General features: G+C 36.6%; 2 protein-coding genes across 2 annotated transcripts; one reads left to right on the top strand and one right to left on the bottom strand.

Annotated features, from left to right (window-relative positions):
* The first annotated feature begins 29,757 nt into the window (after positions 1-29,757).
* Positions 29,758-57,092, top strand: LOC123546663 (DDRGK domain-containing protein 1-like). The gene is made up of 8 exons (XM_053533221.1): positions 29,758-29,900; positions 42,753-42,896; positions 43,975-44,105; positions 48,178-48,279; positions 50,223-50,345; positions 53,220-53,258; positions 53,832-53,888; positions 56,315-57,092. Exons 1-8 carry the CDS (start codon positions 29,804-29,806, stop codon positions 56,570-56,572), a joined length of 951 nt encoding a protein of 316 aa, XP_053389196.1. The 5' UTR covers positions 29,758-29,803; the 3' UTR covers positions 56,573-57,092.
* A 6,211-nt stretch (positions 57,093-63,303) lies between these two features.
* Positions 63,304-64,959, bottom strand: LOC128552198 (uncharacterized protein K02A2.6-like). The gene has a single exon (XM_053533220.1). It carries the CDS (start codon positions 64,957-64,959, stop codon positions 63,304-63,306), a length of 1,656 nt encoding a protein of 551 aa, XP_053389195.1.
* Positions 64,960-67,801: the final 2,842 nt, after the last annotated feature.

The following is a 67,801-nucleotide window of genomic DNA, read 5'->3' on the forward strand; positions in this document are numbered from 1 at the left end:
CCTGCGGCGTACATGCTGTGTACTCTTGTGGCGAAACTGCTGTGATAATGTAAATTCCTTACCCCACCAACTTTCTTATGCAAATGCTGATCATTTGGACAGAAAAAAACAGAAAAAAGATAAGTGACATGCATCAATAAGTATTTACCCTTACCAAAATAATGTAGATTGATGTTATCAAATAAATTAGTATGCTTTTCTTCATCCACTTTTCAATGAAATAAATCAATTTTTGTAGCATGTAATTTGGTAAACATCTGAAGAAAATGGCGTAACTGCATCAAGGGGAAACAACTTTAATGCAACTAAATATAAGTGTTATAAATTTCGAAGTATCTGCGGTGTACATGCAGTGTACTATTTTCTTGTACAAGTCCCTCCTGCATACATGCAGTGTACTCCTTAAATTTTCAGTCTGTGCTGCGTACTTGAAGTGTACTAGTGACCTCCTGCGTACATGCTGTGTACTCGTCGAAATAATACGCGGCATGTACGCGGCATGCGGTGTATGTAAAATGTACTCCTCTGGCATACTACTGTGTTCGCGGCATATACACAGCAAATACGCAGCATGTACGCCACAGAGGCTTGCTTCTGTAAGGGTAAACGTGACAAAACAATTCATTGTGAAGAACTCTATAAAAATTTGGTTCTGCATGTTTTCAGGGGTAGTGCTATACCCAAATAAATCTTGTTCAAGCTCTTTTTTGTTGCACACTTGCACATCAAGCAATTTCGGACGCAAACATTTCTGGAAAATAGTGTCCAATTCACGGAAAATGTTTATTGCGCAACTTGTGGTACATTTTTTCCTGTTTAGGTTTGTAAACTTTTACACTGTCATACGGCCCTTTAATATTTTAATATAAATGTTTTGATAAAAAAAACCCAAAAAACATGCCATGTTTCCGTGAAACCTGGTAGGGAGTATTGCGCAACAAACAACTGAATGCTCTAATTTTATCAATTTCGTTGTAAATCAATAAAACGATATTATTACATAATAATTTGAAAACTATTTTAATGTCCTTTTTGATATTTTAGGTTGAAGTCCTGCATACATCATGCCAAGATATAAAAAGATCCTTAGATTTACAAAGCGAAAAACAAGCAAGTGCAATAAAAGACACAATGAAGAGGTACAGGATGTGCAAAGTTTAAAAAAAGAGGTGCAATATTGCAACTCCAAAATTCTTAAAGTTCAGATCCAAATCCAAGAGGCACATGCCTTTTTCTCCATCAAGAACTCCTAAACGAAAATGTACGTTGGACTATTAAAAAATTAAGTGGTATTGATAAAGATGAATTAGTGGAAACCAAAAGAATGTTAAATTTTGAGACAGAAAGTTATTCATATAAGAAAAGTGAACAAAAAGAAATAGGAACAACTGATACTTTACCTTCAAGTAACAACCATCTGTTTATTGGCGATGATGAAGATAAGGAATATGAAGAAATTGATGATGAAATTAATGAGACAACTTCACTTCTGGCAGATTTAGTTAGGAATGGAAAATATTCCACATCAAATATTTCGTTTAAATTGTTCAAGGATACATTAAAATGGCATGACTGCAAAATGACTTCTGAGATGAGATATTCCGAAGAAACGAAATAATTCTTTTGGACTGGCCAGAGATTATTGGGGGGGGGGGGGGGGGGGGGGGGGGTAGGGGACAATTTATCAGATTTATGCGAGGTTTTGCCCACCAGGGACTTGTTAAGAAGGAAAAAGCGACATTAGGCTACTACGGTCCATCATCATCTGACATTAATCTTCCTGTTCCGTCAGACCGAGTTTTGAATGATTTCAGACCAAAGTCGATTGCATTTGGTTGTGATAAATTGGAACCAGGAATTCTTAAGGAAAACATAGAAATCTATGGGAAAGCAATGGAAGATACATAGTTTACAATTATGTTTGATGGGAAAAAATAACACCAAACTCAGCCGACATTAATCTTTTAAATCATGAAGAAGAACCGAAAATGGAAGATATAAGAAAAGCTCATCATCTTAAAATTACAAGACTTGAAATGTACCAAACATATATAACCGAAATAATGGAGAAAGGCATCACAAGTGTTTCTCAAATGTCAAGCGATGACAGAAATGACTTTGTTGGTAGAAGTAAAGAGGTTATGATGATATTTTCTGTTGATTGCTACCACAGGTGTAAATGCCAGTTCTACTGTGTTCAATTTTGCCTTAATCGAAGTTACTTCAATGTGTTCAAAATTATATCTTTTTGGATACCAATTAAGATTTCCAAACAAAACACTCCGCTTGACGTAATATACACTTGAGTTTTGTCTTGTGGTACTTCTTCTTTCTGTTTGATAACTATTCAATTATCCAATCAGAAACGATGACGTTAAGCACGTGATAAAGTGATGGGAACAGCAGATGTTACACTGAAACTTTGGTGACAACAGTTAAACATTTTATCTCAATTTTGCTCTCCTGAAAATTTAGTTTTAAAACGTTCATGTGTTTAAGTGTTGGTATTCATGTATTCATTATTTTGCTATACGTATGTACATATGTCTTATAAGATAATTAAAGTTGACGATGCATGTTTCGGAAACACAATATGAACTATGTTGCATGTCCGTAAAGAAGTATCTCGCATGCATCTTGTTTCCTGTCAGTATTGTGATCGTGCAATATTGACTCAATTATGGGTCACAAGATTGTGCAGGTGAATAAACAACAACAATAATTGTACTTTAGTCTCTTCTAATGAACTCAAAACGTTTTACATCATGATTATATCTTCAGACTGAGATATGCTTTTGTACATGTATCATGGCAATATAGCATAATGTATGCATTTATGTTATTACATCACTGGTGATATATAAATATGTGTTTTTTTTTCTATCAAAATTAGATGCTCTACTTATGTTTTTTATGAAAAGAAAACTGTACTTTTAACTAATGAAGTTAATGTATTCCAAATGTTTCAGAGATAAGCATACAATAACTGCCACAAAAAAACAACAAACAAAACAATAAAAAACAGTAACTGTTGCTTTTTTCTGAACACATTATGTATCTTGATCACTGACTAGACTTAATAAAGGAGACTTAACAAGGGGATAACAAAACAAAACAGAGTTATTAGTAAAGCAACCAGCTCGGCTATTCGTACAAAATAGTCAGTCAACACTTACTTTTCAAGTGTAATAGTACGTATTGCCAAAGAAATGGTAATTTCAGCTGTAATGATAACTAGGAGACACAACATTTACTTAATTCTCTAACCTGAAAAGGAGCGTTGTGTTAAGTTTCAATCTAATACCTTTTGCTGTAACATTAAGTGAGGTATGGGCTACAGTGGCTTTATGCAAAAGTCTAAAGAGAACAGTATAAAAAGGGGATTTAATAAGAGTTATCTTACTTAGTTATTTCAGTAATTTTGATGACTAGGATCAATTATTTACTTTAAATCAAATACAAGAATTATTACTGGAATCTTGCCGCATGTACGCAAAACGCCGGTGCTGGCGCCTGGGTAAGCAGATTAGTCTGTGAATATTCGAGCCGAAAAAATAGTAAACAACACCTAAAGTAACATTACACATAATACTAATGTATAATTTTGAGTATACTTAATAATGTTGAAAGGGGTTCATTTTTTTTTACTAAACTTACTGTTCACGTGTGATTCAAAGTTGCTTCCTACTTACACTAAAGTAGAAAGTATAGGTTTATGTTCATTACATTTTTGAACGTTTTAAGCCTACAAGTGTAAAAAAAACTCTCTGAATCTGGATTACGTATTCATCCTTCAACTTAATAACAAAATTCAAAACTTGTAAAAAATTAAAAATATAGTTGCGGTTGCTTACTGACATTAAAAGAAAACAAAAAATGGCAGACTTTTTGGCAATGCCAACATAAACACATTGTTAATATCAATAAATCTATGTAGGAATATTTCTTTTATGTGTTATATTTAACAACTGCAAATTGATGGCTACATTTGTTTCTATACATTTGTGTCTTATGTGACCTTTTCATATTGATATTTGAATTTACATGTAAGTTGTATTTGACATTGACATATCAATTAATATGTTACATAATGTTTGCATTACCCTTGACATTACATATAATATGATATTGTGCTTCCTCACTGTAACAGTAATATAGTCATTGTTAAATTTTTGTTTACTGTAACATGTGCAAACTGATTAAACCGAGAAAACCAACATAGTGAGTTTACGACAAGCATGGATCAAAACCAGCCTGTGCATCTGCGCAGTTTGGTCAGGATCAATGCTGTCCGCTTTCAAAGCCTATTACAACTAGAGAAACCGTTACCAAACAGCATGGATCCTGGACAGACTGTGCGCAGCGGATGTGCAGGCTGGTCTGGATCCATGCTGCTCTCAAACGCACTTGTTGGTTTTCTCATGGTGTGGGTCATACGATCTATATGGTCTTAAAAGCAAAAAAAAACTTAAGTGTGTGTTGTTTTATTATCCCCCCATTTAAATGCACTATGATTTCCAAATTACCAGGACAGCATTCGCGATTAATTACGCAAACATTTCAATTATTTGAAAGTATACTAATTCAAAACATTCAAATATTCGTTGCTAAGGAAACATTGACAAAATATCAAAGATACTTCAATCAATAAACATGAAACTGAAAGTATAAGTTTAAACTTTAAACAAGAGCTGTCTCCATAGGATGACACATGCCCCCGATGGCACTTTGAATGAATAGTTATGGCCGATGTTAGAGTTTAGGACCTTTGACCTACGGACCTGGGTCTTGCGCGCGCCACGTCGTCTTACTGTGGTACACATTCATGCCAAGTTATTTGAAAATCCATCCATGGATGACAAAGATATGGACCGGACACGCCCATCAATGCACTATCCTTTAACGTCTAAGTGTGACCTTGACCTTTGAGCTACGGACCTGGGTCTTGCGCGCGACATGTCGTCTTACTGTGGTACACATTCATGCCAAGTTATTTGAAAAGCCATCCATCGATGACAAAGATATGGACCGGACACGCCCATCAATGCACTATCCTTTAACGTCTAAGTGTGACCTTGACCTTTGAGCTACGGACCTGGGTCTTGCGCGCGACACGTCGTCTTACTGTGGTACACATTCATGCCAAGTTATTTGAAAATCCATCCATCGATGACAAAGATATGGACCGGACACGAAAATTGCGGACAGACTGACAGACCGACAGACGGTTCAAAAACTATATGCCTCCCTTCGGGGGCATAAAAATACAGATGTTTACGGTAGACCTTTTGTCACTTAATGCCTTCCTGACAATAAATAAATAAAATCTACATTTGAAAAAAAGCAAAAGGAATGTAAACATTCACCCCTCTTTACTCATAAATTTATCGATTGTACTTCAGTCTTTGCTTTCTTCTACTAGACACGCTTTCAGATGAATCTGAAGGCATTTCTTCCAATGGAATGACTTCCCACAAAAATGGCAAATATGCTTGGGCTCTCCATGTACTTTCATATGCTGTTTCAATAGCCTGGAAGCCTTGAAAGATTTTTTACATTTCTCACAAGACCAGTCATTCTTCGCATGAAGATTCTTGTTGCATTCACACTTTTTTTCGTGCCTCGCCAAGCTGGATTTGTACGCGAATGTATGTGCACATTTTGAACACTTAAATGAGTTGTTAGTATTCCCATGTATAGAAGTATGAGCTTCAAAACTCCGTTGTGACATCAATTTCTTTCCGCATGTTGAACAGGTATACGGCGATTCTTCACTGTGCAATGTTAATTCATGTTTCTTTAATAAGCATGGTTTAACGAAGCTTTTGCCACAAAAACTAAGTACTTGCAAAGGTGTTTACATTCTCTATGTATCTGCATATGTTCATTAAGAGAATACCTATCGTGAGTCCTTTTCACAGACGATACAGTGGTAATTTGTCGTCTCATGTGACGACAAATGTCGCTTTAGCCCAAACTGTGAGCGGAACTTTTTTTCACAAATGCCACATTCTAGAGAACTTTCATCCCCTCCGAATCTTGCATTGTTTCCTGAAAAATAAATTGGTCTATGAAATACAATACTGTGTAACGATTTCAGATCTGTTGAAATTGAAAACACAAGTTTACCATATATAGTGGGATAATAATATTTTCTATGTAAAATATATCTAAAAAATTCTTAATGTCAATTATAAATACAGGATCAAGGGAATGCAAACATAGAATTGGGACTAAAAATTGCAGCAAAAACTCGGTCTTGGGTATATACAATGCTAATGCACACCATAGCAAAACACCTATTCCATATTTCACTGATCTTCCATTTGCTGCTATGAAACCATAAAGTAAAACCAGAAAAATAAAACACTTCAGAAAGGGGAAAATCGCACCTAGTTTAGCACCACTGAAAGTCTTAATTTAAAAAAAACTAACAGAAAGGTCCCCTTCCTTTTCCTCTTTAAGATATTTATATATTTTTTTGTTTTCCTGCTGACTCTTAAATAAATCCAGTCTTATTCTTATATCTTATTTTATAATTCATTTGAAGGCGCTGACATACAGATCGTAAGACATAACAAGAGCACCGCCTTGCGGGTGCTGACGCTCATCTGATTTTTTTTGTATAATAGAAATATTGTCCTACCCATGATTTTCTAAGTCTAAAAAGGGCCATCACTCTTGCAAAAAGCAGGATAGAGTTATGTTTCGTGATGTACAGTGTCCACTTATGATGGTGAAAAACTGTTGCAAGTTTTAAAGCAATAGCTTTGATAGTTTATGAGAAAAGTTGACTTAAACATAATATTAACCAAGAAAATGATTTTTCTAAGTCCAAAAGGGGCAATAATTATAGCAAAAAGCAGGATGGAGTTATGTTGCTTGCTGTACAGGGTCGCTTATGATGGTGAACAAGAGTTGCAAGTTTTAAAGCAATAGCTTTGATAGTTTAAGAGAAAAAGTTGACCTAAACATAAAACTTAACCAAGAAATCTGATATTTTCTAAGTCCAAAGGGGCCATAAATCTTGCAAAAAGCAGGATGGAGTTATGTTTCTTGCTGTACAGGGTTCAGCTTATGATGGTGAACAAGTGTTGCAAGTTTTAAGGAATAGCTTTGATAGTTTAGGATAAAAGCTGACCTAAACATAAAACTTAACAAGAAAACTGATTTTCTAAGTCCAAAAGGGGCAATAATTCTTGCAAAAAGCAAGATGGAGTTATGTTTCTTGTATGTACAGGGTCTGCTTATGATGGTGAACAAGTATTCCAAGTTTCAAAGCAAAAGCTTTGATAGTTTAGGAGAAAAGTTGACTAAACATAAAACTTAACCAAGAAATCTGATATTTTCTAAGTACAAAAGGGGCCATAAATCTTGCAAAAAGCAAGATGGAGTTATGTTTCTTGCTACACAGGGTCAGCTTATGATGGTGAACAAGTATTCCAAGTTTCAAAGCAATAGCTTTGATAGTTTAGGAGAAAAGCTGACCTAAACATAAAACTTAACCAGGCAACGCCGACGCAGACGCCGACGCCGACAACCGCTCAAGTGATGACAATAACTCATCATTTTTTTTCAAAAAATCAGATGAGCTAAAAAGGGCTTTAAAACCTTGATTACTTACAGATTATATGTTATTGAAACACATCAGTAGTTTTTCATTTAAAAAAGTGTTTGTAACAGGGTACTGGGGTAAACTGCTTTAATTTTATGTTTTTATTGTACATTGTAATTGTATGAAGTGCATGTATGCAAGAATGAGACGTAGAAAAAGATATATTATATTTAATTATAAACCTTTATATTTAATGACCACAAGGTATGAATTTCAGTTTCACCGTGGTGTATTGGTTAAGAATGCGAGGCAGTTTTATTTCCAAGGCAGCCCGAGTTCAATTCCCGACACAGGCATGTTTTACTTGTTATGGAGCATTTTAAAACACAGTTTAGAAACAAAAATTCATTGTTGTCTAACAAAGAGATGTAACTACAATGTCATTTCTGCCAAATTTTGTAGGCTATATACTAAAAAGAAAAAAAAAGTTCTTTGTTTCATATAAAATTCAGCATCTTCAGATCAATTTTGATAAAGTTGATAGATTTGCACTCCGTTGTAGACCTATTTTCAACAGGATACACATCTTTGTTACAAGAAATCGAAAAGAAAAAGGGGTGTCAAATAGTATGCAGTGAAATGCAAGTCAACTGCTTAGGTAACCTTATAATGCCGCATAATACATGCCCTACTTTTGTTTTCAAGAAAACAACTTGAATATATGCGAAAAAAGAGTCTTCTTATGTAAAATATATTTCAAGTGTAAAATAATGCCCACTTATGCGCATATGCTTTAAAATGGAAAACAATTAGGGTCTATTTATTAGGGACTTTTCCGACACCACGGAAGAAATTTTTTTACCAAATTAAATAATAAGGGTAACTATATTTTATTTACTTTCGGCAATTCATACATTTATTTCTCAGAAAACCTTCAGTAAAACATTCTGCGCAGTTCCATTACGAAATCATATGTGAAAGTCGAGAAATTTACGTTTTACTGATACCTCCCTATGTCCGCTTCTCGGCCAAAAATGTCACCTTATATGCAAGCTTTACATTTTTTCCAGTGTTTTACAAGAGTCTAGAAAATGTTTGAATGCGAAGAAGGTAAAATGATCACAGCTTCGTTTAAAATGTCATGGATTTAACAAACTTGTCCATTGTGACTTCATGTCTTTATCAGTACAGTAATACGGAATTTGACCAGCCCCAGATTTGAATCATCACCTCAAGTGCGAATGTTTGGTCCAAAATCATAGAAAGCTTAAAAATAAACCTCTGTTTAGTGCTCAAACGTATTTATACGTGATTGGAAATAGAATTATTACATTCCAGTCTGTCTGCTCCCACTTCGAGAAAATTACATGATTTGCCTCTTCAGCGAGTTGCACAATAAACATTTTCCAAGAGTTGGACACTATTTTTCCAGAAAAAGTTTGCGTCTGAAATTGCTTGAAGTGCAAGTGTGCGACAAAAAAGAGCTTGAACAAGATTTATTTGGGTATAGCACTACCCCTAAAAATATGCAGAACCAAACTTTTATAGAGTTCTTCACAATGAGTTGTTTTGTCACGTTTTAGGGTCCCAAAACTGGTTAGTTTGATCATTAGAATGAAAAAATAGGCAAGAAACGAAGCATTTCAAATATCAAAACATTGACATGACCATTTTATAACTTCAATAACTTCGAGAATTCGATGTCTACGACGCTGAAACGCAAAACCGAGTGTGACGTAGACATGGAACTAGTGCATGCACATACCCGTAGAGTTCAGAATACCATAGAAACACACTTACCTGATAAAAAAGCAAGCGAACACGCGAAGATGTCAGTAAATATCCGCCATTTTGTAAGTTTGCGACCATTTCGCTCGCTTGAACCAAGTGTGCAACTACTTCACGTCATGCCCCTTGCTAAAATAGTGACAAAATGCACATTTTCACCTAGTGACTCACCTGGCTCATAATGTATTTGATATATAAATTGATAAAAACTAGCACGAGTCTTTATCATGATGTAAACTTGTACACCTCCTATTTTACACATGATGATGACACCAACATCCAATTAAAAGCAACACTGCAAGATATATATTTACCTAACGCAAGGATTTAAGTCACATGGTAAATGAATATCCACTGATAGACAGAGCCATCTGTCAGAATCGTCATCTGTCCAGTGTCCCTTGAATGCCCGCCAGTTGCAGTGGGAAAAATGCTGTCCATGCAGTGCATTTTTTACCATTGAATTTCATTAGATATCATTAGTACCATTTATATTCATTGATTTACCATTGATTTTCATTAGATATCATTAAAGTACCACTTTTTTTCATTGACTTACCATTGAAATACCATTTATTTTCCATTAGAGTTCTTCCAGGTGAGAGTTGTGGATGTAATTTAACTAGAACAAAAAGGATTTCCACTGCCTTTAGGGGTGGGGGTCATCAGCATTTCACTGGTATTGAGATGATATTCTGCTTGTATTCAGATGGAATTCCACTGGAAACTTGATGGAATTCTACTGGAGTCTTGATGGTATACCACTGGTATTTTAAGTGGAATTCTACTGGAATCTTGATGGTATATACCACTAGTATTTCAAATGGAATTCCACTGGAAACTTGATGGAATTCCACTGGAATCTTGGTGGTATACCCCTGGTATTTTAAGTGGAATTCCACTGGAAACTTGATGGAATTCAACTGGAATCTTGATGGTATACCACTGGTATTCTAAGTGGAATTCCACTGGTATTCTGGTGGAATTCCACTGGTATCTGGTGGAATTCCACAGGTATTCTGGTGGAATTCCACTGGTATTTTTCAACGGTATTTTGGTGGGATTCCACTGGTATTCCAAATGAATTCCACTGGAAAATAATTGCTATTCCAGTGGAATACCAACACTATTCCGTTGAAAAATACCAGTGGAACTGAGATGGAATTCCAGTTGATGTTCCAGATGTTCATTTTCACTAGGGTGGTGACCTAGTTTTTGACCCCAGATGACCCAATATACAACTTGTCCAAGATTTTAATGAGGGTAACATTCTGACCAAGTTTTATTAAGATTGGGCCAAAATTGTGACCTCTAGAGTGTTACTTACAGTCAAATTGTTGACGACGGACGATGGACGGACGACGATGGACACAGGGTGATCACAAAATCACAAATATTAGGATACTAACAAGAGGGCCATGAAGGCCCTGTATCGCTCACCTGACCTATTGACCTAAAGATCATCAAGATTAACATTCTGACCAAGTTTCATTTAGATATGGTCATAAATGTGGCCTCTAGAGTGTAAACAAGCTTTAAATTTGATTTGACTTGGTGACCTAGATTTTGACCCCACCTGACCCAGATTCAAACCTGACCTAAAGATCATCAATTAATAAACTGACCAAGTTTCATTAAGATATGGCCATCAGTGTGGCCTCTAGAAAGTTAAGTAGCTTTTTCTTTGATTTGTCCCAATGACCTAGTTTTTATCCTATCTGACCCAGATAAGAACTTGACCTAGATATCATCAAGATTAACATTCTGACCAAGTTTCATTAAGATATGGTCATAAATGTGGACTCTAGAGTGTTAACTAGCTTTTCCTTTGATTTGACCTGGTGACCAACTTATTGACCCCACATGACCCATATTCAAACTTGATTTAAAGATCATCAAGATTAACATTCTGTCTGTGTTTCATATAGATACAGTCATAAATGTGGCCTCTAGAGGGTTAACAAGCTTTTCCTTTGATTTCACCTGGTGACCTAGTTTTTCACCCCACCTGACCCAGATTTGAACTTGAGATATTGTCATAAATGCTACCTCTACAGTGTTAACAAGCTTTTCCTTTGATTTGATCTGGTGACCTAGTTTTTGACCCAACCTGACCCAGATTTGAACTTAAAAAGATTTGGACCTAAAAATTATCAAGATTAACAGCCTGACCAAGTTTCATAGAGATATTGTCATAAATGTGGCCTATAGAGCATTAACAAGCTTTTCCACTGATTTGACCTGGTGACCTAGTTTTTGACCCCAGATGACCCAATATCAAACTCGTCCAAGATTTTATTGAGGGTAACATTCTGACCAAGTTTCACGAAGATACAGTCTTAAATGTGGCTTCTAAAGTGTTAACAAGCTTTACTTTTGATTTCACCTGGTGACCTAGTTTTTGACCCCGCTTGACCTAGATTTTAAGTGGACCTAAAGATCATCAAGATTAACATTCTGACCAAGTTTTATGAAGATTCATAAATGTGGCCTCTTGAGTGATAACAAGCTTTTCCTTTGATTTGACCTTGAGACCTAGTTTTTGACCTCACCTGAGGCAGATTTCAACTTGACCTAAAAATCATCAAGATTAACCTTTTGACCAAATTTCATTAACATACAGTCATAAATGTGGCTTATAAAGTGTTAACTAGCTTTACATTTGATTTGACCTAGTGACCTAGTTTTTCACCCCACATGACCAAGATTAAAACCTGGCCTAAAGATCATCAAGATTAACATTCTGACCAAGTTTCATTAAGATACAGTAAAAAAGTAAAAAAATTAACCTTTAGATTGTTAACAACCTTTACCTTTGATTTGACCGGGTGACCTAGTTTTTGACCCCACATGACCCAGATTCGAACCTGACCTAGAGGTCATCAAGACAAATGATCTGATCAATTCCCAATTTTTTTGTGATGTCCGTCTATTTAACTGCATAAAACTGATCCTGCAGTTTTTTTGTGACATCATTATACTTCTTAGCTCATTTACGTATGTTGGCCTTTTTCACTGCTTTTCCATTATGTATGTAAATGCAGGCATTTGAAGACAAATATTAATGCCTTTTGAATGCTCTGGAAAATAATGCTGAAAAGCTGCAGTTTTTTCCTAAGGGTAAGTTACTCTGTAGAGCACTTGCTAACATAGCAACTTAAACTATATTTTACTTGCCCAAACCAAATTTTTGGTTGCCCAAAATTAATGTGATATGACGAGATACTGCAATGCAGTATGGCAACAAACAGTCATGGCAAAAGAGTCTAAAGACTTCTGATGTCAGACCTAGCCATTTTTTTTCAGACAGGTCCGATAGTCCAACGGGATTTTGCCATGACTGATGAAAACAGAAGAACAATATTTTTTGTTCTTTGGATCTTTCATATATTTCACTTGTCTGACGGGCAACTGAGTATGACTTTTTTCCAGCCCACACTCCACTTTTACCTGTCACGGGCAATAGAGTAGTCCTTAGTTTATACTAATTTGTTTTAACTTGATTGTGTTGAAAGCTTCAAGCTTATCTGAACCACTCGCTTCCTGGAAAAACCAGTACTGGTGTCATATGAGAAGTCATGGTCGTGACCCCAGTTGGGCTCAAACCCATGACCCCTGGATTGAGCGACTGACACCTTATCCACTAGACCACCGCTCCCCTTTAAAAGGGTAGTACTTAAGGTAGAGCCCTGAAATGGGTGAAGAGGATCAAATGGTAGAATAGTAGGCAGAATCCAAAACAGAATATATAACAAGAGCACCGCCTTGCGGGTGCTGACGCTCATCTGATTTTTTTTGTGTAATAGAAATATTGTCCTACCCATGATTTTCTAAGTCTAAAAAGGGCCATCATTCTTGCAAAAAGCAGGATAGAGTTATGTTTCTTAATGTTCAGTGTCCACTTATGATGGTGAAAAACTGTTGCAAGTTTTAAAGCAATAGCTTTGATAGTTTATGAGGAAAGTTGACTTAAACATAATACTCAACCAAGAAAATGATTTTCTAAGTCCAAAAGGGGCAATAATTATTGCAAAAAGCCGGATGGAGTTATGTTGCTTGCTGTACAGGGTCAGCTTATGATGGTGAACAAGTGTTGCAAGTTTTAAAGCAATAACTTTGATAGTTTAGGATAAAAGCTGACCTAAACATAAAACTTAACCATAAAAAAAAAAGTTTCTAAGTCCAAAAGGGGCAATAAATCTTGCAAAAAGCAAGATGGAGTTATGTTTCTTGATGTACAGGGTCTGCTTATGATGGTGAACAAATATTCCAAGTTTCAAAGCAATAGCTTTGATAGTTTAGGAGAAAAGTTGACCTAAACATAAAACTTAACCAAGAAATCTGATATTTTCTAAGTCCAAAAGGGGCCATAAATCTTGCAAAAAGCAGGATGGAGTTATGTTTCTTGCTGTACAGGGTCAACTTATGATGGTGAACAAGTGTTGCAAGTTTTAAAGCAATAGCTTTGATAGTTTAGGATAAAAGCTGACCTAAACATAAAACTTAACCATAAAAAAAAAAGTTTCTAAGTCCAAAAGGGGCAATAAATCTTGCAAAAAGCAAGACGGAGTTATGTTTCTTGATGTACAGGGTCTGCTTATGATGGTGAACAAGTATTCCAAGTTTCAAAGCAATAGCTTTGATAGTTTAGGAGAAAAGTTGACCTAAACATAAAACTTAACCAAGAAATCTGATATTTTCTAAGTACAAAAGGGGCCATAAATCTTGCAAAAAGCAAGATGGAGTTATGTTTCTTGATGTACAGGGTCTGCTTATGATGGTGAACAAGTATTCCAAGTTTCAAAGCAATAGCTTTGATAGTTTAGGAGAAAAGTTGACCTAAACATAAAACTTAACCAAGAAATCTGGTATTTTCTAAGTACAAAAGGGGCCATAAATCTTGCAAAAAGCGAGATGGAGTTCTGTTTCTTGCTATACAGGGTCAGCTTATGATGGTGAACAAGTATTCCAAGTTTCAAAGCAATAGCTTTGATAGTTTAGGAGAAAAGCTGACCTAAACATAAAACTTAACCAGGCAACGCCGATGCAGACGCCGACGCCGACGCCGACAACCGCTCAAGTGATGACAATAACTCATCATTTTTTTTCAAAAAATCAGATGAGCTAAAAACGTACAATTTGTGTATTTTTTTTTTTATTGTGAAGAGGCTATTTTTAAATTGTGAAGTAGCTGCTTTAGAAGTGTTGAGTAGCTTAAGATAGGCCTGTGTTATACAGTGAAAGAATGCTCTGAAATTATATCATCACCTACCCATCTTCTATGTTTAAAGTAAACACAAACTGTTTTGAAGTTTAGCTCTGGACACAAAATACAAAGGTCATACTTGATATATAAACTCAGTCTGAGACCTTGAACTTTGACCTACCAACCAAGTTCATGCGCTCTGCACATCATTTTGTCACCTTCTATCTATATGCCAAGATTGAAGTTAATACCTTGAATGGTTATTCAGTTATACTCCCAAAACAAAACATGAAATATAAATTTGACCTCTGAGCTCTTTTTTAACCTTGACCTTGGACCTATCAACTTGGTTCATGCACTTTGCACAGCGTCTTATCTTCTACCTACATGCCAAGTTTAAAGTCAGTGCTGAAAAGTACATCACAACTATAACCTAAAATTCTACATTAAAACGGGGCATTATAAATTCATATATTCAAATACTGGTGTCCAAGTTATGAGCCTTGCATCTTATGATGTAGGTGATGATGTGGAACAACAATTTTAAGTCTGAATCAAATCAAGTAACAACAGAGATATGGTGAGAAAGCATCAAAATTAAACTGTAATTCTAAGGAAAAAGGGGGCATAATTCAAGAAACATTTGTGCCAGAGTTATGGACATTATGTCATATAATAAGAATGATGATGTGGAAAAACCATTTTAAGTTTAAATCAAATCCATTAAGTAATTACAAAGCTATAGTGAAAGTGCATAAAAATTAACCTAAAATTCTAAGTAGAAAGGTGGCATAATTCCTGAAATATTGGTGCAAGAGTTATGGGCCTTCTGTCATATGATGCGGAGGATAATGTTGAACAACTATTTTGAAGTTTGAATCAAATTATTTCATAACAGAGACAAGGAAATGCATCAAAATTAATCTAAAACTAGGGCTGCTTTTGAGAAAAGCGCATGTCTCCCACAACTGCCTAATCATCTGTATAGTTATATATCTGAGTCATTAACCATGCACTAATGACTTAAGAGTGCAGATACTGGCATCTGTGTTCAGGGCGATTCAAGGGCCATAATTCCGAAGTGTCTGATTTAGCTAGTTATCAAACTTGGCCCAGTATTTATTGGCAAACACATTTTGTTCAAGTTTGGTGAAGATCGGATGAGAACTGTTCGACTTAAGAGCGCGGACAAGATTTGTGACAGACAGACACAGACAGAAGTAAATCAATACATCTCTCACCACAGTGGTGTGGGAGATTATAAAAATTGGACGTAACTCATGAAAAATTGGCATCAGACTTACTAGTATTTACCTTGTGTTATATGATGTTGGTGATCATGTGGAACTACTGTTTGAAGTCTGAATCAAATACTTTCAGTAAAAACAGATATAGTCAAAATAATCAAAATTCACATAAATTTCTAAATTATAGGGGGCATTTAATTCACCAAAAACTGATGCCAGAATTATGAACCTTGAATCATATAAATGATGTGGGATGATTAATGTGGAACAGCTATTTCAAGTTGAATCATATAACATTAACACTTTAACCTGAAATTCTAAGAAAAAAGGGAGCATAATTCATGAAATATTGGTGCCAGTGTTATGGTCAGACCATCCTTATACTATATGATGTAGGTGATGATGTGGAATAAGTTATTTTAAGTCTGAAGCAATTCCATAATTACAGAGATAAAGTTAAAGTGTGTCACAGTACGGACTTGGTCACGTTAGGGGAGAAAAATGTGCAGTCAGTCCAGGGCTCGAACCCCCGGGACCTCTCGCTTATAGGGCGTGTGCTCTACCGACTGAGCTAACCAGCTGTCTGACACATCTTCTCCCCTGACCTGACCAAGTCCGTACCGTGACATACACCCCCACAAATTGGAAACTCGTCCTCGAGTTCCGGAGGTACATATAATATTGCAAGTGTCGTAAGACTGACCAAGCAAGCCTGCCACGGCCCCACGTTGGGCGCCAAATGCGTTATCACATATGTATCTTCAACCGCCAAGTTAGATGCGACTGGTCACAGATGGTTGGCTGCTCTAGGCAACTACAACTTCAAGGCTGTGTACAAGCCAGGCCATCAGAACCGTGATGCAGATGGTTTAAGCAGGAGACCACAGGATCAGCAAGAAGAAGTCATGTTTACGGATGTCATCAAGGCCCTATGCACAGAGACCAAAGCCAGGACTGACGACCATCCACTTGCTGAGTCGCTGGTTCTCACAGATGACGGTAACCTAGAGTCAGACCCAACAGAACCAACTTTCCAGGCAACAGAGATGAGTGATGTCAACTGGAAGGAGCAACAGTTAAAAGATCCAACCATTTCCAGGATGTATGACATCACTGACAACAGACTTCAGCTTTCCAAGGACCAGCTGAGACATGTAACCAAGGAAGTGCAGAAATACCTAAGACACAGGAGTGCTTTGTCAGATAGACGACCAAACAGTGTTCCAGCTAGTTTTGCCAGAAAACTACAGGGAATTGGCCATGAAAAGACTCCAATATATGAAGAGACAGGACACTGGTTGGTGAAGCAGAGATTCTTTTGGCCAGGCCTTGAAAAAGATGTGATCAGGAAGGTTCAAGCCTGTCCAAACTGCCTCAGAAGAAAGTCTCCGACCAAAGCTCAAGCACACCTGGTACCGTTTCAGAGCACACATCCCATGGAGTTAGTATGTATAGACTACTTGCCACTGGAGAGGTCCATGAGTGGTTATGAGAACATACTAGTCATCACAGACCACTTCACACGCTACGCACAAGCCATTCCAACTTGCAACCAAACGGCACAGACAACTGCTAGAGTCCTGTTTGAGAACTTTTTCTCACACTACTCCTTTTCGGTAAGGCTACATAGCAACCAAGGAAGACACTTCGAGAGTAAAGTCATCCGGGAACTGTGTTACATTGCAGGGGTGGAGAAGACCAGGACTACACCCTATCACCCAATGGGAAATGCGGTCACTGAGCACTTCAATGGGACCGTGGCATGCTTGCTTAGTCAGTCTTGCAATGCTTGCAATATTATGTACCTCCGGAATTCGAGGACGAATTTCCAATTTGTGATAGTGTATGTCACGGTACGCACTTGGTCACGTTAGGGGAGAAGATGTGTCAGGCAGCCAGTTAGCTCAGTCAGTAGAGCACTCACCCTGTAAGCGAGGGGTCCCGGGTTCGAGCCCATGGACTGACTGCACATTTTTCTCACCCTGTGACAAGTGCATAAGGTGTGGATACAGAATGTCTCTCATCTGGTCTGGCGGAATGAAATCCCTGCGTTACTGAGCAGCATTACTTACAGGTGAAACCATATGATATCTGACATTGGATGCAATACTATACGAGAACAAGAGCTGCCACTATTAGTAACATTTAATGCCCCTGAGCATAAATGCAAAGTAATTTTAAAATCTCTTCATCAATGGCAGAATTATGGACCGGATAAGAAACAGACCACCTCCAAGTGTGACCTTCAGCCAGGGGTCTGGATCTTGCGCATGACAGGTACGTTGTCTCATCATGGGGAACATTTACGCAAAGTTATTTCAAAATCCACTGAAGTTATGGACTGGACATAAAACAGACCCTGTTAACCAAGTCCATTGACTTCTAAGTCTGACCTTCATCTTGGAGCTAGGGATGTGGGTCTTGTGCATGACACATTGCCTCATTATGGTGAACATTTATGCAAAGTTATTTCAAAATCCCTTTATGGATGGCAGAGTTATAGACTGGACACGAAACAGACTCCGTTAACTTTTGACCTCTAATTGTGAACTTGACCTTTGACCTAGGGGTCTGAGTCTTTCACATGACACATCATCTTATTATGGTGAACATTTATGCCAAGTTAATTCAAAATCCCTTCATGGATGGCAGAGTTGGATACCGGACAAGAAACAGACCGTTAACCCTTGACCTCTAAATGTGACTTGACCTTGGAGCTACATGTACGGATCCTGCGCATGACAAATTGCCTCATTATGGTGAACATTTACGCAAAGTTATTTTAAAATGCCTTCATGTATGGCTGTTATGGACAGGACACGTTCAGACCCCGACTGTTAACATTTGACCTCTTAAGTGTGGCCTTGACCTTGGAGCTAGGGGACTGGACACGTCGTCTCTGACATTATGGTGAACATTTATGCAAAGTTATTTCAAAATCCCTTTACGGATGGCAGAGTTATAGACCGGACATGAAACAGACTCCATTAACTTTTGACCTCCAAGTGTGAACTTGACCTTGGAGCTAGGGGTCTGAGTCTTTCACATGACACATCATCTTATTATGGTGAACATTTATGCCAAGTTATTTCAAAATCCCTTCATGGATGGCAGTGTTGGGGACCGGACAAGAAACAGACCATTAACCCTTGACCTCTAAATGTGACCTTGACCTTGGAGCTACATGTATGGATCCTGCGCATGACAAATCGCCTCATTATGGTGAACATTTATGCAAAGTTATTTTAAAATGCCTTCATGGATGGCTGACAGGACACGTTCAGACCCTGTAACATTTGACCTCTTAAGTGTGGCCTTGACCTTGGAGCTAGGAGACTGGACACGTCGTCTCTGACATTATGATGAACATTTATGCAAAGTTATTTCAAAATTCCTTTATGGATGGCAGAGTTACAGCCCGGACAACATTTTACACGGACACACTGACGGTGCGATTTCAATATGCCAACCTTCGGAGGCATGAAAGAAATAAAATAGTTACACTGAAAACTGTAATGTATCACATTTATGCTGAGTGAGGACAGTCATGTCAACAATTCAAAACATGTCGTCTGCACAGAGGAAATTTTACTATTGTCACGTTTCATGGGTACGATCTCCACATTCGTAACTGGAGAGCAATCAAGACTCTTCCACGCGTTGGATACTACATATTAACGACTGTTACAACCCAAGAACTATGACGCGCCAGGTATAAAACAAGTCCAAAGATTTCCTGCGGCCAGAAGTTATACAGACCAGACATTGTTATGGATGTGTGTGACCACTCAGCCTAAAAAGTAACTTATGGGTGAATAACGCGCTTGTTTTTTTCTTCTTCATTATACCATTACGCTTTAATGTAGGAAATATTACTCCATTCTACGTGATTTACAAGTAGATCTATGAAATATGTATTTCTTAATTCTGAAAGTTACTGTATTGTTTTGATTTCCCTTTCATGTATAACATAACTTTTAGCTCAACTGGTCGCATTCATTGACTATATTGAAATACTTTACTAGAGCTTTCAAAAAATGTGATTCATGCAATCACCTGGACTTTGTTGACAACACAGGACCAAAACCAGGAAATTGAAGAGCAGTTAACACAACAACCCTTATGCACAACTAGGTTACAAATATTGATCATTGCTGAAAGTTTGAATAAATTATATGAACTAATGAATGAGGAATTCAGGTCACAAACATTTCTCTATATATCATATAGAGTGCAAGCAATATTGCAAAAACGGCGTTTCATAAATGCGATAAGCCAATCGCATATCAGTAAAAAGTCACGTGAAATCACCCAGTCTCCATGTGCTACACTACTTGTTGTATTCCAATATACCTGCGGCCTAATTAGTGAAAGATGGCAATCGCTGATTGGCTGAGTGTATATATCGATGTAAACGCCACGCAGAACTCCCTTTTATTTTAGATCTTTTTTTTTGTGTCGGCTGCTAGATGGAATTTACAAAAACATTAGATATTTCTGTAAACAAAAAAATAAATAAATAAAAATAAAGAAAGTAACACACTATTCAGTATCCTTAAAGCCAAAAAGTTGAATGTGTTAGAAAAAAACAAATGATGGAGATACATTAGTAATTTGACCCACTGGATATGGAAAGTCATTAATTTATGAAGTTTTGCAGAAGATTTCAATTAGTTATACCTTATTACAATTCCATTATCAGTACTAGATACCTGCGTAGAAAGAGAATGGTTTACAGTAAGTTACCAGTAGATCCAGATTTCTATACCTATTCTACAATATGGAAAATATAGCTGACTGGAAGCGCTTATCAGTTGTGTATTGTCTAAACCTTCATAGTCGTAGGTTTAACTTGTTATGTTAGGTGATTAAACAATCCTTTCAGGATTAATAAGACAATGTACATGTACTATATGCATTAAATACCAAGGTTTAACCTACATGACCTGAGCTACACATTTCTCTTTGGGAAAGCCTGGCTATTTTTAGATTAGCATTCGCGCGGTGGATTATGGTATTCGTACAGAAATCTGTACGTTTTCAATCGGCTTGTAACTGACTCTGTATTCGATAAGACAGATCAGTGAAACAGACTATATACAATTATCACTCACTTTGATAAAATCCGAATTAAACCACTTTAAATTTGACAAATTTCTTCAAAATTTCGTCTGTCAACATATATTATTATATGCTATCAGAATATATTAACTTAAATTCCATAACAGAAATACTTTTAGAAATATAAGTAGTTTTCGGTAATCAAAACTGGATTTCGGTAGTTTTCGGTAATGAAGTAGTTTTCGGTATTCCCAAGTACAGAGGCATTACTATTCTAAGCTGTTTTGGCAAATTGTTCACAAATATTTTAAATGAAAGACTTAATAGTTACTTAGAAGTTTATAATTTACTTAGTGAAGAACAGGCAGGCTTTCGAAAAAATATGGTACTGTTGATATATTTTCTTTAAAACTGTTGATTGATTTTTATTTAGGGTTTTCCTGTTGGATATTCTTCCTTGTTTTGAGAGAAAGATGTAATTTGCGCCTTTCAGAAACTCCGAAGTCCTTATTATCTGTTATAAATATAAAACACCTGTAAGAAATGTCATATTCAATTATGATAAATTGTTTCCGACTTAGATGTTCAAACAAATACCCCTTCTTACTGCAAATGTAAAAACTCAAAATTTTGCTATTCAGATGCCGGTCATGTCATCACTGGTAATTTTGATATTATTAAAGACAAACGTATTCGTAATTTATTCTTTAAAGGACCTAAATATAGAATTTCTTCAACTATTGATTTTGATGCTTGTCGTGGTCAGATTGCGGAATCCATCGAAACTTTTTGTGTTAAATGGTGTCGTCATGAGAATGCTGATCCCAATGCATTAACGTCTTGGAAACGAAATATTTTTATTTTATTTTATTTTTAGCTCATCTGATTTTTTGAAAAAAAATGATGAGTTATTGTCATCACTTGAGCGGTTGTCGGCGTCGGCGTCGGCGTCGGCGTCTGCGTCGGCGTTGCCTGGTTAAGTTTTATGTTTAGGTCAGCTTTTCTCCTAAACTATCAAAGCTATTGCTTTGAAACTTGGAATACTTGTTCACCATCATAAGCTGACCCTGTATAGCAAGAAACATAACTCCATCTTGCTTTTTGCAAGATTTATGGCCCCTTTTGTACTTAGAAAATATCAGATTTCTTGGTTAAGTTTTATGTTTTAGGTCAACTTTTCTCCTAAACTATCAAAGCTTTTGCTTTGAAACTTGGAATACTTGTTCACCATCATAAGCAGACCCTGTACATCAAGAAACATAACTCCATCTTGCTTTTTGCAAGAATTATTGCCCCTTTTGGACTTAGAAAATCAGTTTTCTTGGTTAAGTTTTATGTTTAGGTCAGCTTTTATCCTAAACTATCAAAGCTATTCCTTTAAAACTTGCAACACTTGTTCACCATCATAAGCTGACCCTGTACAGCAAGAAACATAACTCCATCCTGCTTTTTGCAAGATTTATGGCCCCTTTTGGACTTAGAAAATATCAGATTTCTTGGTTAAGTTTTATGTTTAGGTCAACTTTTTCTCTTAAACTATCAAAGCTATTGCTTTAAAACTTGCAACTCTTGTTCACCATCATAAGCTGACCCTGTACAGCAAGCAACATAACTCCATCCTGCTTTTTGCTATAATTATTGCCCCTTTTGGACTTAGAAAAATCATTTTCTTGGTTGAATATTATGTTTAAGTCAACTTTTCTCATAAACTATCAAAGCTATTGCTTTAAAACTTGCAACAGTTTTTCACCATCATAAGTGGACACTGTACATCACGAAACATAACTCTATCCTGCTTTTTGCAAGAGTGATGGCCCTTTTTAGACTTAGAAAATCATGGGTAGGACAATATTTCTATTATACAAAAAAAATCAGATGAGCGTCAGCACCCGCAAGGCGGTGCTCTTGTTATTTTGTTGGGTTTATTGTCGCACCGACACAATGAAATATTTTTAACATTGTTGATTCTCGAATAAAATTTTATCACATAAATGAACACCTACTTCCACCAAAACCCAAGTTTACTTTAAGACATTTGAAAAAGGAAATCCAAGAATTTCATTCTAAGTATGTCTTAGTTCCAGCAGACAAGGCGGCCAACAATATTATCATCATTTGACACCTACATTATATCAATGTTTTACAAAACGAACTAAATAGCACTAGAACTTATACATTGAGTCCTTCTGTTGAAAAAAATTTGGTCACTGATCACATCACTGAAGTTTCTAATTTAAAAGTTCGTATAGACGATCAACAAATTAAACTACCAACCATGTACTGGATTCCTAAATTGCATAAACAACCATATAAAGCTCGCTTCATCGCTAATTCAAGCTCTTGTACCACTACAAATATTTCAAAACTATTAACACCATGTCTAACTGCTGTGAAAGCCCACGTGGAAAGTATACGAAAACTCTGGTAAACACTTATTTTGGTCGATTAAAAATTCTGGCGAAATCCTGGATAAGTTTAAAATTAATAATTACAAGGTATCTACAGTCAGTACATACGATTTTTCTACTTTGTATACCACTTTACCATATAACTTAATAAATGACAAACTAACTGCCCTAATTCAAAAGACTTTTGCCAGAGAGAATGCTACATTTCTCGCTTGCAATTTTGATAGAGCTTTTTTTACTAGCAATATTATTAAACATTATACAATGTGGACCTGTGACGAAGTTTGTAAAGCCCTTTCCTTTTTATTGAACAACATTTACATCAGGTTTGGGAATACAGTTTTTAGACAAGTAATTGGTATTCCCGTGGGAACAAATTGTGCACCTCTTGTCGCAGATTTGTTTTTATATTGTTATGAAAGAGACTTTATGTTGAGCCTTTCTCCAGATACGCAGGCAGATATTATAACTGCATTTGATAATACATCACGCTATCTGGATGATATTCTTAATATGGATAATCCGTTTTTTGGTCAATTGGTGGGTACTCAATGCCTTTTCAGAAGACAGAGCAACAAGAGAAACACCCTTAAGGGCCCGACCAAACAGGCCAGAAGACAGATATCAAAACAGTTCAGTCCTGGTAGGATTTAAAAACTGCTTATCATAGAGTCCTCCCCCTCTTCCGTCAGACACAATCAAAGAGGGAAGCGTAGTGTCCAACTGTAAACGGTTTGAACACTAAACATGCGGTATGTCTCAAAACAGTTGGGTCGTAACCTCTTTTAATAAAACGTTTTATAATTTTACCAAATACATTTGGAAAATTACCATGACCCAAGATCTTACGAAGTTTGTAAACCACATCCCCATAAAAACGGGTTTAGAAATACCTTCTCGCAGAAGTGTCTTTAAATTACTATTGAATTTTAAAACTAAATCAGAATTACGATAGTAAAATTTAGCAAAATATTTACGCAATTTGTAATAACGGTAGCCTTGCTGAAGAAGTTTACTTGTAATATATAGATTACGTTCATTGAAATGCTTGACATGACTACTCGCTCTGGCAAACCGAATTAATTGAGAAATATATACCCCATAAGATGTAGCCTGAGGTACATCCCCATCCAAATGGGGAAAATTTACAATACTTAAGTTAAAATCATCCCTCTTGTCATAAATTTTGGTATGTATAATATTGTCATAAATAGAGAGATGTAAATCTAAAAACGAAGCATCAGTATCCGAATTGTTAGTTTTAATTAACTGAAGCTCCCTAGGATAAATAGTACCCACTAATTGACCAAAAAACGGATTATCCATATTAAGAATATCATCCAGATAGCGTGATGTATTATTAAATGCAGTTATAATATCTGCCTGCGTATCTGGAGAAAGGCTCAACATAAAGTCTCTTTCATAACAATATAAAAACAAATCTGCGACAAGGGGTGCACAATTTGTTCCAATGGGAATACCAACTACTTGTCTAAAAACTGCATTCCCAAACCTGATGTAAATGTTGTTCAATAAAAAGGAAAGGGCTTTACAAACTTCGTCACAGGTCCACATTGTATATTGTTTAATAATATTGCTAGTAAAAAAAAGCTTTATCAAAATTGCAAGCGAGAAATGTAGCATTCTCTCTGGCAAAAGTCTTTTGAATTAGGGCAGTTAGTTTGTCATTTATTAAGTTACATGTATATGGTAAAGTGGTATACAAAGTAGAAAAATCGTATGTACTGACTGTAGATACCTTGTAATTATTAATTTTAAACTTATCCAGGATTTCGCCAGAATTTTTAATCGACCAAAATAAATGTTTACCAGAGTTTTCGTATACTTTATCGCAGTATCTTTCCACGTGGGCTTTCACAGCAGTTAGACATGATGTTAATAGTTTTGAAATATTTGTAGTTGTACAAGAGCTTGAATTAGCGATGAAGCGGGCTTTATATGGTTGTTTATGCAATTTAGGAATCCAGTACATGGTTGGTAGTTTAATTTGTTGATCGTCTATACGAACTTTTAAATTAGAAACTTCAGTGATGTGATCAGTGACCAAATTATTTTCAACAATTTTCATCAAACTGATGTAAGTCTTCCCTGCCAGTACATAGCCTCTCTACAGACAAGCCCTTTTGCAGTGCTTCCCAGATGGCACCATACGGTAACTGAGCATCTTGTGGCCTCAGGCAGAACTGCAGGGGACTCGAAGGAGGTCTGCCCCCAACAAGAAGGTTGAACTTGAGCATATCCTCCATGAGAAAGACTGCTGCATTCAGGAAACTCACCTGCAACCAGAGAAATCCTTCAAAGACAGAGGATACCAGTGTTTTTGCTGTGACAGAACTGGCAGACGAAAAGGAGGAATCATGACATCGGTCAGAAACAACATCAGTGCTGTCCAGACCAACATGCATATAGATGACTCCGAGTTCCAAGTTCTGAGCCTCAGAAAGAACGAGTTCAACTTGAAACTTGTGCCATCTTGTGGACCGTATAGCCTCTACTTCACCCAACTTCCCAAGATGGAACTACAAGAAGGCCAGATGGACCTTTTACCAAAGTCTGAGTGATGAGCTCTGTAAAGACATCAGAGTGGAAGGTAGAGACATCGAGACATAAAGCTATCAGAAGCCAGGGAGGAAGCAGAAAACAATCCCTCACAAGAAAGTAACCTTTCTTACAGCGAGCCAAGACCAAATTCCTCAGGCACGAACTGGAAGCACAGAGGAAGAGCTGGAGAAACAAAACAGCCTCGCTCAATCTAGAGCGAAATGGTCAAAAGCTATTGAAATTGACGAGACAGCTGAACGATGAAGACACAGGGAGAGGCTCAACAACTTTGGAAGAGAATGGTGAACTGGTGACGGATAGACAAGCGGCAAACACTTTTGCCTCCTACTACAAAGATGTTTCCAACATCGCCATCAACAGGGAAAGGCAAAGGGAAGCCCACAGAGAAAAACGGGAAAGGCAGACAAGTCGAGTAACTTCAGAATGCATGAAAGAGTCTTAAACTACATGAGCTACAGACAGCTCTTAGACAGTTTGAAGAAAAGAAGTCTCCTGGACCAGATGGAGTCACAATGAAATGCTGACCCATTTAGGCACTGCAGCAATTTGCCAAACTCATGAAAATTTACAACTACAGCTGGACACAATGACTACTTCACAGATATGGAAAGAGGCAGTCATGATCCCCATCCATAAGAAAGGGAAGGATCCAAAGAACGCTGCAAGCTATCGTCCAATCAGTCTGTGTTGGAAAGACCATGGAGAGGATTGTGAATGCACGTCTGAAGTGGTACATGGAGACTTACAACCTACTCGCAACACAGCAAGCTGGCTTCAGACAATTTCGCTCCACTGAGGACCAGACCACTTACCTATCACAAGAGATAGAGGACCCCTTCCAAGAGCAGAAAGTCGTGCTTACAGCATGGATTGATCTGCAGCGAGCGTCCAACAAAGTCTTGATCGTCAAACTGATGAGGAGTTGAGTAGGAGGTCACATGCTGAGGTGGATTAAGTCATACCTCTACAACAGGAGAGCAAGAGTCAGATTAGAACTTGCCAGCAGTAGGAAATTCCTGTTGCGTCATGGTGTCCCACAAAGCAGAGTCTTGTCCCCTACACTTTTCCTGCTTTTCATTAATGACTTGATGTCTGAACAACCGAAAGGAGTTAAGGCTGCTCTTTACGCTGACGACTTGGTGTTATGGTGTAAGGAAGAACATGCTACAACAGCCACACACAGGATGCAAGAAGACATCAACAAGCTTTCAGCTTTGGCTGAGGATTGGTGTGTCTCGATCAATACAGAGAAATCGTCCACCACACTATTCTCCCTGTCGTCAAAGCAGAGGGCGGGTAAAATCAAGATGGGAAATACTAGACGAGGCAACATACCTTGGAGTGACCTTTTACAAACGGCTAACCTGGAGACCCAACATTAGTCGAACAGACAGGAAGGCCCGTAGGAAGCTTGCCATGATGCGTAAACTTGCTGGAACAACGTGGGGAGCAAATGAGCACATACTCAAGACAATATATCAGGGAACAGTGAGACCCCATTTAGAGTAAAGCTCAAGAGCCTGTTCCGCTACTGCCAAAACAAACCAACAGGTTCAAAACCAAGCATTGCGAATCATGACAGGTGCTACAAAGTCTACGCCAATTGCCTTCATGGAGGAGCTAACAGGTACACAGCCGTTACAAGACAGGAGACATGCAAAGGTCCTGCTTCAAGCAGAGAAGTTCAGGTCTTTTCAAGACCATCCCATGAAAGCCAAGTTGGATGGCTACACCAAAAATCGGCTCAAACGTAGCAGCTTCGTTCACGAGGCAAAGAAACTCAATCGAGAGTTCAAAACTGAGCTGAACATACCAACGACCCCAGTAGGTAGAGAAGACATTATAAACCCTCAAGCGAATGATCTGTCTTCAGTGACTGTGAGACTTGCTATTCCTCATTTTGACCGCGGGAAGCAAGAGGATGAAGGTATTCGGAATATCTGGCTATCATCAATGAAGACTATCCCCGGAAACAAGGACTCATGTCTATACAGATGGATTAGCCACATGCGACATCAAAGATGGAGGAGCAGGAGTTTCCATTCTTACCCATCTGGCAAGAGAGAAAAACACTACATGCAGCTACAGGAAAAACACTGCAGCAATTACTGGCGTGGACTGAAGCATCATGAAGGGTCTCATGATTGAAGACTCGGCAGAAGAAAGCTCCTCAGTCGTCTTTCTCACAGATGCACTGTCTGTCAGGAAGCTTTAATCAACAATAAAGCTCCGCAGCTAGCCAGGAGAATGCAGATCCTGAATATAACCTGCAAAGTAGCATTCAGTGGATTCCATCCATTGTGGACTTACAGGCATGAAAAGGCGGCCCAACTGGCTAAGCTAGGAGCTCAGTCAGAACAACACACAACACATATGAGCTACAAGGAGAAAGTAACCATCATCAAGGCACTAACAAGACCAAGGATAATGGAAGATGCTTTTCATCTCCTTGATCGGTCTGAACAAGTGATGCTGGTCAGGCTTCGCTCAGGGCAAAACAAGCTCAATGCTCACATGTACAAGAAATACAGACTGGCACCATCACCAACCTGTCCATGCGGTGAGGAAGATCAGACTATGGAGCATATACTCCAGAAATGTAAAAGGCATGACCAGGATACATCAATCCACCAGAAACTGTATGAAGGCATTGAGGATCTGCGACAAACCACAAATTTCGTCGAGGCTACTGATCTGACAGTGTAGTCGCGTACAAAGAAGGAGAGGGTCTTGCTTCAATGTCTAAGGCAACTTTTGCGTGCCTTGGTGATGATGATGCGGAAGTTTATTTAAGGATTTTCTCGTTGTTTCTTGACATAGTCTTATTAGCAGAACGTCATATAGAATAACAGAAAGCTTTAAAGGCTATGCATAATTACTGTAGATTATGGGGGTTGCAAGTTAATGAGGATAAAACCAAAGTGGTTGTGTTTGGTTGTGTTTAGTAAATCTAAATTGAAACGCATTTGTTTATCTTTTCAAAACCATACTTAATATAAATATATTTTCTTTATAAGCACAAAAGGATTTTGAAAAATATTTTTTATGATTCCTTCTCTTGAGAAGGAATATTATAGTTCAATAAGTCACACTTGACTGAGCTACTGATACCGAAAGCTGTTGTCATTACAAGCTGGCCAATAAAACTCTGTGACCTTAGAAATAACCTCTGACGTTAGACTATTATTTCCTAATTGAGGCGACTCTGACTGAACGCGTTCCGTGGATTACATATTACTAAACCCGAGGATGTTATTTCCTCCATTCTTGAGGAACATAACATACATTCAGTCGACCAGATAGACATATATCAGCAAATTTAAATGTAAACGACTAAATATTATCGTTACCTTGAAATGCATAGTTAATATATGAAAACAAACCCCATTGCGACCCTCTAATTATGCGCAACAAATTCACGCATTGAATCGTAAATGATTAACCGGGTCAATGTCTTATTGCCGTATTTACTCTACTGAAAGTGGTAACAGATTTAACTTGTTGTTGGATTTAACAATTTATGTTAAATAACTAGCGTAAATACTTACTTGAAATTTTTGGGCAGTATAAAACAGACATTGCAACCAAAATTTTACAAGATGATAATTTTATATTTATATAGATATGCCCTAGAAGGAACTTTTGCTATGCTTTAACTTGTTTTAAACTTTATTCAGCACTTGCTGGGGTTTAATTCCATGCCCCACATTTTTTCCCAAGTTTCTAAGTTTAGTTTATTTCTAGATTTGCAGTATGCTGCATTGTTGTTTTGTACACTGAGCATTGTCTTAACACTGATTCAACATGTGTATCAATGTTGTCATCACATACTTATTATATGCCCCGATCATAATGTGAAATGAAATAACTTTAGGTCAGCCGGCAACCGTGTAAATAGCCTATAAGTTAAAATTATAACAAGTAGTTATTACGCTTCACTGTCACATCGGCAAAAATGGCCCCGGTTGATCCTGCGACAGCTTATTTGGTGTCGGCAGCTGTTATCGTAGTTTTATTAATTGCTATTTCAATCTTCTGTGGAGATAAAAGCAGTAAGTTTACCTGACACTATTTACAGAGATGAAAACCAACACAGTTATAAAGTGAACCTGGGAGAGAAAATACCAAGGTCCCTACTGGGGCTCGATGTTTTAAAAACACACTAAATAGTTGTTGTTCTATATCCTATATAAAATTGACGGCTAGACTTTAGAATCTGTCCGTAGCTATTCACGCTATTTGGGCATTCTTTTATTTATCGATATCCAATAATATATAAATGGAATACTAAATTCAACCCTTTGTCTCTTAGTATAATACATAAATTCAATATCATTTACCTAAATTGTAAGCATTACCAGTATTTAATTTTGCACACCCTCTCTGCCTGATGTGTTCCTAACAGAGGTGGTAGCATGGATATATTTTCCTCGCCAGGTTTAGAAAATGCGGGGGGTGTGGGGGGCGGCAGCCCCCCATTACGAAATATACAAACTAAAAAAGCCTTACCTTTATTTAATTTCGTGTGTATCCATTCAGTTTAACATATCCAAAAGTAAACCACTCCGTAAAATAATGCTAAATCCAAAGTTAACAATGTTAAATATACAACTTTAGTCCAACTTAAACTTCTTTAACTGTAGTTCAACTTAAACTTTTAAACTAAATAACGATGTAGATCTACTATTTACAATTCCGAGCATGGTCATATTTATTCCATGGTTGCGGCCTTGGGGGCCTCCGGATTAACACCAGGATACACACGGACAATGTCCTTCACCATCTCCCTGAACAGATCCTCTCCATAATGTTTCCTCTTCCACATGAAGACTGCCAAGTATCCTCGAAAGTGTTCAGATTTTGTACCGAATCTTGGGAATTCTGCCTTAGCATGACGCCAATCACTTTCTATTCTGTTGGTGCATGTGCCAGTTTCCGGGTCAACAAAATGTTTACTGTGATTAACCGTAGCATGCTTGTAACCTTCAGGGAGTTTCGGAATTTGATTATAGCTCTTCCAGCAGTCGGACCATATGATAGATCCTGGTGCAATCCACCTACGAATAACTGAAATCAATGTATCTGCTGTGCGATCTTCCACAGGCACCATGAACACCTTCTTCCTGTTGTCTTTCTCTCGACCACCGAACACCCATCCGCCCTTAACACGATGACCGACATTGTATTTCCTTTTGGCAAACTTGCTCTCATCGATTTCTACAACTATGTCCTGGCCACCTATTCTTTCACTTGAATCCATTACAACGACTTCACACACCTCTCTACAAAAACTTGCCCAATCAACGTCTGTGGTGCAGGATGTCCCCAATTCATGTTGAATGAAGTTTTGTGGTGTCCCGTGTATCCACATGTACACAAACTGGAGTATTTCCTCTAAAGTTAAGTTGCTCTTGCTGAAGAACGTACCGTTTCTAATACTAATCCTGTGTTCATGTTTGATATTTCCATCACCGCTTTTCCGATTGCTGCAGTACCACCTATGTCCATCGGAGACCTTGCTATCTGCAATTAATTTCATTGACTCGCCGCATGTTGGACAATTTCTTGTACGTGGAATTAGTCCAGTATCAAAACAAAACTGCAGTGTCGATATTTTGTTAGGAATGATCCTGCCTACTAAATCTCGGTATGTCGTTTTACTGTCTTTGGATAGCTTCTTAACGTAGCTAGCAGAACTCTCAGTCCCCACCTGCACCGATTTATCCACGAGCTTTCTCTGCTTCACTTGCGTACCGCTGTCCTTCTTAGCAACACAGCACTGTATTCCAACACTAGAGTGTTCACATTTTTTCAAACGATTATTTAAATCCAAAGTAGAATTTTCACGTTTTACGTTCAGAAAATTAACATTTTCTTTCAGGACCAATGTCCGCTTCGTGGGTTTTTTGACCTTGGTCAAATCAAAATCCTCCAAAGAATCATCCATTTCTAAAACTGTGGTCACTGGTCAGACACGCCGAAACACAGTAAGGCTTCAACACACTCAATTTTCCCTCCAACACAAACATTGCGTAATACGCTCTGTGTACTTTCCAAATATGGTCCCGTAAACTGGCATTAGCTTCAGCGGAAGCGTCCGTAATTAGCCGAACATAATTCACAGCACATTCATTTGCTGAAACCCCTTTTATGACGTATATACATATTCCTAATTAGGACACGTGGGCCGACACGTGCTTTCTTATGTCATGAATATTAATGACAATTGCTGCGCAGGAAACTGTAGAAGTTCCAAAGTGCTGCAATCACATCAGCTGTCATGGCGCAGTGAGTATGGGTGTGTGAGTGTTTAAAAATGATGTTTATGTTTACATTGTATATTTCTATGCTATGTTTACTAATCATGCCATTGAATATTCGCAGATACCAGTAGATTTCTACCGTGCAGGTGTTGTGCCTGTATCATGTGTAAGCGGTGTGAACGGGAGTTCTGGAGAGGAAAGAAGAGGGGAAGATGGAGCAGAAGAGTGCGGGATCGAACCACATATATTTTTTTTCTTTTCTTTTTTTTTTTCTTCTTTTTTTGTAAACCCCACAAAATACCAGGCCCCTCTTTTTATATTTACCCCACAAAATTAATCCCCTTTTAGAATGTAAACTAAACCATACAGGTACTGGATATTGGAAATTATGCAGATTTTACCTACGGACAGATTCTAAAAGTGCTCCAAATTGACCTATTTCCAATGACCGCAGCACACATCATGACCCATTTTAAATGTCAGTAACTTACATTTTCTGAAGAATATTGTCAGTGCTAACTAAAAATCAAAAGAAAAGTGGGGGTCATCGGGTAGAGCACACCATGGAGGTAATATAGAGATGGAGTGCGGACGAAGGCACTTCAAAGGTACACTGTGCGGCACCGCGGCTTTGTTATCTTCTGATAAGTACCTGTCAATCAGTAGTAACTAGGTGTTAATCGCGTATCATGTTGTTCCTTACGGAGTTTATCGAGTGAGACCCGATGAACAGCCGGAATAGTCCGATAATGGGATCGGGATGTTCCGATATTTTACGTTTAGTAACTACCTGACACTTCAAATACACATTCTGACGTCGTTTTGGAAATATTGACATATTGGCAATTAAAGTTAACGAAATACACGCATTTTCATGTCATCCACGGTCATGCAATTATAATTGGTTTACATCGAATTTGTTCTTTTTGAAAAGACTTTATTGTAAGTGTTACTTATGGCAAATAACGATTACGAAAACTAAGATTTTGGAGTGATTTTCTTTTCCAATGAATTAATTCAAGTAACAGGGATGTGGAGTGATTCTGACAATGACTGGCCAAATTGTCCAAATGGACACCCAGAAATGATTAATTGCGAACATTTTAAATGCGAATTTGAATGGTGGCACTATTCGTGTGCCAATTTGAAAGCTGAAACTATACCGGAGGATCCCTGGATATGTCCAGAATGTAAAGACAAAAAAGATATGAATACGAAATTTCACTTTATAATAAATGAGATTATAACGTAATATTACTGACCTACAAATCCAATTTTAGCTGTACAGAGCGTATATGGATATTAAAACATGCCTTGTCAATATGCTTGTACATTCTAGGCGAATAAGTGAAAAGCAAGGCACATATTTTTCAAAAAAAAAAAAAAAAAAAAAATAAAAAAAAAATAATGTGCATCTTTACAGGCACTGACCTCCAGATCGTGCGAAAGAATTGTAGAAAATTCTCCACTTTAACAGTGAGATTTACACCAGCTTCAAATCTGCGAAATAAATTAAATAATCGAATAAATAAATAGATATATAGATAAATACACGAAGAAGGCGTTTGGTAACTGAATAACTACTTAAATAGATAAAATTTAAGTTATATGAACGACTTACATAAACTTGTAATCAAGACCAATTATGTAAAATATGCAGTCTAAAACATGGTCATTATTTAAAATGCTCACAAATGCTCACGTTTTTAATACCCAGTAAATGACAATTTGATACCTTAACTTTAATTTAGCATGTCTACATTTTTTAGGAAATTTTAGGAAATCTAAAAGAATTTAGTTTAAAATGACTACATAGAAAACTGTAAACGCTTACTTCAATGAGTCACTGTTACCTGAAGAGTTATAATATCACAGAAACACATTCTTTAAGAAGAAGTACATTTATTCTACTGATGAATCCCCCGTAGTGCGCATTGTTTGTTTCAATTAGTTTCAAAATATGACACGTGCGCATATGTCACCCACAACTTCCGTTTTGTTGAAGTTTTGATGCATCTGCTGATTTACGATAAAACCGCGGTGCCGCACAGTGTGTTCAAAGGATTATGTTATTTACATGTGAAATGGTGATAATTAAGTGACTGTGGTGATATATCTCGTAGGATTCTGAAAGGAGCTCAGCAAGGAACAACATGTGGTATAATAAATAATTATCACCAATTATCTCGTCCGCACTCCATCTCTATATTACCTCCATGAGCACACACAGTAATTAACAGATCATATATAAATCAATATATCACCTGTAAATTTATATATCAACACATCTTTTAATGGGTTACATTGAATACCGGAATCTACATTTTTACAGGAATCTACCGGAATCCAGATTATTTTACCAAAATCTACCATTTACTGTCAAAGTTTTAATTTATTTAATGTTTAATCATGTCTAGTAAACAAATGATTACATTAAAAATACATCTGAGAAAAGAAATTTCTAAAAAATAATGAAAACAATGAATATCACCAATTTTTATTCACTGGATGTAAATATCACAGCAAACTTTTCTTACGGAGTAATAGGCAGTAAAACAGTTGTTACTTCCCTTTGTAAATAGACGAAATAAAATATTTATTGTAGCTTTCGTTGTTCAAATTATCATAATATATATTTTAATACAATGTAAGTATCAAGTTTTTTTTAAAAATTTTTTATTTATTTTTTAGTTGTTTTTTTTTATTGTTCATGTTATTTTTATTTTAATACACTTTTGCTGTAGTACAATAAATCGCTTTATAACCTTAGCTCAGGGCTAGTCCTTTTTGTTTAACTTTCAAAAGTAAAGGGCCTCATGTTTTAATAAAAATTGGTAAACAGGTAGGTCCAGGTTTTAAAGTTTAGGTGGGGTATATCTCAAGTTGATGCAAGCTGGTCCGACTTTATAGAGGTAATGGCGCCGGCTGTGTAGATTTACTTATATTCTAATATTTATGTATTTTTCAGACTGATACTGCATTTCTCAGACTGATGCTGCAGAAGAATAAACAAACAATAAAGTGCAAAAATGTCATAAATTTATTCAATGCCACAAGCACGAAAATGCAAAGCTAAGATTAATGAATATTATGTGCAACTTTAAGCATTTTTTCTCATTGAATTCTCTGGTGATATGTCTGAACTGAATTCTGTATGAAGCAGAGCAGAACAAGAACCAAACATGCATACATATTTGTATATATACACTTTTTACATCGTTTTCAGTTTTACAGGAACTAGGAAAGCTGTCTGCACTTTACAGGAAGTAAGGGAAATGTCAACAGAAATGTAGGTGCATAATGTGCTAAATGCATCTGGTGTGATATTTCATCTTGCAACTTAAAATGATGTTATTCATTGTTTCGTCTTTTTGGCGTTGACAGTCACAGTCCTGATGTTAACCTTTCGCTTTCTTTGACCAGGTTTTTTACCCTCAGTTCTTGGTGCAATGACAGCACTGCGTCCGTCAGTAGAAATGACAATTTTGTCATCTTTAACAACATACTGTCTGAAGCGTTTGAACAAGTTTGCTCTTTGCTGCTCAGTCATATCTATCCAGACTTCCTTTGTAACCTCAAAGTGCTGGTGAGAAGCAGCCAAGCGAAAGTGATATATTGATTTATACATGATCTGTTAATTACTGTGTGTGCTCTACCTGGTCATGTTTGATGCAAGAAAAATAATTTCAGCCAAACACACAAACTGCAAAATGCAGCTAAAAAATGAGACCCCAAATTATACTGGTGGTGTATGATCTATGTTTCCATGAAAAATTTTGTCATGTTGTTATATGAAAATGCTACCTACATGTCAAGCATAGATCTGTCATGTGAATTTAGCAAAAAAATTGCAAAGAAAATAAGGAAAATAGCTCTACAGAGCAAAAAAACTGAGGACTATTTGTATCCGCCATTATGCGACTACCATTTTTTTTCGCGCCATTTTTTTATTTAGCGTCTGTATGCCTATAAGGAAAACATTTTCCTCTGACACTGTGCCAGTTTCATTTGAAATGTACAAGAAACACAAATGCATGAAAAAATACAAGGTTTTAGCTTGATTTCAACAGTTTCCAAGTTTTTACGACAGTTTCAGTACCATAAGACAAAGCATCAGATTTTGTCAAAAATAGCTGTTGCGACATAATTTTGAAGCAGTTACCCTAAATGCAGCCTTGTTTTGCCCTGTTTTGACATTTTCTACTCTGATCTGCATGCAAATTACACATTTAAACTGTTAAATATGTTCACTTTTACCTCTGATGGCCAGAAAATAGCAATCAGTAGCCTATAAATACCGTATTTTCCCGAATTAAGGCCCCCCCCCCCCCCTCTAATTAACGGCCCCCACCCATTTTGGAGGGGAAAAAAGTCGACAAGAAAGGGAAAAAAATCACCTACCTCATTTTTATAAGTCCATATAATAAGTAATTTACAGTACTAAAGTCCAATGTATTAAAAATTAAACACACGTTTAAACAGTCCATGTACCGTAATTCCAAAGCATTTGTACTAAGTACGGTACGTATCCGATCATCAAACAGAAAATTAAACGGTAAATACATTTTTGATTTGTTTTTACACCACTCGCGCACACGCTTCCTGCCGACTTTAAACAAACTTGCAGCAATATGTTTACGATATACCCTTTTCTTCGGCAGTTTTAAGAACTTTTAATTTAAAAGCAGGCACAGCAGCGTGTCAAACCATTGACATTGTGTATTGCGCTATTAGCTACCCGCATGTACTAAGAAAAATGTTATCGGAGTACACAGCTGTTTGGGTCATGACGTAATGTGTAGTGTCTCCAGTGTGTCAAAAAGCCAGACATAGAATACACGAGGTACCGTATTTAAATGCATAAAAGACGCACTGCATTAAATTGGATGCCAAATAATTACGTTTTGGGGGGATTAAACAACACAGAAACACTTTACAGCTAGTTTGAACGATGTTTTTAAGTTTTGTAAAAAAATTCATTTTTTATTTTTTTACCTCAAATAAACGCCCCCTCTTTCGAAAATGTAACGCCCCCGGGGGCGTTAATACGGGAAAATACGGTATGCGGTTTTTGAGAAAAATGCACTCAAAACAGTGAAAATGTGATATTTTTATGTTTCATTCTCATTTTCAACAAAATTGCAATTAATTTGTCATTTTCTATCAAGTTCTAACCAAAGTAACCCATTTCCACCATCATCTGGCCAGATTTCATTTTTTACCAATGTCATCTTATTAGGGGTGTAACGATACATCGAAATATCGATGCATTGCGATACTCGGTGTCCCGATAGTATGCATCGATAGAAAAGTCACGATCCAATAACAATCGCCGATAGTTCCTTCAACAATCGATAGTTTCGATAGTTTTGAAATTTTAGTAAATACAGAAATAATTTATAATTTATAAACCAAGAAACAGAGCCACCTTTCATTTGCGCCTCGGAAAATGTTTACATCTCCATTACAGTAATTACCCTCACAGAATTAAACTACCATAAAGGACTGGGAAGGCTGGGAGATAATTAATAAATTTAGTTTCTTAGAAACTTTGATTAAATATATTTAAATAACCTGTTAATCTTAAATGAGAAAATGTACTATGGACATGGAGAAAGTAGGCTACTTGTATTATACAGCAAACTGTTCGGTAGGGCCCTTCATTTAGTGCTGGTACACCTTAGTCTGATCCGTCAGTTTTCGTCTTTTTCGATGCTTTGGGTTATTAAATGTGTTGACATTCGCAACAAAATGGCCGATTTGTTTGAGTATACCTTGCATAGGTTTATTGTTTTTCTTATTGTTTCAAAGCCAAGGAAGGCAAGAAATATTTAATGTTAGAATTATTTCTGTCCATTTCAGTTATACAAACATCTCAGTGTGTGTTAACAGCAGTTATAAACTGCCGTGTCTTACACTGTGTAACAATGCCAGTTGGTAGCTTTACTGTATAAAATATGGTGGCCGATAACTATTGCAATAGTATCGCAATAGTAACCTGCAATAGAATAGTATCGCAATAGTTTTTCAGCAATATCAATAGTATTGCAATAGTCAAAATTGGCCTCAATAGTCACCCCTACATCTTATAGGTTATAACACACTAAATAGTTGTTGTTCTTTATCCTATATAAAATTGACCTATTTCCAATGACCGCAGCACACATCATGACCCATTTTAAATGTCTGTAACTTACATTTTCTTGAAGAATATTGTCAGTGCTAACTAAAAATCAAAAGAAAAGTGGGGGTCATGTTTGATGCAAGAAAAATAATTTCAGTCAAACTGTAAAATCAGCTAAACAAGGCAGTCTGAAAGACAGCTAAATCTCCCGCCACTGCTATGGATAGTGAAAGGGTAAAACCTTTGATTTTAGCTGTGACCTTGACCTTGAACTGACATGGCTGACTCATGAATTCTGCACAACGTCTTGATGAGGTGATCATTTGACCAAAGTTTCATGAAAATCCTTCAAGGGGTTTAGGAGATACAGAGCTGAAACCTTTGACCTTCAGTTGTGACCTTGACCTTGAGTTGACATGGCTGACTCATGAGTTCTTGATGAGGTGATCATTTGACCCAAGTTTGATGAAAATCCTTCAAGGGGTTAAGGAGATACAGAGTGGACACCAAATGGAAGGCTCAAACCTTCGACCCTTAGTTGTGACCTTGACCTTGAGCTGGCATGGTTGACTCATAATTTCTGCACATCGTTCTGATGAGGTAATCATTTGACCCAAGTTTTATAAAATTCCTTCAAGGGGTTTAGGAGATATAGAGCGGACACAAAATGGAAGGCTCAAACCTTTGACCTTCAGTTGTGACCTTGACCTTGAGCCGACATGGCTGACTCACAAGTTCTGCACATCGTCTTGATGAGGTGATCATTTGACCCAAGATTGATGAAAATCCTTCAAGGGGTTTAGGAGATATAGAGCGGACACAAAATGGAAGGTTCAAACCTTTGACCCATTCTGCACATCGTCTTGATGAGGTGATCATTTGACCAAAGTTTTATAAAATTCCTTCAAGGGGTTTAAGAGATATAGAGCGGACACAAAATGGAAGGCTCAAACCTTTGACCTTGAGTTGTGACCTTGACCTTGAGCCGGCATGGCTGACTCATGGGTTCTGCACATCGTCTTGATGAGGTGATCATTTGACCCAAGTTTTATAAAATTCCTTCAAGGGATTTAGGAGATATAGAGCGGACACAAAATGGCAGGCTCAAACTTTTGACCTTGAGTTGTGACCTTGACCTTGAACTGACAAGGCTGACTCATGGGTTCTGCACATCGTCTTGATGAGGTGATCATTTGACCCAAGTTTCATGAAAATCCTTCAAGGGGTTTAGGAGATATGGACCGGACACGATTTTGTTACGGACGGAAGGACAGAAGGGCGGACGGACGGAAGGACGGATGCAGACCATTCCTATTATCCCTCCGCCACGGCGGGGGATTAAAAATGAGACCCCAAATTATACTGGTGGTGTATGATCTACGTTTCCATGAAAAATTTTGCCATGTTGTTATTTCATTATGAAAATGCTACCTACATGTCAAGCATAGATCTGTCATGTGATTTTAGCAAAACAGTTGCTAAGAAAAATAGCTCTACAGAGCAAAAAAACTGAGGACTGTTTGTATCCGCCATTATGCGACTACCAATTTTTTCGCGCCATTTTTTTATTTAGCGTCTGTAATGTATGCCTCGAACCCCGGACCTCGAGATCTGTAGACGGACACTCTAACCACGTCGCTAAAGGGTTAACCCAACAGCAAGGCTGTTGGAAGCGGCCTATAAACCTACTATCACTACAGTTATTTAGTAAACAGATCAGAGAGATACACAGTATAATGTTTTCTGAGAAAAACATAATCCAAAATTTATAAATTAAAGGACGTTTCGGGACAGCTTGATAACTTTTGACTATCGCTGTCTCCGTCACGTGCAAACTTATTCTGCACAGTTCTGTTAGGAAATTCCCAATGAAATCCGTTGGGAACGTTTCCCGGTACATGTACAAAGTATTTGTAATGATGACATCTTTGTTGACATAATTTAACAGGCTGGTAACATAAAAATAATTTGCCCGATCGGGCTTTCGACATAAAAACTAATATTACTTGAAATTGTTGAAAAATAATGAAGATATTTCTTTCAAACTTGGTCCATTTATTAAACATTTCATATGATACAAATTAAAATAAAAATAACTTGGTTGCCTTCAGTTTTAGTAGAATTATTTCCCCTTTTCAGATTTTTATGACGCATAATTTTTGAAGTCCAAAAAAAAAAGTTCTATAATGTTAAGTTTAAAACAAAAAAGGGTTCAATGGCTTTCTAATGCTCTAAATTATTGCGCCAGTACATGAATGTATACATTTTACTGTGCTTTCACTAACAACGTTATAGAAAAATGTTAGTTGTAAAAAACTTGTTCATCGCAATTCCACCGCGACGGACACCGGAAAACCACCGCGATCACTTATTTGACGGTACTGTAACAGTCGTGTTTAATTGACCGTGGTGGTCAAATGGGTGTCCGACCACCGCAATTTGACACCCAAATTAAAAAACGAACACCGAGGTTGGGTGATTTATGTAGACTACGCGCTGCCTGTAGTGTACATCTGCACTAGAAACAAAGTATTAACCCAAAATATATGGAATAAAGGTATTGGCGCACTAATTTGGAGCAATACTATAGAAAGCTCTATGCCATGCGGTTTTGGACAAGAAGATTTTTAAAGTTTTTCCTTTCCGTTACCATGGCAACCAGAGTTCTGCATGGAATTAAATTCTTTGAACAATTTTGAAAGGGGACCACCCAAGGATCATTCCTGTGAAGTTTTGTGTAACTCTGTCCAGTGGTTTTCAAAAGAAGAAGATTTTTTTAGAAGATGTTGATGGACACACGACGGAATTGAGCGGTCACAAAAGCTCACCATGAGCCTTAAGCTCAGGTGAGCTAAAAACCAAAAAACTTCCTTGTCAATGATTGGCTGTCTTTTGGGCAATTAAATAATCTTTCAGAAAAAATTTGCTTTAAAGCGACTTACCCATACATTGTGATTTGTGATTTTTAGCTCCACTATTCGGAGAATAGGGGGGCTATTCTACTTGCCCCGGCGTCGGCGTGACCTTTCTTGGTTTAAGTTTTTCGGCAACCTTTGTTTTTCTGTCATATCTTTGTTACTATTGCTTATATCTTACTGTTAGTTCAAATAAACATTGTTTAGCATACAAACAAAAGTATGTGCAAGGTCAAGGTTACAAAGATGTTATACTTGGAATTATTTGCATGTTAAATGTTTTCGAAAGCTTCGTTTATAGACATATCTTTGGTACTTGAAGAGATAAAAGATAATGACTTGAAATTAAAAATATTTCTTTATATTCATCAATCTGCATGTGTGGTTACAAACCCCATAACTCTAATTGTATTTTTGACAGAATTATGCCTCTTTTATACTTAAAGTTTTTTTGCAATCTTCGCTTTCTGGATATAACTTTAATGCAATATAAGATAAAGACTTGAAACTTAAAATGTATCTTTATCATCATCATCTGCATGTGTGGTAACAATCCCCATAACTCTGATTTGTATTTTTTTACAAAATTATGCCCCTTTCATACTTAAATTTTTTAACAAACTTCGTTTTCTGGACATAACTTTGGTACTATATAAGATAATGACTTGAAACTCAAAATATATCTTTACCATCATCATCTGCATGTGTGGTAACAATCCCAATAACTCTTATTTATGTTCTTGACAAAATTATGCCCCTTGGTGTATCTTCCTTTTAAAGCAGAGGTCTCTTATTGAGACATATAATCATTTTACTGTCAAAATGCCGAATAGTGGAGCGCGCTGCGCTGTCTTATGGACAGCTCTTGTTAAAATATTTTTTTCACTGAAAGGCAAAATGTTGCCACTGTTTCATATATTTACATGAAACTTAATGCTTGATCAGTTTCTAGTTTCCAGAATTACGGGAACATTCTAGTTATTGCAGTTTTTCTCATGCACTTATAAAGTTTACATACTAAAAGAAGCGAACAAAGCATAAAGCTATTGGTTAGTATACATGTAGATATACATGTATGTACAGGTGCAGCATGTATAATAAATTGAATGCTGGCTTGTAAGCTGTACGGCCTGTCCACATGCGCATCAATTGACCAACATTAAATGCATACACAGTGCTGTAGTTTATGGTAGGAAAGATAATACCTTTTAATGTACAAATAAAAGTGTATGTTAACATGCAGATAGAGAATTAACATCTGCACAAAATATCTTAAAAGGCTAACACTTATGTAAGATGGTTCAAAAGAAACATAAACATAAAGAGCATAGCAGTACTATAATGCAATAAAGAACTTACAATGTACAAACAGAACAAACGTCAATATGCAACATTGTTCATGCATAATAGGAAGTAAACTCTTCTACGTACATTGAATTTTCAGTACACAACTGAATCATTCTTTTTTTTTTTAAAACAAATTTCGAGTTAAATACTCATCAAACTTTGTCCATTTTTGCTCCATACCACCTTATTTTTCCTAACTTGGTAATTTTTCGAAATAATTCGGAAGTTAGGAACAGCATTTATTACTTTTTATAGAAAAAAAGAAAGATGAACAAAGGGCAGGACAGGCAGCTGCAGCAGGTGCAAGACCTAGAGCTAGAGAAGCTCCCCCTGGAGGAAGAGCAGTTAGGAGACGTGGTAACCGTGGAACCAGGATGCAGATCAGAGATGAAGATTCAGGTATTACATGTACTTGTAAAGACATGTACAGTAAAGCAAATTAGGATATATGGAGACCTTGGTTATAAAGAACACGTTTTCATTCTCTAGTTTTGCTTTTCCTCATTCTGTATTAAAATCAGCATATGACATATACATGGTGTTATAAACACTGGCTCCACCTTTGTTTGACGAAAGTGTTAGTGATACTTCTGTGGTGGTGCTAATAAATTTATGCAAAATGTAAAGGAAGGAAGAGGGCAAGAATTTTATCTATTTAAAAGGTAGGTGACCAATCCGGCTTAGTAACTTCATAAACACAATAAAAACATGGCAGGCCTTTTTTTATGCTGATTTTAGGGCCGAAATTTGGCCCCATTCCCCAATCTAAAAAGTATACTTTTTTCCCCACCTTGGCCAAAAATTCCCCATGCAAAAAAAAAATGAAATTAGTTTTGATTTTCAGTCCTGATTTTAACAACTTTTCAGCAAATATATGCCTCCAAACAATGATTTCGTGACGTAAATTTCCCCTCCAAAAGGGACCTGGTACCCTTCCCCAAATTTACAAAAAAAGGGCTGCATGGTTTGCCATTTTCATGAACTTTAAAGTCAGTGCTAAATCTTTTCAGTAGTTAGTGTTTAACCCAAGAAAAACAGAACAGTAATAACAGAAAAAAACAAATAGTATATCTACTGTAGACTGTGTAATGAAAATAAAAACTTTCCTTGTTGCATGCATTGGTCTCAACAGACAGTAGTTTTACAGAAGAAACTTCTTGGTAGAAACATATAATGATCACTTAGTAGATGTAATACAAATGTACACTGTACAGTGAAATGATGTTGCTTTCCCTGAGATTTATACTGTGACAATCACTTGTCCTTCACTTATTGGGGTTAAGCCCTGCATGGGAACTATCCAGTCCACTTAAGATGGTAGGTGGTTTTACACAGGTGCCCACTCTTTCCTGAAATGATGTCCAGTGGGGCACCAGGTGTCTTAGTTCACCAGCAAAAGCTGGAAAGTTGCCATATAACCTAAATTGTGTAGGTGTGGAAAAGTAAACACCAAAATTAATATATTATTACATTACAGATGAAGAATATGTGCCAGATCCTGAGGAAGATGAAGATATTTTTGATGACTTTGGAGAGTCAGAGAAAACTATGGGAGCCAAAAAATTGAGAAAATTACAAGATAAAGCAGAGAAGAGAAGGCAAAGGGAGGTAATAAAACTGTGAAGTAAATATTTATATCAGTTTACAGAAAAGGCATTTAATTTGGCTTTAGTAAGTCTTACAAGTCCACTACTTGTGTCTCACCATAGGGAATTTATGGTTTCCCCGCCGTCAGTCTACCTGTCAGTTTGTCAGTCACACAGCGTTGGATCCTGCAATAACTTTGAAAATACAAGATATTTTTTCCATGAAATTGGTTATAGGTAGACTTCAATATTGCACATTTGTTTCTGCTGTAGTGGCAACAAATGTAGTGGCTATCATATGTGTCCAATGATAGGACAAAAATTTGGCAAAGTGGGATCATTTTGCAACTTTATTTTTCATGAAACATGGATACGTGTAGATGACATTATGGAAGATGTTCAAGAGATATTTTCATAGCAAGAAACATAACTCCATCCTACTTTTTGCAAGATTTATGGCCCCTTTTATACTTAGAAAATATCAGATTTCTTGGTTAACTTTTATGTTTAGGTCAAGTTTTCTCCTAAACTATCAAAGCTATTGCTTTGAAACTTGCAACACTTGTTCACCATCATAAGCTGACCCTGTACAGCAAGAAACATAACTCCATCCTGCTTTTTGCAAGATTTATGGCCCCTTTTGGACTTAGAAAATATCAGATTTCTTGGTTAAATTTTATGTTTAGGTCAACTTTTTCTCTTAAACTATCAAAGCTATTGCTTTGAAACTTGCAACACTTGTTCACCATCATAAGCTGACCCTGTACAGCAAGAAACATAACTCCATCCTGCTTTTTGCAATAATTATTGCCCCTTTTGGACTTAGAAAATCAGTTTTCTTGGTTGAGTGTTATGTTTAAGTCAGCTTTTCTCATAAACTATCAAAGCTATTGCTTTAAAACTTGCAACAGTTTTTAGCTCGACTATTCGAAGAATAGTCTAGCTATTCTACTCACCCTGGCGTCGGCGTCGGCGTCACACCTTGGTTAAGTTTTTGCATGCAAGTACATACAGCTATCATTTAAAGGCATATAGCTTTGAAACTTATTTATTCTTTTTCTAGGTCAATTACCAACCTCACTGGGTCAAGTTCCATAACTCTAACATGTATTTTGAGCAAATTATGCCCCCTTTTGGACTTAGAAAATTCTGGTTAAAGTTTTACATGCAAGTTACTATCTCCAAAACTAATGCAGATATTGAATTGAAACTTCACATGTGTCTTCGGGGTTATAAAACTAGTTGATAGCACCAAGTCCCATAACTCTGACCTTCATTTTGGCCAAATTATGCCCCCTTTTGTACTTAGAAAATTTTGGTTAAAGTTTTGCGTGCAAGTACATACAGCTATTACTAAAAGGCATATAGATTTGAAACTTATTTATCCTTTTTCTAGATCAATTACCTACCTCACTGGGTCAAGTCCCATAACTCTGACATGTATTTTGAGCAAATTATGCCCCCTTTTGGACTTAGAAAATCCTGGTTAAAGTTTTACATGCAAGTTACTATCTCCAAAACTAATGCAGATATTAAATTGAAACTTCACATGTGTCTTCAGGGTTATAAAACTAGTTGATAGAATCAAGTCCCATAACTCTGACATGTATTTTGGGCAAATTATGCCCCCTTTTGGACTTAGAAAATCCTGGTTAAAGTTTTGCGTGCAAGTACATACAACTATTACCAAAAGGCATATAGCTTTGAAACTTATTTATTCTTTTTCTAGGTCAGTTACCAACCTCACTGGGTCAAGTTCCATAACTCTTAACATGTATTTTGAGCAAATTATTCCCCCTTTTGGACTTAGAAAATTCTGGTTAAAGTTTTACATGCAAGTTACTATCTCCAAAACTAGTGCAGATATGGAATTGAAACTTAACATGTTTCTTCGGGGTTATTAAACTAGTTGATAGCATCAAGTCCCATAACTCTGATATGCATTTTGGTCAAATTATGTCCCGTTTCGAACTTAAAACTCTTTTGATATTTAACATTTTGGGTAATAATTTCCTGCTTCTGTGACAATATTTCGAATAGTCGAGCTTGGCTGTCTTACGGACAGCTCTTGTTCACCATCATAAGCGGACGCTGTACATCTAGAAACATAACTCTATCTTGCTTTTTGCAAGAATGATGGCCCTTTTTGACTTAGAAAATCATGGGTAGGACAATATTTCTATCATACAAAAAAAAATCAGATGAGCGTCAGCACCCGCAAGGCGGTGCTCTTGTTTTAAAACAAGTGTCCGAAAATACCCCTTGACGGGCCTCCATGGAGAGCAAGGCATTTCCGTCTTACAGAGTACATTTGTACCTTGCATTGTTTGTTTATCAAACCGACTGTACACACTGGTGCCAAATTACCACTAGAGCACATCATTGTACATGTTTTCAAAGAAATATTCCAACAAATGTTACATCGGAATGTTTGTATTTGTAACAGAAAGTGGATTTATTCTGCATAGGTGAATATTTTTGTTTGCATTTTTATTCCCCCCAGCATCTATGATGCGGTGGCATATAGTGATCGTCCTGTCCGCCCGTCCGTCCGTACGAGGTTAACCAAATGGGACCTTTTCATCTAGCATCAATACCTCTTACTAGAATGACTTGATACTAATGCAGATGTAACCTGTGAACATTCCTCATCTTCAGACATCACCTGACCTCAGTTTGACCTTGACCTTGACCTCATTTTGGACTTAGGTTGCTTTATATGGGCCATCTCTTGGTTAACCAAATGGGACCGTTTCGTCTAGCATCAGTACTGCTTACAAGAATGAATTGATACTAATACAGATGTAACATGTGACCATTCCTCATCTTCAAACATAACCTGACCTCAGTTTGACCTTGACCTTGACCTCATTTTGGACTTAAGTTGCTTTATATGGGCCATCTCTTGGTTAACCAAATGGGACCGTTTCGTCTAGCATTAATACCGCATACAAGAATAAATTGATACTAATACAGATGAAACCTGTTACCATTCCTCATCTTCAAACATCACCTAACCTCAGTTTGACCTTGACCTCGTTTTGGACTTAGGTTGCTTTGTATCGACAAGGATGCCACCGGGGGCATCAAGCGTTTGTTGAACGCAGCTCCTTGTTGTTACCTTTTATCGATGTTGCTACGTGTATTCGTTTGAAATCAGGTGGCAAAAACTTTAAAAACACATGACCGGTGTAATAATGCATTTATATGATTATATCTTTTAAAATAACTGATGTTCATTGGTTTGTCCGATAATACCCCAATCAACGTTATTGAGTCACATTTTCTGTAACAAGGGATTTCCTTAATTTATGAGACAGTTTTTTAACCATTTATATTTTACGCCATTAAAAAACTTAAATGTGATGAGTAGTTTTAAGATTTCTCAGTAAGTTTTAGTTTAAAGTACATTTGATAGAGCATTCGTATGATGCTGCCAGAGTTTGATATTGTAGGTAGCAGAAAATCACTATACTTGTAAAAGTTTGAGAAAGTTTTCATCAGTCAAATAAATTTCTCAGATTTTTCAATGAAATTACAAAACAAATCTCCATTACCATTGCATGAAACCTGTAAAATATGTAACTTTTATCTGGATGTTTCAAAATATAGAAAAAAATTGATGAAAAATCCAGCTAAAGTTTATTGTATTGAACAGTTATTCCACTGTTAAAGTAATAATTGTAGTAACATTACATTCTGTTCAATATTAGTCTCAGACATACATGTATCTTGAAACTGGCATTTATATGAGCCGTGCCATGGGAAAGCCAACATAGTGGGTGTGCGACCAGCATGGATCCAGACCAGCCTGCGCATCCGCGCAGTCTGGTCAGGCTCCATGCTGTTCGCTTTTAAAGCCTATTGGAATTGGAGAAACTGTTAGCGAACAGCATGGATCCTGACCAGACTGCGCGGATGCGCAGGCTGGTCTGAATCCATGCTGGTCGCACACCCACTATGTTGGTTTTCCCATGGCACGGCTCATATATTGTTTACAGTGTCATCAAAGAGATGAAAGTTTGAATACTGGCAAATATGATAATCCTAGTTTGATGTACATCATCGTGTGAAGTTGTATTTAACTTTTTCAGATCGAATTACAAGAGCGAGAAGAACGTAAAGAAAGAGAGAAGAAATTAGAAGCTCAGAGAAAGAAAGAAGAAGAAAGAGAAAAGGCTGAAGAAGAAGCAAGGGTAAATTATTTTTCAGTCTTGGAGTTGATTAGTCAGTTTGGCAAGAACATCAGTAGAACTTGGTCAAGTGCTTTTGTACATGTGGGTAGGGTCAAGTTCTGCAGAAACTTTGATAGAAGTTTGCCACTGGTAACCTGACCTGTCAAATAATATAATTGATTTAAGTGAAATTCTAAAATCATTCACCCCTGGAAGCTTCCATTCTTTTTAGGGGAGAATAATTTCATAATGTTAGCTGTTTCTGTGCTGCTTTATGATTGCTAATCTCTTAATAGGAAATGGATGTCCTGTTTATGATTTTTCCACCAAACCCAAGGTTAAATTTTGACGTCATCTTCACTGTGCCACTGATGTTGTTTGACGTTGATGTAATTTCCTTTGTCATGTTTATTTTGTATCTGGAGGAAAGTTAGTGTAGCTGAAACATTTGTATTAAGAGTGACTTGTTACATTTCATAGTTTTGACTTCTTTAATACCTATATATTCTAACATAAAGTGAACAGATTTGATAAGCATTTTTTGGCTGGGAAAGCATTGCTAGAAATGTACTTCTGTACATCTGAGCAAGTCTAACTTATCCCTGCTTGGATGCTTTTTCACTGTACATGGCATTTATTATTTATTGTACATAATTAGCCGATTTTAATTCCATACTGAATCATTGAAAAAATGTTATAAAACAAAGAGCTCAATCTTTGAATCATAGGTGAAGAACAGAAATTGAATACGTATAGTGGGGGGGTGGGTACTTTTAATACCATATACAGTCCAGTACAAAGTTTATTTTGAATTATTTCCCCCTCACCGACGTATGTTCGAGCCTCACTTAGGGTGTTGAACTCGTGAGGAAGCCATCCAGCTGGCTTACAGAAGGCCGTGGATTAACCAGGTGCCCACCCATGATCGGTGGGGAATCTTAGGTCATCCTCCACTATCATTTTGGTTTTATCTTTTGTAACATTTTTATTTTACAAAATCAGTCACAGTGTTGTAGTTCATAATGAAGTGCAATAATAGGTTAAACTTGACATAGAAGGTAACAAGAAAGATAGTAGGTGTCCTCAGAACACATTATTGTTTAGATCAATAAGTCCAGGCTTCATAAGCTGTCACTGTGTATGCACATTTTACAATTTCTATTCTTCCCTATCCGATAATTTACTGCCAAAACAGCCGTTCTTGTGAAGTCAGTAGTATTCTTTGGGGTCTAATTAGTTGCATTGATCAATGAAATAAAATCTCAATGAACAAATGAGATTCCCATCATTTTATCTTTAAAAGTATAAATTTTTATCCCTATTCCACAAAATAACTGTTTTTGCCCAAAGGATGCCCATGGTAAATGATTCACAGTAACTTGTCCAAAATGATATTTATAAGACATACTCCAGATTCAGTGGCATTTAGAATAAACTTGATGAATAAGCAGTCAGGGGTGTAACTGTTTTAAGTTATGTAACCTATTTCAGTTATTTTTTCAAGCATTTTATAACCTGTATTAGTTATAAAATATAAGTTAACTCAGGTAAGTTATTCAAAAAAAGTCTTTTTGCTGTTCTCACAAAGTGACCTGTACAGTGAAATAAGTAGCAATCTGTGGTTAATCAAATTCTCTTTTAGTCTGATCATGACCTGATAAGCATAATGGGATGCTAAGAGTTTTATAGCTTTAAACCTTTTGCGTAAAACTGTAAAACTTTATCAGCCTTGCGTAATTTTTTTTACAGCATAGCTGGAAAGATAAGAGTTCAAGGATTCAGGAAATAATTGCATTAGTCACATTCAAAATGAGGAATTGGCACAGGAGGGCTTTGTAATATTTTATGATAACTGAAACAAGTTATGAAAGTATAAGCAATAACTTAAATGGGTTATAAACTGTGATAACTTGAAACAGTTACACCCCTGACTGATAAGAGAAAACCTTTATACTTTTATTTAGGCTGAAGAAGAAAGGATTCTGAAGGAAGAACAAGAGAAACGTGAACATGAAGACTATCTCAAGATGAAGGAAATGTTCTCGGTTGAAGAAGAAGGTGAAAGTGAACAAGCTGGTGACCTTAGTGTATGTATGGGTTAAAACTAACAAAACACCATAAAAACACTTAACCATTCATTAGGCAGCTTTCCATCAAACTTTACAGGAGTTGTCAGTGCCAAGCTTAGATCTGCATGTCATTGGCATTTTTGGTGCAGTGATTTTCAGTGGCATTGTAGCCACTGATTTTCTGTATCTTGAAGTTTTTACACTGCTTCATATACATTTTTGGGTTTAATTTCATCAGACCTCATGAATTATTATTTATATTGTTGGAATGGTTCAGTGATTGTCTCCGAGTTATGATCCTTACTTTGTGATATTTTACAATGTCTGTGTGTAAAGTGGTGGGAGACATACGTATGTGAAAAACAATCTCTAGTTTTTATCTGGACTATACAAAGTATATGGAGAGTTATCCTACTCAACCTGGCATTGGCGCCCTTCTGTGTCCCCACCTTGGTTAAAGTATTTTTACACTTTCTCTTTTTTCTCCCTATCTCTGTATTTACTTAATGGATTTGTTTCAAACTTAAAATGGTTATTCCTCATCAAGACATACAAGAGCCATAATTCTTGCATCAGTATTTGTTGAATTATCACAAAGTGACAAGGTGAGCTTTTGTGATCGCGCAGCGTCCGTGCGTCCGTCAGTGCGCTCATACGATTGGTACCTTAGGTGGTAGGAGGTGTGGCCTAGGACAATAGAAATCCTTTGTATTCATTCCGTAACCAATTAATTCTTTTGTTCCTTAAGTGGTCATTCTATTGTTTCCAAACAATGGAATGACCACCTAATACATGAATCGTATGGGAGTGCGTCCGTGCGTCCGTAAACTTTTGCTTGTGACCACTCTAGAGGTCACATTTTTCATGGGATCTTTATGAAAGTTAGTCAGAATGTTCATCTTGATGATATCTAGGTCAAGTTCGAAACTGGGTCACGTGCGGTCATAAACTAGGTCAGTAGGTCTAAAAATAGAAAAACCTTGTGACCTCTTTAGAGGCCATATTTTTCAGTGGATCTTCATGAAAATTGGTCAGAATGTTTACCTTGATGATATCTAGGTCAGATTTGAAACTGGGTCACATGCGGTCAAAAACTAGGTTAGTAGGTCTAAAAATAGAAAAACCTTGTGACCTCTCTAGAGGCCATACTTTTCATGAGGTCTTCATGAAAATTGGTGAGAATGTTCACCTTGATGATATCTAGGTCAAGTTCGAAATTGGGTCACGTGCAGTCATAAACTAGGTCAGTAGGTCTAAAAATAGAAAAACCTTGTGACCTCTCTAGAGGCCATGTTTTTCAAAGGATCTTCATGAAAATTGGTCAGAATGTTCACCTTGATGATATCTAGATCAAGTTTGAAACTGGGTCATGTGTGGTCAAAATCTAGGTCAGTAGGTCTAAAAATAGAAAAACCTTGTGACCTCTCTAGAGGCCATACTTTTCATGAGATCTTCATGAAAATTGGTGAGAATGTTCACCTTGATGATATCTAGGTCAAGTTTGAAACTGGGTCACAAGCAGTCAAAAACTAGGTCAGTAGGTCTAAAAATAGAAAAACCTTTTGACCTCTCTAGAGGCTATATTTGTCAATGGATCTTCATGAAAATTGGTGAGAATGTTCACCTTGATGATATCTAGGTCAAGTTTGAAACTGGGTCACGTGCGGTCAAAAACTAGGTCAGTAGGTCTAAAAATAGAAAAACCTTGTGACCTCTCTAGAGGCCATACTTTTCATGAGATCTTCATGAAAATTGGTGAGAATGTTCACCTTGATGATATCTAGGTCAGGTTCGAAACTGGGTCACTTGCGGTCAAAAACTAGGTCAGTAGGTCTAAAAATAGAAAAACCTTGTGACCTCTCTAGAGGCCATATTTTTCATGAGATCTTCATGAAAATTGGTGAGAATGTTCACCTTGATGATATCTAGGTCAAGTTCAAAACTGGGTCAAGTGCCTTCAAAAACTAGGTCATTAGGTCAAATAATAGAAAAACCTTGTGACCTCTCTAGAGGCCATATTTTTCAATGGATCTTCATGAAAATTGGTCAGAATTTTTATCTTGATGATATCTAGGTCAAGTTCAAAACTGGGCCACATGAGCTCAAAAACTAGGTCACTATGTCAAATAATAGAAAAAAACGACGTCATACTTAAAACTGGGTCATGTGGGGACAGGTGAGCGATTCAGGACCATGATGGTCCTCTTGTTACTTAGAATTTCAGGTTAAAGTTTTGGTGCACTTTCACTCTATCTCAGTTATTACTAAATGGATTTGATTCAGACTTAAAATAGTTGTTCCATCTTATCACCAACATTATATGGAACAAGGTGCATAACTCTGGCACCAATTTTTCATGAATTATGCCCCTTTTACTTAGAATTTAAGGTTAATTTTGACGCATTTTCACTATATCTTAGTAATTACTAAATGGATTTGATTCAAATTTGAAGTAGTTGTTCCACATCATCACCCACATCATATGACACAAGGCACTCTTGCACCAATATTTTATGAATTATGCCCCCTTTTGCTTAGAATTATACTAATTTAGTATTTTGATATACTTTTATCTTTATCTCTCTTATAACTAAATATTTTTAACACAGACTCAAGCTATTGTGCAATATCTTCATCCACCATTGGAGTCATTAAACACCTCAGTGACAGCTCCAGCTTCCTCATATATGCTCTGTTTCACTATCCAGCATTGAAATAGCCGAGCATGCTGTCTCCTGCGACAGCTCTTGTTTATGATTTGGTACATGGTTCAAATTTAATTTGAGTGTAGGTTAAGTTATGGACATTTATTTGTTTTGCATTGCAAAAGTAAGTTCTTTAGAAACAATCATATGCTTTCTTGAATTTACAGTAGGTTTTGTATATTTTCAGTCACAGTCCTTGCTTCAGGAATTCATTAATTATATCAAGGTGAGTTTATCTATATCAAGTGATTTTATCTTGAACTGTTGGAAATTTTGGTCCTGGATACCAAGTTAACAAATGTCTTATACTTGATCACAGAAAGAATGCCACAGAATAAACATGATTTATTAAGAATAAAGTGCATTCCCTTTCTTAAAACATTTCATGTTGTCCTCTGAAACAGAAACAAGTATGGAAGTTCTTTTTACCTGTAGCTTACCTGAGCTTTTAGAATGAATTGATGCCTTTTTATCTGTCCATCCATAATTAAAGAACATCCTTAAAACCACCAAGCTGAATTTGATTTGCAAAAAGACATGGCTGAAAGGGAGCTTTTAAAGAGTATGTCCCTTTTATACTGAGAAAATTTTGTATGCACTTCCAGTCCATCTCTGTTATTTCTAAGTAATTGTTTGACTTAAACTGTTATCACACATCATCATCCACATCACGGGTATTAGTCACTCCAGTGATAGCATTAGTTTCCTCAGATACTCTTGAGTGATCTGTCTACTCATGCAGATCTTGTTTTCTTTGTATTATAAGGTGATTGTAAAAAAGCCATTTTACTATTTTCAGGAAATGAAGGTTGTCATGCTGGAAGATCTAGCAGCTCATTTTAAAATTAAAACACAGGTTCGTAAAGTTATGCTTTGATAGTGTACAAGGGTGCCACAAGCCTTGAAAAGTCGTGGAAATTTGATTTTTTTCCAAGGTCATTGAACTGTTAGAGAATTTTGAAAATGGTGTATGAAAGATGGAACTTCAATTAAAGAAGGACCAAGTTTGAAACTTGAGGTTTATGATCTTAAAAATACATTTTGCTTGTACTGGTTGCAATTATTCTGCAAGTACTTCTTATAACACGTCATTAATTCTGTACACCACTTCAGTAACTAGACATTTAAATAAAAGTTACCAATAAGAAAATTATCTTATATTTCTTTTAGGCTGTTTCTTAAACAAACAAATATTTTAGTGAAAAAAACATAAATAATTAATCAGGCTCAACATGGAGAGCACAGATCTAAGGATAGCAGGGTTATGTATTTGATCCTTTGGTGAGGTATATGTTCTAAGTGAAGATTTGATAGAAGACACTGTGTCTACAATTATTCATCCTTCACCTGTTATTCATTTAGAGAAGTTGGCATTTAGTTAGGAGGCCAACAAAATAAGGTTATACTGGTCATATCGTGAATTGTGAATCGTGAAAATCGTGAATTGTTTGTAGAAATGGAGTTAGGCTTGGGAATTTTCTTTGTCCTTGTTGCCAGGCAATCCTAGTATTGTGTATTGTAGATCAACTGTCATTATTTCATTAAAGTATATTGTTGTTAATTTTAGACACTTTATTTCACAGTTGCTGGACATAATTTCTAATATTTCATCCACTGAAAACACGTGCGTAAGTTTTCAGATTTATGTAGGGCCGGTGTTGTTATAGTTTATTTTGACCATTGTCTTGATAAACAGTACTTCATTTAATTTTTGGAACTGCACCTCTTTGTTTCTCTTCTGTAGCAGTGGTTGTATTCAGGCATATTCCCCTTTTCTTTCAAATCATTCAGTTTTCCAGTGGAATTGACTACATCAGAACTTTCATTACCATTTGCCCCAAATTCTGATCTATTTTTAGCTCACCTGAGCCAAAGGCTCATGGTGAGCTTTTGTGACAAGTCAGTGTCCGTCGTCAGTCGTGTGTTGTGCGTTGTGTCCGTCAATATTTTCTAAAAAAATCTTCTTCTTGAAAACCACTGGGCAGAATTACACCAAACTTCACAGGAATGATTCTTGGGTGACCCCCTTTCAAAATTATTCAAAGAATTGAATTCCATGCAGAACTCTCGTTGCCATGGCAACCGAAAGGAAAAACTTTAAAAATCTTCTTGTCCAAAACCACAGGGCCTAGGGCTTTGATATCTGGTGTGTAGCATCATCTAGTGGTCCTCTACCAAGATTGTTCAAATCATCCCCCTAGGGTCAAATATTGCCCCGCCCCAGGGGTCACATAGTTTATATAAACTTATATAGGGAAAACTTTGAAAATCTTCTTGTACAAAACCACACGGCCTAGGGCTTTGATATTTGGTATGTAGCATCATCTAGTGGTCCTCTACCAAGATTGTTAAAATTATTTCTCTAGGGTCAAATATTGCCCCGTCCCGGGGGTCCCAAGTTTTACATAGACTTATATAGGAAAAAAAGTTTAAAAATCTTCTTGTCTGAAACCTCAAGACTTAGGCCTTTGATATTTTGTTTGTAGTATTGTCTTATGGTCCTCAACCAAAATTGTTCAAATTGTACCCCTTGGGTGAAAAGAGGCCCTGCCCCGGGGTCCCATGTTTTATTTAGACTTATATAGGAAAAAACTTTAAAAATCTTCTTGTCTGAAACCACACAACCTAGGCTTTTGATATTTGGTATGATGCATTGCCTAGTAGTCCTCTACCAAAATTATTCAAATTATGCCTCTGGGGTTAAAAGAGGCTCCGCCCCGGGGTCACTTTATTACTATATGAGTTATATAGGAAAGAATACTTAAAAAATTATATGATCCTATTTCCAAGACTGTTTAATAATAATTACCTGATGACCCTAAGTAATAGTTATGATGTCACTTGACTGTGACCTTGACCTTCTGACCTACTTTCTTGTTTTTTAGAATACAGCCTTGAAATTTGGATGACATGTACAGTTTTGCACATCGATCGTTAAACTGTATTTCATTAACCATGAATGTGACCTACTGACTTTCTTAATATTTTAGCATCAGTTTGATATTTTAAACATATTACTCAGGTGAGCGATCCAGGGTCATCATGACCCTCTTGTTCCTTAAGATAACAGGTGCAGGTGCAGCTCCTCTTAGTGAAAAAATTACCTGCCACTCATCAATTGACCTTAACGTGTTCCTTAATGATGATACTTTGTGTAATAATCTGAATTCGGAATAGGTCTATAATAAACCTGACAAATATTAGTATTTTTTTCTGATCTTGATCTTGGTCTATTTTTTACAGGATTTAAGGTGTATTTTAATGATGTATTCTATTTTCCAGGACTGTATAAACAGAATACAAGAGTTACAAGCAGATGGTCGACTCACGGGAGTGGTTGATGACCGCGGAAAATTTATTTATATAACAGTGGAGGAACTTGAATCTGTTGCGAAGTTTATACGACAACATGGACGTGTTTCTATAGCGGAACTAGCCGAGTCCAGTAATAGACTGATAAATCTGAACCCAGATAATGCAGATATACATAAAAAACTAATTGTTGGTGACCATGAAGCAGAAATTATTGAAGTGTCGTAGGATATGAGATATAGTGGAGGTTTAATGCAGAGAATTAAAAATTGAGAAGTTCATAGGAGGCATGTTAGAATAGCGTTATATTAAAAGTGGTTATGTCCTATCAATGGACTGATTCGAATAAGAACTTTTTTTCCTGATTGAGCAGTTGTTTTATTACATGTACTTGCATGCATGTTAGATGTAATAGTATCTATCATTACTGTGACAATCGGCTAAAATTTATAAATAGTTTAATTGAATAATGGATAACAGAACAGTTTGCAAACTTCTGATTTTACAATTCATTGATCATGGTGTGCAAGTGCTTTTAAGACTATATCAAGAAAATCATACATATTTGAAACCATCTGAACCTCTCATTGATCGCTAAATATTGTGAAATGTCACTAAATCTGTGCAGCAATGATCAGTTTTATAAATTTTGCGTAGATTTTCGTAAGTATATGAATCATAGATTAAGAAAAATATGTCTGCAGGACAGCGTATTCCATAGATAAATCTTTCAACATGTGTCCAGTAATTGGTCTTTCTTTGTGATTTTGACTTCATTATCGAAGTTACACCTGTGTGTGTAGTTAAGAATACCTCCTGTTATTGTCCTCCATTTGGTCTACGGATCGCGGGGTCGCGAGTTTGATCCTCGGGCGGGGCATATGTTCTCCGTGACTATTTGATAAACGACATTATGTCTGAAATCATTAGTCCTCCACCTCTGATACATGTGGGGAAGTTGGCAGTTACTTGCGGAGAACAGGTTTGTACTGGTACAGAATCCAGGAAGTATATTTCATAGTATACCTACATTATATAGTTGTTGTGTGTTTTAATTTTGGAAAGTTAAGTGGGGCAGGTACCCATAAAATATATTTGAAGGAAAGGAATGCTAAAATTCTATTAAGCTATTCGTCATCATAGTTGTTCTATTTTATACTTGAAAATAAAAACAACAACACTGTTAGGGATACAGATGTAAACTGAAGTTTACAATTGCATTTATTATGTTCCTTTTTCGGAGAAGAAGGGGTAAATTGTTGGCTCACATGAATTTTATTCTTGGTGAGCTTTAAGTATAAGTTGATGGTCTGACGTCCATTGTCCTACATCAACATTTTCACTTGAACATTTTCTCTGAAACAACTAGTCCGAATTACAAAAAACATAGTCTGTAGCGTCCTGGTTTAGACAAATAGTTTCACTTGGCCCCTTTTGTGGCCATCATAACTAAAAATAGAAAGAAAAAAAACAACTTCTTCTCATGAACCACTTGGTTGAGCTTTGCCAAACTTTGTATATAGCATTCGTTTATGGTCCTCTTCGGAATTTGTTCTGAACCAGTGGATCTTCTTGGCCCTTATTAGGGGTCGCCTGAGCGAAAAATACAAAAATATTTAATCAACTTTTTCTCATGAGCCATTTAAAGGATCTTAATCAAACATGGTCTGTAGCATCCTTGTATATTCTTCTCTCAAGTTTTCTTTTCAGATGTTTCCACTTGGTCCTTTAAGGCCCCCTGAGAGCTATAGATAGAAAAACATATGATTGATGACTCATGATGCGCTTCATGAATTTTCACCAAACTTGTCAGTAGCGTCCTTGTTTCAGCCACTCTGTTTATATTGTTCTGCTTGCACCCTTTTTGGGACAGCCAGACTCAGAGCTAAAAGTAGAAGCGCTTTTATACAACTTCATCTTAGTAATAATAAATCCTCACCAAACTTGTCCCAAAACATTTTTCATATGACTGTATTTTGTTTGGATGGCTTGGCTTTTTAGGGACTACCAGAAGAGAACTTCCCATGAACTGCTTAAAATGTCCTCCCTAAACTTTGTTTGTAGTATCCTTAAATGGACCTTTCAGTTTACGTGTTTCCGCTTGACTGAAGGTATGGACTGCCAGAGCTGAAATAGAATATTTTATAAAATACATCTTGTCAAACTTTATTTGTAGCACCCTTGGTTGGACATCCCTCAAGTGTTCTCTCTAAAGATTTCAAATTTTGTGGCCATCTGGGCAAAAAAATAGAAAAAGCTTTATATTAGTTTAAATGAACTGCTTAATGGATATTCATCAAACTTGATCAGAAGTAACACCAAAAGGTTAAAGTCCTCTTCAGGTGACTCAGGCACATTAGGCCAATCGTTTTGCTTATTGTCAGCCAATATGTCTGTTGATTGGTAGACACATTGGTTTCTGATAGATAACTAGAGGACATTGGTCAGACTTCAAAGGATGATTGCCTGTGGTCAGTAGGTGACTCCTTTTGTTTTTGGGATAAGTAGGTTAAAGGTCAAGGTCGGAGTGACCTCGAGACTGAAAACAGTTTCCTATCTTCAACTGGAGGATGTTTGGGCATGAAGAAGTCAAACTTCGAAGGGTGGTTGCATGTGGTCACAAGATGACCCCTGTTGTCAGTCAGTCAAATGTCATTGAGACTGAAAAAAGTTTCTGACTGCTTTGGCCCTGGACTGTCAAACTAAATAGCATATATACCTGTGGTCATACGATGATCCTTATTGTTTTGGAGGTTGAAGGGCAAGATCACAGTTGCCTTGGGACTCTGATGTCTCTGATGGAGGTTGCTTAAGCCTATGATAATCAAACTTCATAGCATGCTAATCTATGGTGTTTTGTTGAAGGATGATCAGGTCAAAGGTCAAGGTTGCAGTATATTTACACACTCAGTTACCTCCGACGGGTCACCATGGGGGCATATACATTTTACAAACAGCTCTTGTTTGAATAAAATTGAAAAAAAAATATAATTACTATTTCTTGTTTAGGATAACCTGTTAGTTGATTTATTATTTATTGTTCCTTCTCAAGAGAAGGAACACCTGGTTGACATTTCACGCTTGACTAAGCAAGTAATGGATACAAGGATACTGTCAAATGCATCTGATTAACATAGGGCACAGCCATCTTGGACTTGTACATCTTCATTACAAATAGCCTCCATGCTAATGTGTGTTCAGGCGTCTTCAAGTAATAGAGTTTTGATACTGTGCATTCTGTCTTTCATTTGTCAGGCATGCACTTTAAATCATTTTGGTGAAGGATTATCTCTTGTTATCAAAACTGTTACATGAATTACGTAGAAAAAATCAAAATAAAATCTTGTACTGATATTATGATTTTGTCTATTTGCACCAACTATACCAGTCTATTATGTCATCATAAGGTAGAGTTAGTGATTGAAGTTTTATTGTTTCTATTGAAATTTTTTATGAGTGGAAGCCATTAAAACAAGAGCTGTCTGTTGACAGCGTGATTGACTGTTCAAAGAATTGATGGAAGTATGGGGTCAAAATATTACCAGAGATTTTCAGGTAAAAAAAAATAGATAAGACAATGTACCTGTATTTGTAGATATGGAGAAGTCTTGCACTATATGGCAATGTGTAACCCACTGGCATCAGATCAGAAAGAAAATGCCTCCGTACGTGTTATACCCTACCCCTAGGTATTCTATAAGAACCATGGTCGTAAACGGGAAAATATACTAACCCATTTCAATCGCGTATTTCATACCTAAAACACGCAGTTCAGTAAATGTGTACTATTGATATTAAACAAGCGATAATTTATCTTCCATCGTGCACCAGTCACATTGTCTCAATACTCCATATTGCAGAGATGCTCCATATATTTTATGCATTAGTCAACTTTACAGAAAAAACTTGCGTGAACTCCCCTAATGAACATCCGGTCTAGAGGTCACAGCAGTGTGCACATGTTAAACGAAATGTAAACAAACAAAAACAGAATGCAATATATTCACAGTTTTACGATAAGACTTGAAATGATGAATGAAATTCATCTTGTATATGATTTTGAATTTGAAATCATACATTGGTATACATCTATTCTGTTTATTTAATTCATTTTGCACATTTATGCTGCATATAAACATTTTAGCGTACACGTGTAGTAAAATGACGACTGACATTCATTTCCACATCAGCCAATCAGAGTGTGTCTGTAATCTAGACCGGAACTTCACCAGGGAAGTTCAAGCAAGTTTTTTGTGTACCTTTGAAAAAACTGCAAACTACACGTTGTTTTTCTAAGATAAGAAGTATTGAAGAAATGTGACCGGTACACAACGGAAGATAAATTACCGCTTGTTTAATATCAATAGTACACATTTATTGAACTGCATGTTCTAGGTATGAAATACACGATTGAAATGGGTTAGTATATTTTCCCGTTCACGACCATGGTTCTTATAGAATACCTAGGGGTAGGGTATAACACGTACGGAGGCATTTTCTTTCTGATCTGGTGCCAGTGGTGTAACCATAATGGTAAGCAAGTGTTCAAAGTTTCAAAGCCATATATCAAACAGTTCAGGCAAAATATTGAATAGTATGCGAAACTTCTAATTTCTATGTCAAAAAAGGGCCATAACTAAGCTGAAGTCTTTGTCTAGTTACGTGGTCTTGCCTTGATATGTAGACTATGATGGTAAACAAGTGGTCAAAGTTTCAAAGCCATGTGACGAATAGGTTAGGCAAAGTGTGGACTGATATGAAAAGTTTTACTGATTTCTATGTCCAAAAAGGGCAATAATTCAACCAAAATAGTTGACAGAGTTATGTTCTTTTGCCTACAGACGGGAATCGTGATGATAAGTTTTCAAAGTTTCAAAGCCACATGTCAAATAGTCTAGACAAAACGCTGACTTGTACGAAAATTGTACCAATTTCCAAGTCCAGAAAGGGCCACAATTCAGCCAAAATAGTTGTCAGAGTTGTGTACTCTTGCCTATATATAGAGATTGTTATAATAAACAAGTGATAAAAGTTTCAAAGCCATAAGTCAAACACTTTACACAAAATATGAACTGGTACGAAAAACAACCAAGATTTGTAAGTTAAAAGGGGCCATAATTCAGCCAAAATCCTTGATGGAGTTATTTACTCTTGCCTAAAACTTGACATTGTGATGGTAAAGAAGTGTTGTAAGTTTCAAAGCTTTATCTCAAAAGACTGTCAAAATGCGGACTGGTACGAAAAACTTAACCAAGGTGTGACGCCGGCGCCGTGGTGAGTAGGATAGTTACTTATTCTTCGAATAGTCGAGCTAAAATGGAGGCTTTTGGTGGCTCAACACAGGTGCCTGCCTATAGTGGAAAATAATGCCTGGATGATATTCCTCTACATTTAAACTAGAAAGTAGCCATATAAACAAAGCCTTTTTTTCACTGCAAACATAAAATAAACGGTATTGGACCCCTAATAGTAATGTTTAAAAAATAGCATTTGCTTGGTATATTCTTAAAGTTGACCATGTTTCACGCTGTGTTGCAAATTGTAAACAACTTTTATCGTGCAGTTTTTTGTAAATTTTGTATAATTTATGGTATTTCCTCAAGCTCAAGTAGAGACAAATTTTAATGAGATGGCCACTATCTAAAACGTTTGCAGAGAATTCATTACAGCATTAATTTTGATAAAAGAAACATCAAACTATTGTTAAACAATTATAAAACACAGCATAAAACTGTAAATATCATTTTTTCTAGGGTGAACAGATTTAATGAGACAATTCTCCAACACTCCAACATTGAAAAATTAAGGTCGAATCCTGTGGTTCCTTTTTGAATTTTGCTCACTTCATTCAAAAATAACCTTGGGGCAGATGTAAAACCTACCTGCATTTCTTCCACAATATGTAATCTAAAGAATGAAGGCAAAATAGAGAACTTTTACCGCACGTAACTCAGTATTTTTAAAGATGTCTAACTCTACCCCTCCTGATTCAGAGTTAAAATCACTTTGAACAGCAAGAAATCGCTTATAAAATGAAAATTTTCCACTATTGTACAATACATCTGTAATAAGTCTTGAAAGAAGTAAAAACTTACTAGAAAAAAGGAAAATACAGAGAAAAAAAGTTGGTCCCAATAGGGTTTGAACCTACGCCCCCTGAAAATTGCAGCCAAAGTAGGTTTATGGTAGGCGTTGAATACTCTTCAAAAAGGAGGTACTCTATTACGGGTCCAATACCTTAATAAAAAGGGAAGAAAATACAGCAAAATTCTATTTTGTAACTGCCTAACCTTCCTTAGATCTACAAGAAGAGTAGACTTTAACAACTCTTGCAATGCAAAGTGAACAAGATCTCGCAAAAAAAGGCAAAACCTATCCAAATAAAATGCTTCCTTAAAGAGCAAGACGCAGTTTTTAGCAGCGATGTCACTGCAGTAGGTACGTTCTTAATTTCTAGCACATTGGTATATTTTCAACAAAATTAATGCTGTGCTAAAGAAAGGAATTTTAACTGGACACAAGGTTTGACAATGACATGAATTTGGAGCAGAACTGAGATTGGCATAAAAAACAGTTAATAAAGTTCTAGGGGGAATATGTGAGTATCCTTTAGATTGGCTGATCAGTCCATTGGAAACGAACTACTTCCACAGTTTTAAAGGGATTCTGATGAAACTTCATATAAGGGTAGATGTGCAAGATTTTTTATGGACAAAGGTGGAGGGTACTAATAGACCTGCCCCTTTAAGTTTGTTGCGCTGACTACTTTCACAACTTTAAAGGGATCCCAAAGAATGTGTAGGATAGGATAGACCGCGATGGCGACAATACATGTAAACAAATAATGGTATAAAATGGAAGGAAACCATGTTAGCAGATGGTTAGAGACTTAACAGTGTCAGTGACGAATCAGAATTATTTCTAATCGGTATGTTGATAATGTTGTCGTTATCTGATGATCATGATGATGATGGTAACGCTGGTGGATTTTCTACGTTTTTGAATTCTGATGAATTTCTAGTAATTTGCTTGTCCTCGCGTTTTGCTGTAATCATTGTTCCTTTTTTAGAAATGATTTCATACGGACGCGGGTCAAATGGTGGTGTAAGTTTATTGTCCTTCTTTTGTTTGACAAGTACTGTGTCACCAATTTTCAGATTTGATGGTTTTGCATGACGTCTAGTATCAGTATAAGACTTCATTTTTTGCTTAGCCTTTTTGTCAGATTGTCTTGCTTTCTTATGTTTGTCTCCTTGTTTTGAAGGTTTTTGAACACTCGGTATTTTGATGTTTATTGAACGTCCATAAAACAATTCAGCTGGTGAAATGTTTGTGGAAGCATGTGGTGTAGCACGGTAATTTCGTAAATATGAATACATGTCTTGTTTCCAAGATGTACCCTGAGCATGAGATGCGCGTATTGCTTTACCTATCGATCGCATGAAACGTTCACATTCACCATTCGCTTGCGGCCATAATGGAGTAATTTTTCTATGTTTGAATCCCATATTATTCGCAAATTGTGCAAATTCGTGTCCATTCATTGGCGGACCATTATCTGATTTTAGAACTTCGCAAATTCCAAATTCTGAGAATATCTTGTCTAATACAGGAATGACTGTCTTTGAAGAGGTTGAGTTAATAATTTCTACTATTGGAAACCTTGAATATTCGTCTGTCAGAACAAGGAAGTATTTCCCATTCGGAAAAGGTCCTGCAAAATCCAAGCTAACATGCTGAAATGTATATTCCGGCATTTCACTCATATTCAATGGTTCTGACGAATTTGTTTTCGTTGCAGCAAGGCATGGTATGCAACTTTTGCATTTCTTTTCGACTTGCTTATCTATTCCCGGAAAATACACTTTTTCGCGTAATAGCTGTTTCGTTTTCACAATACCCTGATGTCCTTCATGAGCTATATTAATTACCTTATCTTGTAATGATTTTGGTATCACGAGCTTTGATTCATGAAGTAATATTTCACCATCTTCAAGATAAACTACTGTCAGAGCATTTTTGCATCTTGCAAATGTATCAATTACACTGTTTTGCGATTTTGTCCACTTCGAACTTTTGACATTTGATATGACTGTTTGTAAATCACTGTCATCGCGCGTTGCACTTATAATTTCCTTCATTGTTACTGCCTTCGGAACACAATGGTGAGCAATGAATGAGATGTGTTCTTCCGCATGTTTTGATTGTTTTGATTGTTTTGAACTGGCAGCATCTGGATGTCGACTCAAATAATCGGACATGTTTGATTCTCCAGATCTGTATTTCACACGAAAATCATAAGCCTGTAGTCTCATTCTCCAACGTTCAAGTCTTGCAGGTGGTTTCGACTTAGGATTCGCGTAAATATGTTCGAGTGCTTTGGCATCACTGATTAAAGTGAATGAATGTCCATACAAATAGATATGCCAATGTTCAATAGCCCAGACAATGGCTAGATTTTCTCGTTCTGTTTGGGAATAACGTTTTTCTACGTCAGTAAGTGACTTGCTAGCATAGCAGACAACTTTGCCATTCTGAAGCATAATTGCTGCAATTCCAACTGGACTGGCATCGACTATTAATTCAGTTTCGGCTTTTGGATTGAAGTATGTCATTACAGTATTACTGTTTAGATTCGATGTTTTTTGAGAGTTTCAAATGCATCCTGTTGTTCCTTATCCCATTTCCAGTCTACCCCTTTTTTATCAGTTGACGTAATGGTTCAGTTATTGTCGAATAATTTGGAATGAATCTCGAGACATATAGTTTGTCACTGCCAAAAAACTACGTACTTCTGACGCATTTGTGGGAGCTTGAGCATTTTTGATAGCTTCGCATTTCTTTGGATCAGCAGAGATTCCATCTTCACTAAATACATATCCAAAGAATTCTTGCGCTTGTTGAACTCACACTTCTTTTTGTTAAGCGTAAAACCTTTATCTTGGAGTCGTTTCAAAACAGCTTCTAAACGTTTGTCATGTTGTGCCTGATTTTCAGCATACACGATGATGTCATCGCTGATGTTTCTTACGCCATCAAGTCCTTCTAGTGCAGTGCGTAGTGTATTTTGGAAAATTTCAGCAGCGCTATTTATTCCAAAACTTAGACGTTTGTATCGCCTGATTCCAACATGTGTTGTGAATGTCGTCACATTTCGAGATGATTCTGAGAGTTCTAGCTGATGATATCCTTGATTTAGATCTAGTTTTGAAAACACTTTTGCTCCATTCAAATCAACTATCATATCATCCAATGTAGGAATGATGTGTTTTGTTCGTTTGATTGCTGTATTTGGCAACCTCATATCAACACATAATCTAATTTCATTTGTTTTTGATTTTGGTTTTGATGTTACCACTATCGGTGAAACTCAATCTGTAGCTCCTTCTACCTTTTCAATAATGTCCAAGTCTTCTAGACGCTTCAATTCCTTTTCGACTTGTTTCCGTTGATGGAAAGGTATTCGTCTATGTGGTTGTGACACGGGTTGTACATCCGGATCGGTTATTAGGTCAATCTGCTTATCCTTGTATTTCACAATACCAGTAAATACTGAGTTGTAGTTTTTGCAAATTTCATCGACCTTACTATGTTGCACTGTTTGAATTTCTGGAATCACTTGTAATTCTACTGATGTGAGATACGATAACAGATTACCGCTTTTGCCTTCCGTCACTAAAATTTCAGCTGTAGTGTACTTCTGTTTTGTTTCAACGGTAGTCACAAATTTCCCAAGAAGTTTGACATGAGAATCGGTGCCATATGCAAATACTTCTATGTTTGGTTTTTGAAGCTTTGGTTTCGGATTCATTTTGTTGTACGTCTCTTGATCTAGTACATTAACTGAAGAACCAGTGTCAGTTAGGAACTTGACATTGTGTCCATTAACTGAAGCACTTACGTATGGTCTCCTGGACATGGCATTTACAGTTAGTCCAAATGCATAATTGTCACTTTGGTCGCTATCATCACTCGATGAATAGTCATTTAGATTGTGAGTTTTCCTAGATTTCATTGTTTTTGAGCGGCACACACTTTCAAAATAGTTTTTCTTGTGACAATATAAACATTCTTTACCTTGCGCTGGACATTTTGTCTTGTGAGGGTATTCAAATCCACAGTTTCGACATTTTCTTTGTTTTTGCTTAACATATGGTTTGTTTGCAGTAATTTTCTTCGGTGTGAATTTCCTTTTTGTAACCTTGTTTGCACTTTCACCCGTACCATGTTCAATTTCGGAAGCATGTTTGTCAGATAATTCCAGTGCACGAGCTTCTTGAATCAGTTCATCCAAAGTTATATCTTGTTTCAGCGCTTTGCGACGTAACCTTGTTGACTGACATCCTTGGATAATCTGTGATTTTATTTCCTTATCTTTGTCGGCAAATTCACAGTTTTCACAGAGCTGTCGTAGCCTTGTATGATACGTGTCAATTGTCTCACTTGACTCTTATTTTGCTTGGCGAAATTTGTACACCTCGTACTCAGTGCATTTTTTTGGTGCAAAGTATTCCGTAAGTTTCAAAAGAGCAGTCTTATCACATCACCTGTCTCAGATAGTGTATCGAAAATATCATTTACTTCTTCCCCGGCATAATGTAGAAGTAAGGCTCTCTTTCTCCTTTCATTAGTTATGTCCAAACCAATTAGTAGATTCTCTAGTCGTTGACACCATTTTTTCCATCTAGTGTCCACAGCAGGCTCGTTAACAACAAAATTAGATAACACTGGTAATCCCTGTGCCATTTTAATAGTAGTAAAACATCAGTGTTTCATGAATGAATTTCTACAATAATGTCACTGTTATTTCAATGCTGTTTATTAAACATTTAATCCAATATTTTGTTACTATCCTCGTCGCCAATGTAAAGTGTCCGAGTTATAATTGTATGGGAAGATTAAATGAATAAAGACTGTCTATAATAATATATATTTTAATGATCAGTTACGATTGCATGTTTGTTAAACTCTGATAAAGATTCTTACTCATACTACAATGAAATATACTATGTAGGCGGAGCTTAGAGAGTCTGGTTTTAGATTGACAGATAAACTCTACTACAGTATATAAAGAGTAAAAGGACCAAAACCATCATCTGACGTGAAGATGTAGAAATATAAACTTTAAGTACAATCGCAGTAACTTATTTTAAAGAGCCAAAATTATCAAAAGTACTTTTTTCCTAGAGTGATTCTGCTTTTCGTTTATCTGTTCGAGATTTATTTCAAGAACAAAAATGTCCATTACATACTGAAGTTAGATCCCTATCAGAAATGTATGTTTTATTCGTTTTTTTATTAACTTTTGCAGTTAGTTCCCTCACTACCCCCATTATTTGATAGTATTTAAAAAAAAAGCTGAATATTTGTTTTTTATTTCAATATAATTACTGATAGATAGAAAGCGTGATATTTTGACAAGTTATAAAAGGCAATTGTTTAAACTGCGTACAGATT

This window comes from Mercenaria mercenaria, unplaced genomic scaffold (assembly GCF_021730395.1).
Source record: "Mercenaria mercenaria strain notata unplaced genomic scaffold, MADL_Memer_1 contig_2143, whole genome shotgun sequence".
Taxonomy (NCBI): domain Eukaryota; kingdom Metazoa; phylum Mollusca; class Bivalvia; order Venerida; family Veneridae; genus Mercenaria; species Mercenaria mercenaria.

What these genes read in the sequence shown, in the direction of transcription:
- LOC123546663 (XM_053533221.1), top strand. Translation starts at nt 29,804, where the DNA reads ATGGCCCCGGTTGATCCTGCGACAGCTTATTTGGTGTCGGCAGCTGTT. An exon ending in CTTCTGTGGAGATAAAAGCA is followed by an intron (nt 29,901 to 42,752) that starts GTAAGTTTACCT and finishes TACTTTTTATAG; the next exon opens with AAAAAAAGAAAGATGAACAA. An exon ending in AACAAGCTGGTGACCTTAGT is followed by an intron (nt 50,346 to 53,219) that starts GTATGTATGGGT and finishes GTATATTTTCAG; the next exon opens with TCACAGTCCTTGCTTCAGGA.
- LOC128552198 (XM_053533220.1), bottom strand. Translation starts at nt 64,959, where the DNA reads ATGACATACTTCAATCCAAAAGCCGAAACTGAATTAATAGTCGATGCC.